The following is a 54,060-nucleotide window of genomic DNA, read 5'->3' on the forward strand; positions in this document are numbered from 1 at the left end:
CCCATGTTCATTCCTGTATTCCCAGAGCTAAAACAATGTTTGGGTCATAGTTTGTATTCACTGAATGGACAGATTAACTAGTACTTCTGAAAGTTTTATAAGCGAATTCCTGATTGCGTGGGACTCGGACATAAAAAGTTCTAAGATTTGCAGGCCTGTTCTTGTATTCCATGGATATTCTTGAACTCTCCCATTCATTCATTTGAAGAGGTTCATTTACTTCACCATTGTCCCTGTCATCATTCTGGGAGATTTCAATATCTAAGTGGAACTGGAAATGAAGCTCAGTATCTTGGTATTAATAGACAGTGAGTTTGTAACAGAGATATTGGTATATATTGATATGAAATAGAGAGTCTTCTCACCAACTGGCCCAAATCCCTACTCTCTTGCAGTGATACTGGCCTTTGCATTTGAATCTGGCTCTTGTTTTTTCATTTTCATCAAAGATGGAGCTACTTCTACTGGTTAGTGATGATGTGTGTAGTCAGATTGGAAGAGACCTAAACTAGTTTGTAAAGACACAACATTTTGGTAACATTTCCGGTTGTCTGCGGAGCAGGCAGAGAGAATAAAATGACAGGAAAGAAGAGATCAGGAGGTCAGAGAATGAAATCGTTGCAGGAATCAAATAAATGGATTTTCCAACGCAAATATTCCACTATTCATTCAGGAAAGACATTTTCTATCCAGGAAGATTTCCAGAAATGAGGATTCCATAAGCTTCCCACTGAGAGGTCCTGTCAGAAAGCTTAACCTATCTTACCAAGGCCTTTTGCTATGATTCAAATCCAGTTCTGCATGAAGATGAAGAAAAAGAATGTAATAAACTGTAAAATGAAATTTTTTATGTTCCCCAATAGAGATTAACTCTATCTGTGAGCCTTGTGTTTTCAAACTCTTATCTCATTGGTTTTATATTACAGATAAGTGTTGCTACTCCCCTTCTCTTGCCCTACTTGTTCTTCACATTTTTCTAAAAATGTGGAGATTCTCACAGAATGCAACATTCGTGATGATGATTCCCACCCACCCCTGAAAAAATATCTGATTGTCTACTTTGTGCCAGTCATTGTTCTAGGCACTGGAGAGACAGCAGAGCCCAGGAGAAAGCCACGGCTATTACAGAGCTTGCAAGGCAGCTGTGGGGAGAAGGGAAGGTGGGGAAGGCAAGTAAATAAATAAGATAATCTGTTGCTGAGAAAATGATTCAACAGTAATAGCATCAAGGGGGAGAAGAGGGTGGTTTACTGACGGTCAGGATTTCTAAGCAGGTGATACTTAAGCAGTCTAAAGGATGAGAGAGATCCAGATTGGCCGGGGAGAGAGCATCCCAGGCTGAGGCATGTGCAAAGGTCCTGGGATAGGAATGAGAACCCAAGGCGATGGTAGTGTGATTGTGATGAGTCTGGAGAGGCAGCAGGGCAAGATCACTCAGAGCTTTGTGCTCAGGCCGCAGTAAGGAGTCTGAACTTTATTCTAAGTGTGACTGGAGCATTTAAATAGAGAGCCATCAGGGCACTGTGGGCAGTAAATGTGGTAGAAGTGGACATAGGGAGAAGCGTTCAAATGTTGGGTGTATTTGGAGTTAGAGCCAACATGGTTTGGATGTGGGAGGTGGAGAGAGAAACCAAAGACGGTTCCTAGATGTGGGGTTTGGACAGTTGGGTTGCTGAGGTGGGAGGACTGGGGGAAGAACAGGGTCTTTCATTCCAATATTGAAATCAACAAGAATGATGACAAGGTGGTGGTAAAGCCCATGAACCTCTTCAAATGAATGAATGGGAGTGTGCAAGTGTATCCATAGAATACATTCATTCATCCAACAAATATTTATTTGAGCCCCTATTAAGTACCAGGCATGGTGCTAGGCTCTAGAAATGGTATTGCTGGATCACTGCCACATTTGTTTTCTTTTGGCTGTCTTATCTCAACATAGATGACAGCTGCCATTTGAGGAGGGTTCATGCCTAATGCTGTCTTTATTCTCACTGCCCCTTCTGCCCCACTTCATCTAGTATATTAATAGATACACACTGGCCCAATCTATACTTGCTAATAGACTGAATCAAATTAAATAAATGCTATAGTGAATGTAAATACACCAAACCAATAGTCTAACACTACTTGTATCTTAATACGGTAAGCAATATATTCGTAGTAAAAAGCATTGAAATGATACACAAAATTTTATTACCCTAATCTATAATTTCCTAAGAATCGCCTGAAAACCAAAGCTTATCTTGTTCATTTAAAAGATAGTTTTGGGAATTCCCTGGTGGTCCAGAGGTTGGGACTCCGTGCTTTCACTGCCAAGGGCCTGGGTTCAATCCCTGGTCGGGGAGCTAAGATCCCACATGCCGCGGGGCGCGCCACGGCCAAAAAAAAAAATTTTTTTTAAAGTAAAAGATAGTTTTAAAATAAAGAAAAACAAGAGCACAAGATATCACATTTTCAAACTTCAGACATAGTTGAGTCTAGACATTTTTACATTAAGATGTTGCAGGTTTATCATTATTATTATCAAAGTCCCAATTTCTATGAAAAAGCTGGAAATGGCAAATCGAAAAACGCTTTATTCTTAAGAGCTTTGCTCTTCTAACATTATCATTGCTATTTCAGCAGAAACATTACAAAGGGGTGCAAGAAGTAGAATGCTGGCAGCAGAAAAGCCACCTTTGTGCTGCTGCTGTCTGAGCTTTTAAATTTTTAAAAATTTTATTATTTATTTTTCATTTTTTTAATTTAAAAAAAAATTTTATAAAAGATTTTATTGTTCGAGCTTTCTTTATCTAGCCTGGGACCACTGGTGCATCTTCATCACACAGCCCAGAAATGCTAGATAACTAAACTATAAACACAAGCCAATCTAAAGATGCTATTTGAGCATACTGTATCTAACAACAGTATCCTCTTGGTTCCAAATGAAAATTGAAACAAGTCTGTAGGACAGATCTGAACACCTAAAAATAAACTTTAAACTGTTAAGTATTTTTCTCAAGCAATCGATTCCTGCGAAGATGGGTGTCCAAGAATTTAGGCTATTTGCAATAGCAATTAGTGATTTTAGAAAGGGATAATTTTAACATTTTTTCTCACATCAGGTTGTATTTCACTTAGAGAGATATGAACAAAGCCAGTCAGGTAAATGAAGTGTGGTAAGAAGCAAAAATAATTTGAGCAAACAGATTTTTTTTACACTAATTTTATTTATTAGGATGTATCACAAGATTACTTATAGTGCTTCATAACTTGTGCTTTTAAAAAAGAGGGATTTGAAATTAATCTCTGGCTTACTGCGTTAAGTGGTTTTAAGAAAGAACAACTTGAAGAGCAGCTTGTTTTTATAAGTTGCTCATTTTTCTGAAGCATTTATGAATAGACTTTCAATGAATAGAAGTGACTGTCTAAAAAAAAAGGCATGCAGTTTGTAAATCTGAGGCTCAATAAGGAAAAAATAATGTGTAAGAATATTGACAAATATTCACAAAGGGCACATTTATAAGCCTTCCGCTGTTGCCCAAGCCGTGGCATTGTTCAAACTAATTAAGAGCACTTTTTTTTTTTTTTTTTTTTGGCCTCACCTTTCGGCTTGCAGGATCTCAATTCCTGGACCAGGGATTGAACCTGGGCCTCAGCAGTGAAAGCACCAAATACTAACCACTAGACCACCAGGGAACTCCCAAGAGCACTTCTTGGCATTATTTGAGAAAGGTATATTCAGAAAACTAGCTAACTCCCACCTTTTCTCCAAGCCTCAGAATCACCAAATAATTTACATCAGAAGATTCCACTCTAAAAAGGAAGAGGTAGTGGCTTCCAGATTGGCCAGATTTGACAACGCAGGGCTCGAGAAGGAGCCCAGGGTTACTTGAGAAGGAAGAGATCGTTGGAACAAATTACTCCGATTTTGCTGTCGGGTTTCTTTTGTAGAAAGTAGTAATGATTTCAAAGATTTCATTAATATTGTCAAGACCAGTAATATTCTTACCTTCTAACATGAAGTTTCAGGTATGTTCCTATACAAGGTACTTGTAGACTCAGAGGGCAGAGCATTCAAGCCTTTGAAAGGCATCTCTGAAGCAACTTCTGGTTCATACACTCAGGGTTGAATACATTATTTGAAATTTATATATATAGTCTTAAGGAGCATTACTCCTTAGAAACTGTCGGGTAATTGTTGAGCATTGCTGTGCTTACAATCCACCCGTACATTTCAATTTTCTTTTGATAACAAGATGTATTGTTGCTCCACAATAAATTCCATTTTCAGGACCGATAAAACCTGATTGCTTAGAAAACAGGTGTTTCATGACTCTTAACGTCTGCTCATCAATATCACCTTGTAAATTATTTACCATTTTACAGCTGTTTGTGACTTTTGCTCCAGGGTGTTTATATGAAAAGAGCATGAGTACTTGATATCAACCAAACTAATGAGCAGGGGAAAAGAAGTTAGAATGAAAACGGCCTCCTTCTAACAGGCTTGGAGCTAATTTATGTTGTAGTTATGTGTTCCAACCACTGTGTATGGAAGATAAAGCATTCTTACCCTTTCGTTTAGAAAACCAATTTGCCAACAAATTACAATAAAGTGTAGTAAAACACAATAAATACAGTGTTTAAATGCTTCTGGCTTATCTTCAAAGGGAACACTATTTTGGTTTGCAGTTTTTCTATGTTTAACTTTCTTCACCTCTTTTACTGATTTATCCCTGGTGAAAAGCCTAAAGATTTCTAGTAGATCCCAGACATCAACTAAAACATTCTCAGAAAGCCGTCCTGAAGTATAAGAACTCTTTTCTGTCTATAGAGGGTAATGATTACACTGACAGACGGTATAATGAGAAAGCACCAATGCAGTTTATTTTAATTCTTCTAATTTATGAGAACAACTTCTTAATGCTACATCAGAAGTCAATTCACCAATACTGAATTTGGAAAGCACAGTCAAGAAAGACCCAAATTTTTATTGGGACTACACAACTTAGCATATACTAGATACCATGATTCTAGAACAAAATCAAAGGCAAAAATCTGAAATATGCATGACAAAAGTTCTTAAACTCCAGGGGATCCATGAACCACCCCAAACTGTATACAAAAGACTGTGTAGTGCATGCATAGATTCTTCTGGGTAAAGGTCCTGTAACTTTAGTCAGCTTCTAGAGGGGCCCAAACAGTACACGGGAGAATTCTGATTTCCTCTGTATTTTCAATAATGGAAGCTGTGGCCCTTGGGAAGTGTACTTTTGCACGTTTAAGACTCAATTTTCATGGCAAGAGGGTAGAAAAGAAAAATAAAAGTAACTTGCGAGGACCGGGCAGGGGAAAACTCCGAAGTGTTCTTTACTTCATAAGTTTTAGTAACATGTTCTGGGTAGAGAGGGGAAATGGGGACATCAGTGGTAACATCACAAGCTGAAGCAAGGAGACTCCTACAGGGATTTTTCAGGTCCTCAGAGAAACCAAACTTTAGTATGAATAAAGCAATAGCAAGAATGAACAATGCAATTTAACTCAGGTCTAATTTTCTCTTTCTGCATATTAACAACTTATTTTTAATTTCTGAATATCACAAACTTCAATCAGAATACTTTAAAAAATATTATTCTGCATGCACTTAACAAATATGACAAAAGACAAGAATCCAGTTGACTTGTTCACGTATATTTAAAATCGGCCAGTACAGATAATCATGAACACTTCACTGCATTGATCTGAGGGCATCCTACCTCTATGCACACGTTCATGTAACACTACTAGTAATTACCCTGGAGCAGAGGCAAAACGGAGATGGAGGAATCACCCTACAAAGCAAGTTTAAGGGATTAAACGTCATCATCGTCTTCGTCGTCGTCATCACTACTGAGGACAAAGCTGCTGCCTGTGGACAGGGGCCCTTCCTCCTTAACATTCCCTGAATCACCCACAGTCCCTCTCTCATCGGAATCTTCAAACAAATTGTCACTGGCATCGTCATCAAACAACTTCTCGTTGGAATCATCATCTTCGAACATCTTTTCATCTGTGTCTTCATCTTCCTTTACATCTGCATCTTCCTCATCTTCTTTTCCATCTGAATCTTCAAACACCTTTTCATCTGCATCGTCGTCTTTGTCCTTTTCAACCACATCTTCCAGCCCCTTTTCTTCTGCAACTTCTTTGTCCTCTTTTTCATCCGACTCATCGTCAAATACTTTTTCGTACACATCTTCCTCTTCTTCCTTCTCTTCTGACTCTTCATCAAACTCCTTCTCAGAGCCTTCTTCATCAAACATTTTCCCAGAGCTGTCATCTTCGAATTCTGATTTTTCAGAGTTATTTTCTTCTACCTCTTTCTCAAGAATGTTTTCATTAAGTTCCTTCTCAGAGCCCCCTTCCTCAAAACCTTTCTCAAGGCCGTTTTCTTCTAACTCTTTTTCGGAGTCGTCTTCAAACTGCTTTTCCGAGCACTCTTCAGACCCGTGTTCTGAGCTGCCATCTTCAGCCGCCTTCTGGGGGCTGGCCTCCTCCTCAGGCTCCTGCTCAAGGCTGTTCTCATCAGGATCTGTTCTGAGTCTCTTCTTTTTGGGCTCTCTTTCTGCACCATTCTCTTTCGACTCTTTTTTAGGACTACCCTCTTCATGCTCTTTCTCGGGGCTGCGTTCTCCGGACTCTCTGTCGGGGAAGTCTTCTTCACGTGCTCTTTTGGGACAGCCTTCCTCAAACTCTCTTTTGAGGCAGCTCTCTTCAGATTCTTTTTGGGGACAGCCTTTTTCAGCCTCTTTTTCAGGGCCACTTTCTTTAGCATCTTTTTCAGAAGCAGCTTCTTCAACTTCTCCCCCATCTTCTGTTTTTTCAAACTTCTTTTCATCTATAGGTTCTTCAAATGCCATTTCAGTTGCGGCTTCTTGAACATTCGTTTGAGATATGCAAGGGTGCTCTGAAAAATGCCTAACTCTAGAAGGCCCCACCCTTTCTGGAGCCCAGACGGAATCTGAACGCTGAAGGCCTCTGTTGGCTTCGGGAGTGTTGAGGAAAACCTCCCATCCTCTCAGCCTTTCCTCCCTTTCTCTCGTGGTCTCCTCCACCTGTGTACACGTGGAAAGTGCCGTTAAAATATGTTTTAGGCCAAAAGAAGTAACAGCGTCTCTGAACATTTCTAATATCGCCGAAAGTACTCTGATTTTATAAGGTATCACTTTTAGGAAATTAAAGCAATTCCCTATCTTCAGTTTCCAACACTTTACATCTTGATTTACTAGAGTTGACCTTAAGATCATTTAAATGAACGCCTAATACCACAGCACTGCAGAAATGTCTCGTCAATTAAAAAGTTAATAATTGAACTGTCTGTACTTTACAAGACAGAAAGGAAGAGAAGCGCTTTAATTTGTTCTTCTCTTATTGCTATCCTGAGCAAGCCTCAAGACTTATAAACTGATTTCAGACTTATAAACTGAAAGACTGAAACATTTTTCTTTCTGTACTCTGAATATAAAGGATTATTTAAAAGAAGTACTGTTAAACAGAACTTAAAACTTATGTGAAAAACTGCTAGATCAGTATTTGTTGGTAATGAAACAACTCATGTGCCCTTGACAGTTGCGGAACTCACCTGATAATCTGTAGTCCCATCCCACACTTGGGCAGTGATTTGACGGCCACCAAACCACCTTCCATTGAGGGTCTGAATACAATAATCAGCCTCCTCCGGATCCCTAAAGGACACAGAGGCCACACCATCAGGGTGTCTCTAGAAAGACAAGGAAGAAAAAGAAGGAATGAACGAGAACATTTAAAGTAAAACGTATACATCTGACAAAGTAAGGAAGTAGTGTTCCTTCTGGTCATTTGAGCTAAAGATTTTACGTATGAAGTCTTTCTTCCTTTTTACTGCAGCCAGTAACACACAGCTAGCTGCTTCTTCAGCTTAACATTGTCTAGCAAAAACCAAGCATGATATCCTTGGAAATGTTCCTGCTGATAACACCGTGTAACGAGATGCAGAACGGTATGGCTGTTAAGAATGTGGACTCTGAAGTTGAACAGCCCTGGGATTAAATCCTGGCTCTGCCCCTTACCAGCTGAATGGCCTTGGGCAAGGTGCTCAATCTCGAAACGTCCTCATCTGTAAAATGGCTAACTAAATAAAATGGGTGAAATAGCACCTACCTACCTCAGAGGATTTGGAGGACTTAGTGAGATAACATGCAAAGTAGCTGTAGTATGCAATCGATAAATGGTGACTCTTTTAATTATTATGTGTTGATTCTGGATGTAAAAAAAAGGTGAAAAGGGGAACATACAGGAGAGTATTTTTCTTGATTTTTCTTCTCCAAATATGGAAGAAGAAATAATTCAGAAAGAGGGGGAGATGTGGCCAAATAGGGAACCATAAGGTCTCATACATGTCTCTTATACTTTTTTTCACCTGATCATAAACTCTAGAGTGATGATAAAGGAAAATAACCAAGGGATATCACGTCTATCAAAGCCTTCGCTTGTAATCCACGTTCATCTAATTATGCTATCTAATACTGCTTACAGATGACTACCACTAGACAGCAGACCTACTACATAAAAACATTTATGTAAAATTTGGAGGCATACTGATATTTGGTAGTAACTTATTAAAATGGAAGAAAATTGCTTTAGAAATCATTTGTCCAAGCCATGAACTTACATCAAAGAGGAGGAGCCTCCTAACCTGTCCAAACTTCGAACATTCCACCCGAAGGTCTTCTCTGATCTCGTTCAGCACCAGTGGATCATCCTGCAAAAACACACTTGATTAAAATGGGCTTGCCCCCTTCTTTAAGTATAAACCCTGAGAATCAAATTTCTTACTTTGACGAACCAATAAATAAAAAAAGGTTTTGCTTAAGGTTAGTTGTTTGTCTGCACTCTACAAAATTAAAAAAAATCAAAGTTAAAAATGAAGTTAGACTACCACAGCTGCTGCTACTACTACAGGTCTGCCCTGCTTTAAGATGGGGAATGGGCAAGTATGGTACACAGCACTAGGGGTGTGCAGTGGCAAAGGAGAGGGAAGGGCAGTGTCGCTGGAAATCACAAATAACAGCAGCTGAAGCAGGTGAAGTCCTGTGGCACATATTAAGTCAGAGACTGCTAATTCCTATGTTCTTCACCGGCATCACGGTGACTGTACCGATGAGGAAACTTTATTTTGTGTTTTGCATAGATTCCTATTTACAGAAATGTTGTAACGGGGAGACATATATCCCTTTCATTGACTAAGTGTTTTAAGATTATTCTTTGTGCTTCCACGATTCTATTTTAACTCACAGCGTAAACCTCCCCCATAAGGGTTCCTGTTCATCTTGCCTCCGAGTCCCAATGCATGAAAAAGGCTCATAAAAAAGTTACATCATCAACTTGAATTTCAACTACATACAAATATAAACGAGGATATCCTACCTACAAATTTCTAATGAAGCAGACTTACACTTTTTAGGAAACATGAATTTGTCTATCTCACAGGTTTGTATGTTCCTCACCAACTAAAGAGAACAGCAAAACATGGCAAGTGGCTTCTCCTTCCTAAAGTTTTGTCAAAAGGCAAAAATAAACAATGGTAGGCAGTTACTGAAATCAAATTTAAAATAAAAGCTATCAAATCCTATAAATCTGAAGCTTCTAAGAGCACAGCTGGCAGGACCCTGGATTTCTCCCACTTCTAAGATCTAACTGTGGAGAATGTGCCGATTTGCTTTATAGAAAATTCTCAGGCCTGAGAGGAATGGGGATGGAGCGTAAACTCCATGTGCTCCGGTGGTAAAGTCATATGGTGGCTTTTACGGGGGTATATGTGTGGGGGTAGCTCCTATCAGACTGTGAGCTTTCCGCAGGCAGGAATCTCCTTTGACTGAATTTTGAATACCTTACAGAACACGGTGCAGTCTTTCACGCAATGAACAGTCAATAAAAGCTTTTTCAGAGTTTGATAAACTGTTCCTAATAACTCCATTTTATCTACCAAGGGAAATCAGGGTTATATTAAAAACAAACAATAACTGTTTCAAAATATTTAACAAATTTAAGCATGATTCCACTGTAGGGGGAGGGGTGAATTACCATTTTTATTTCTTTATCAAAGTCTCAGTGCCTTTCCTACAAGAGTATCAAATTTCAGCCAAGGACTTCCCAGACCTCTGTTTTCATGTTTACCAGCTTGAAAAACAAACATATCTTCACTGTTATATAGTATCATGAGGCTTAAAGATAATAACACTCTCCCCTGGGAAAAATATCTTTAACCTAGCTAAGCATGAAAATTTTCTAAAGACAACACTTTGCAAGCAACAGACCTGAGACTAAACTCAGACTGAAACGCTGAAACTTTCCGCAGTCAACACTTATAATGTTTTTCCAGGGTGGTGTTTTGTTTTCCCAGAAATAAACCGTATTTCTCATTCTTTTCCAAGCTAAACCTACACTGTCCAAGATAGTAGCCACTAACCACACATGGCTACCGAGCACTTGAAATGTGGCTAGTCCAAATTGAGGTGTGCTGCAGGTGTGAAATAAACACCAGATTTTGAAAATTTAGTACCAAAGGGGGAAAAAACTTCAATGTAACATAGCTTATTAACATTTTTATGTTACATGTCGAAATTATAATACTGTGGATATATTGGGTTAGATAAAATTCACCATTAAAATTAATTTACCCCGTTTCATGTTGTTTTTGTATTGTGGCTGCTAGAAAAATTTAAATTACACATGTGGCTCACATTATACCTCTATTGGACAGCGCTAGTATACACAATGAGAAACCTACCTTTGCATCTGAGTTTTGGTTCTTCACCTCTTGGTATTCAAATTTGCCAGGCATGAATTTTTTAAACAAGGCTTTGAATTAAATACTGAAAACCCCTTAAAGTTACATTTAAAATATTAGCCTTCACTGTTCACCCTGATACCAAAGGGTACTTCTAGGTATTTTGGTTCTAACACTAGTCAATTGTCTGGAATAAACATATACAGGTATACCTCAGAGATACTGCATGTTCGGTTCCAGACCAGCGCAATAAAGCAAATATTACAGTAAAGCAAGTCACATGAAATTTTTTGTTTTTCCTGCTATGTTTACACTATACTGTAGTCTATTAAGTGTGCGATAGCATTGTATTTAAAAAAGACATGCCTTAATTAAGAAATACTTTGCTAAAAAATGCTAACCATCATCTGAGCCTTCAGCGAGTTGTCACAGTAATAAAGATCACTGATCACAAATCACCATAACAAATATAATAATAATGAAAATGTTTAAACTACTGGGACAATTACCAGAAAAGTGACACAGAGAAATGAAGTGAGCAAATGCTATTGGAAAAATGGCACTGACAGACTTGCTCCATGCAGGGTTGCTACAAAAACTTCAATTTGTAAAAAATAAAAAAAAGCAGTATCTGCAAAGCGCAATTAAGCGAAGCACAGTGAAACAAGGTGTGCCTGTATTCCACCCCACAAAATCTGATTTCTTTCTGACACCCCGGTTACCTGACAATTCAGTTTTTGTCTTCTACTACAAACCTCAATGCTGATCTGTTCTTTGGATTCATATGGAATCTCTGGACAAATCAAACACTCCCCAAAAACGTCCAATGAAAGCAGTTTTCCAGTTGAACACCTCTATCCAGAGTTATATAATGTCTACACCAGCGTTGCCCAACAGAACTTTCTGTGTTCACAGAAGTGAATACTCCATTATCCAATATGGTAGCTACTAGCCACACGTGGCTAATACACCTGAGGAATTAAATTTTCATTTTATTTCACTTCAGTTAATTTAAATTTAACCACATGTGGCTAGAGTCTAGCATACTGGACAGTCTGCTACAGTGATGCACTTTTACATTCAGGCCCATGAGACACTGAGCAAAAAATCAAGACTTCTGACAGGCTCTCATCAAACTCGTCAGACCACACAAGACCAGTCAGATGGGCAAACAAGGACAGCATCAAGGGTTTCTCTGCCCGTGAACTCTGAAGCCCATCTCTGTGCTCCCAGCCCCTGTGGTGCAGCCGTCTGAAAACTTTCCTTCATTTGCAAAGATGCTAAAGAGAAAATGTTTTCTTCCTTGAGTGGATGAAAACACTCTGCCTTGTGAGTAAAAAGGGTTTCATTCAATCATTCTCTCACTTTTTCTTCCTATAAATACTGAGGGCCTACTATGTGCCAATCATGATTCTAAGCACCAGGCATATAATAGCAAACCAGGTAGACAAGAGCCCCAGCTTTCATGGAGCTCACATTCTAATGGAGAAGATCCAGTTATTTCAGATAATAATAAATGCTATGAATAAAATAAAACAGGGTTAATATAAAGGTTCTATAACTCCAAAGTTTATATTAAACCAATAAAGGTTTTTTTTCTTTAAGCTATCAAGAATTTACAAGCATGAAACTTTTATCTTTAAAAATATCCACTGGAGGAAATTCGTGGGAAGTCAAGGAAGACTAAATGCGGCTTTTTGGAGGAAAGAATATTTGTTAAGCTAGGAAAAATTAAGTGTGCCCAGGGTGATAGCTAGACTTAAATTAGGGTCTCAACGAGCAAAGGCAGGAGGCGGAAACACGTAAAGGCAATTGCACAATACACTTCAACTTGCACAGGGCCCAGATACTTCATGAATTAAGTTTGCATTTATATTCATGCCCAAGTGTTACGAGTATGGAATGTTGTGAATCAAGGATCTCAAGTCACAGAAAGTAATAGGTCACCTAATTAAAAAACCAATTATCTACCAGGGAAACAAAATGTAGGTGAATCACAGGAAATTCTGGAGTTGTACCCAGTAGACTATAGACACCATGATCCATCTATGCATGCCTTTCAAAGTCCCACCTGGCAGGGATAGCATTTCAAAAAGCATCTAGTGTGCATGTATATATGTGTATTTTTGAAACATGTTTCATTATCACTGCAGGTCTAAAGCAGCTCTGCCGTATTTCAAGACGCTTCAGGATTCTAGTCAGAAGAGACACCAAACAGTATAAATAGTCCACAGGTATCTTCCCAATGACCTCAAAAGACACAGACTCCACAGGGGCATGGTAAACCCTATCACATCACTACCTGCAGAGATGGAGTCCAACAGACAATTCTGGTGCCCTCTCTAAGGGGGGTAAATGACACTGTCACTCTAAATCTGCTTAGCTGCACAAAAGGAACAAGAGTGGGCCTTGGGCGCAACTAGATCATTTGTAAACCATCTGAAATTTTACATTATGAACATTTTTTTCTTATGTGTAATTTGTTATCATTAATTTCAGAAGTCAGGCAGAGAATAAAGAATTCTTCTTCCATGAACGATCCCATCGGTCTAGGCCAAAACACAGAGATAAGGACAAGAGGCAGAACGTAACACAAGGTACCCTGATGGCAATTAATATTCCTTAAACCTCTCTAGTAGCTCTTCCTCCTTTATTCACTTTTATTTGCTGTTCCTAGAATCTTACATGGACACCAATTATTACGAAGTCCTCTTAATAGCCACTAAAGAGTTTTGTAAAGATTAGGTCCTAAAAAAACAACCTTCGCTACTCAAATGTCAGGGGCTGTATTTCATTAACCTAAGGTTTTTTAAAGATCAAACTTTTAGCACTAAAGTGAAGTTTTCAATTCCAAGTGTGAAACTGGTCCTCCCCACCAAAATCAGCCTGCAATGTTGAACTGCACTCAAAATCCACAAGCGACTCCCATAAATCTTTTAAAGTTTATATTTTTAATCATTTCCCATACCAAGTAGCTGCTGTTTGGGGCCACGGTACAGGTATTAGACAAGTTTACCTGCGATACGATTAAAAGAACGCTGGGTTAAACCTGGGAAAATCTGAAACCTTCAGTTGATTCTTGGTATCATCTTCCGATCCTGAAGACTAGATGAACGTGCAGGATGTGACATGAGAAAGATGGGGTGAGGCAAACTTTGGGCTCCCTTGAAAGAAAGCATATCTGTTTCTATCAGTAAGAACACTGCTTCCTACCTCAAAATCTATAGGATGAAACATATTTCTGATGATGACAACTCGCTCGTGGCGCAGTCGGGACGGGCCAGCTCTTTTCTCAGGTCTCCAATCCAACTGCCTAATGCGACAAAGCAGGAACAAGAAGCTGTGAATTTTGTTTCAGACTTGTCAGAGCGAAAAAAAAAATGAGCAGTTAAATAATCCTTTATCGAGCACTTAAATAGTGATAATTATCTGATTCTAAAACAACAATGTGTATTTTAGTCACAGCTCCGTTACAACTTTCTGAATCAAAATAATGGGCAGGTGAAAGATGGACCCAGTATCTGAAATCCCCAGAATATATATATATTTTTCAGAACTGCTGGCTGGTTACAAACATTCCAATGAGACTTCTGAAAAATTGCTAATTATTTAGTATCTATGACTATCTAGGAAGAGACACTGAGGTCAAGAAAATGTTCAAATTGTATTGGTTTTTAGGTATTTTACGATTATAAAGAACAAACTGCATTGAAATACGTAAAACTACTCACTCTTTGTTACTATCTTAAAATCTTACTGATTTGTTTATAAAAATTTTAGGTATCTATTTTAACGATTCCTGTAAAAACTATAGACATCAGAACTAAATGCTTCTTTGATCATTTTATCATTAGTTTAAGCATAGTGTTAGAAGTGTTATTAGAATTCACTCTGATAAAAGTACTTATCATTTTGACTCATTTCTTAAAACCAGCATATTTCAAAAGACATTAAATAAAGGGAATAATAGAAACTTGATGACTTGTATATACTACACACAAACCACACAGTACATGATAAAATGATAAAACCTATCATTTCTAATTTCTAACTCCTACTAACAAACCTGTATGTAAAAATTTAGCTCCTGGTGTAGCTGATTCTAGCCACATGAAAAATGAACTAATGGCTCCAGTATATAAACCTACACCATCTTACTTAATCTGATGTTCAACATTTTCTGTAGAGATAGCTTTCTTATTTCATTTAAGCCCATGTTATATTAAAAATGAATACCCCAGAAAACAAAACCACCACCACCGTCAAATCATCCTATTTCGCAGATTACTGAGGGTTTCCGATAAGCTAATGAAAATTTTTTTAATTTTTATTTAATATTGGAGGATAGTTGATTTACAGTGTTGTGTTAGTTTCAGGTGTATAGCAAATAAAATTCTTTAAAAATAATCTGTAGGCATACTTGATGGAACAAAACTAGGTGGTTATCGGGAGGGTGGGAGGGAGACGCAAGAGGGGGGGGATATGGGGATATATGTGTATGTATAGCTGATTCACTTTGTTATACTGCAGAAACTAACACACCATTGTAAAGAAATTATACTCCAATAAAGACGTTAAGAAAAAAAACTAGGTTGTTATTACCAAAAGTATACTCTAGGATATTTATACAAAATCTTTCAAAATGGAAAAAAAACAACACAAACTTTTGTTGCATAGACAGCTTTTTCTTGTAGTCTTTGCACTTCTTTTTCTTCTTTGAGGCGTCATATTCCCCTTTCAGTTGAAACTTTGCCACCTCCACATGTAATTTGTAGCCTCTAATTTCATCGTCATCCAAAAGTTTTAATGCAAGATCCACAGATTCTCTCTTTGTAAAGGGAAAGCAAGTTACAGTCAGTCAGTTACACACTGAAATGAAACTTCAGCAGGAGTGTTTTAGATGAATGATGACTATACATAAAATAAAGATTTAAATGTAACTACCTACATGGGAAAAAAGAACTACAGAACACGTATCGGAAAATGTGTACTTAAGACATAGCTGTCCCCAACCAGTTATGTGAACCTAGGCAAGTTATTCAAGCTCCCTGAGCCCCAATTTCTTCATCTGTAAAATGGGAATGGAAATGCCTTCTTTGCAGGGTTCTTGACAAATTTAAATGAAACAAGGCACATAAAGGATAGTCACTGGCATACAGTAGGTACTCAATAAGTTCTGCCATTACTGGAATAGTATTTTTGCCTCCTGGAATCTCAATTTCTCCTCTATACAATGAGGTAAATGGACCTGTGTGATTTCCAAGGTGCATTCCAGTTTTAAAATTCTAAAAGTTTCCTACTTAAAAGACTAGATGACTCAAGAAACTGGGAATAGCATAGTCAGCCTTTAATCTTTTGTGTTCACCAATTAAAATGTAGGTCTGTGATATACTGGGAACAAGATGCTTATCTGATAGCTTGAACATTACACACACTTGTGGATTCTGGGTCCTATACAAAGGGGGCAATTGTCAGCTCTACACAGATTCAAAGATCTGAGGACCTGAGGAGAACTCAAAAGGACAACTGAACTCAGCCACGCAATCAAATATGGATCCTGGAACAATTAACTATATTCTTCTGGAACTCAATTTACTGGTTTGGCAATCTTGCATTTTTATGGGTTATAAATTTGACATATCAAGTTTGTCAAAACCCCATTTTTCTCTTCAAAATTTTACAACCCAATCAACCCCCCTAAGAATCTGTTCACAGATTTTTAGTAATCCTTGAAGAACTTATAAAGCATTCAATCTCCTTACATTTGAAAATTACATAAATATCTTCCTATAATGGTCGTACTCACGTGTGATCTCATGATGTTCAAGAACCAGGTCAAAAACCTATCTCCCCCAAACCTTGTCAACTTAATCTCACCCGCCCTCTAATTACACTGAAATGTTGTACACTTGCAACACACTTGTGATGTTGGTACTGTTGTTTCATCACTTTGATTTTGCTTTGTAATTATTTTCAGGTTCCATGACACATGTACACGCCATCATTGTGCCCATTTCTTTTGTGCCGTGCAGCAATGCATAACACATGCTCCTAAGGGGACAGGTGTTCCAAAAATGATGGCTGCCTTTGGCACTGAGCTTCCCCCCATGCCATTTATGGTATCATGAATAAATAAAGTTCTGCAAATGTCTGTTAATACCACTCTCTCTTCTCTCTCATTCAAAATATATTTCGAAGCAGTAAGCATAAATTATCACCTTTATGGTCTAATTCAGGGTCAGAAAACTTTTGTAAAGGGCTAGTGAGTAAATATTTCAGGCTGTGTGGGCCCTGTGGTCTGTGCTGCAACCACTCAGCTCTGCTGCTGAAATGCGAAAGGAGGTACAGACAAATGCGTGAATGAATCAATGTGGCCTGGTTACAATAAAACTTCATTTACAAAGACAGGCAGTAGGCTGAAGTTTGCCAAACCCTGGTCTAATTCATTCCAATGGGCAAATAAAATGTTACTGGCTTTCTTTTCTCTGTGGATTTTTAGAATGTGTTCTGCATTGATTATATGCATACACTCCTAAAGAGATCTTTGCAGCAAGAATTTTTTTAAGACAAGAGAAGTACCTCAGTCATATGACTTACATAATACCTTGACCTGATAACATATTTTCTTACAAGAGCAAGTGAATAACCTTACCAATGGGATACACACAAGCGCAACATGAAACAAGTTTTCTTCACATCCTGTTTTGAATAGCTCTCACTCTTGGTTATCATTTATACAAAATTATAGCCCTGGTTCCTGAGTTAAAAATGGAGATAGGAAAATGAAAAAAAAAAAAAAAAGAAACGGAGATAGGAGAAACTTACTTGACCACATAACTAACCTTCAAATAACAGCAAAGTCCATCTCCTTTAAGATTTCCTTGATTATCTTTGTAAAGCTTGACCTTAAATTCTTCTGTTTGAGGATCTCTCATAATAATGCCAAACTTGGACATGAGCTGTATAAATTCATCCACTGTAATATCTGGAGGCAAACCTGTGACGTTAGGGGGAAAAAAATTATAAAGGCATCTAAAACAAAGGTGAGCATTACTTAGGGATTCTACCAATTCGAAATCCATAACTTGGATGAGTGCAATTTTGATTTTCTAAAAGTATGTAAAAATCTCACATCTATAGACGTGAGGAAATGTCATGTTTTAATGTATTCAAATATACATTAAAATCATGCTTTGCTTAGGCCTTGTATCAATGAATCTGAAGGGGCAAACAGCTGTGAGTTACCTAAAGCAGACAGAAAGGATGGCACACAAAGTTACATACACTTAATTTTTCTCAGTTTCATAAAAAAACAACATATTCCTCACTCACGTAAATGGCTGAACAAATAATGACACAACGATACAAAACAGAATTTAGAGAAACTGAAAACTAAAAATCACTTTGTGAAAAATCTCAAAATCAAATATTTTCTACTCTAAACGTGGTTAAAAAGGTATACATACCAGAAACATACACATTTGTGTTTCTGCCTTCTTCAACATGAAACCATCCTAAAAATCAAAATCGAATAAATAAATAAAACACATGCCAGAAAAGGTAAGAGTCCCATTATGAAATCCTGACAGTGTGGCAGTTTCTCAAAACTTCTAGAAACTTTTTCTCACCCTTAGAACAAGACGGATTAAATCAAATCACTGTCCAGCTTTCAAAGTATTTGGATCTTTGGACAAGTAATTTCAGAGCCCAGTCTGAAAAAAGATGGCTAGTTTATCTTGGTTCTTTATGAATCTGATACTACCTTTAAAAAACCTCACCCTTGCACTGACTTTAGGCCTTGGCGTAAGTTGCTTCTGACTCCAATCTACTGTGTTAGACCTGGCCAAGCTGAGGCAAAATTGACTTCTTGAGTTTAATTAAACTCAAAAAGTACAAAAAAAGAAAATCACCTTACAAACAGAACTTTAGATAATCTCCTAATGACAACTCTATTTTGCAAAGGAAGAAACTGAGAACTGAACTGAATTGAAAGAGCCCACTGGATGCCCACAGGTTAGTGAGAGAGCCAACATATGAACCCAAATAATAATATTTTAAAAACCCATCTTATGATTCTGTCAAAGCTATTTTATAATTCTCCAAAAAGTAACTATATATACACACACACACTCATATTTTTAATTTTTACACTCCTGTTTGAAAGCTAAATCCACTTGCCTGATTCACCCTTTCTCTTTTCTCCCCTCTTTTTGGTATCACTGAGTTCGGGGGATTTTCTTTGCGGAGGTTCCTCTGCAGTCCTAGCACTGACATCTTGGACATTCGCAGTAGAACTAGACGCACCATCGTTAGAAAAGCCATAACTGGCCTGATATGTAGCAATAAAATCTTCAGTGATCTAAACAAGAAATTCAGCACACATACATAAATTCAAAAATGATTTCCTCACGCAAAAAGTTTACAGTGTTAAATAACAGCATATTCAGTTATACAACTTAACATACAAGTGTTTCTGTGTAAATGCAAGAGCAGTCACCTTATATAGAAAACTGCACACAAAATAATGAAAAATTAAGACATGGGTACTTGGATTATCAGCACAAAAGTCTGAGATACTATTAAAGGCATTTTAAGTTGGCACCTTTTCTAGTTGTTTCATTTGTAAATTACTATCTCGGCAGTCTACCTGACTAAGGCTACAAATAAATATAACAAAGGAAGTATCAGATAACAATAAACAGAATAAAAACCGACAGTCAACTAACAATCTAACAACAGGATCAAATTTTCTTTTACCATATGGAGGAACAAAAGTATATGTACTCTAAATATTTAAATACCTGTAGGCAGAGAGCACAAAGAGGAGAACTCTGATTTGGTGTGTAAAGAATGGGGCTAACAATTATAAAATTAAATGCTATTTTAACACCGTCACTAATTAAATCACATTATCATTTAATGTCAGAACAAATCAAGAACAAATCCCAACTCACATCTATCCTCCTGGCTCTCAGGGAAAAAACACAATTGCACAACAAAAGAAATATAGTTATATCTTCATACCAATCAATGAAAGGCACACACTGGAATGAGGAAAATTTAAAACTTGAAGTTTGAAGAGGTATGGGCTTCCATAACATAAAAAGATAGAGCCACAAATTAATCCATTATCAGACGATTGTTAAAGTACTCCGAAGGCTGAAGAAACCAAATATACACTCTAGCTGGCACCACCAGCAGCCAAGTGAAATAGGAAGTTTAACAATTCAGAGGGATTGGAACATACACACAAATACAAAGTGGGAAAGAAAAAAGGTGAAATAAATAATTAAAAAATCACACTCAAATTACACAATGGAGACACAGTTTGTATTACTGGCTTGCAAGTCTATTAGTGTGTGATAAGTATCCTTTTTTTCCACCCATACCGTGAGACTTTGATTAACAGGGTACTTTGACCAAAAAGTTTCGAGCCAAGCTTAACATCAGTCATTTTACTTTCAAGCTAAAATAGAATACCTCACAATTTCCAAGTACTCTAAATAAATATGCTCAGATCTTTTCCATCCATATTCTGTGCACCTGTTGTCATATTCCCGTGGTAATATGGTTCAAACATACGTGTCTAGGGACAAAATTTAGTAGGAAAGTAAAAAGAGGTGCAAAGTTCAATCAGCAAAGAATTATCAATTTTTCAAATCAAGAAGCTGAATTTTGCACATAGCACATCAGCTAAACATCTGAATTCCTAGGATAAGTAAGATTGAGAGTACGTGAGATTAACATCGACTGAATTTGCTCTTGGTGTTTTTCCTCTTTGCAATAAAAAGCAGTCACCAACTGTAACCTTCATAGATAAAATTTATTAGGCATGGAAAAGGCTTAATAATTAAATTACACTGAAGCCATCTCCCTAAAGATTTCCGTTCCTTTACACGTCGGTTCTGCTACAGACACAACAAAAAGAAGCGTCACTATCCAGAGGGGCTCTAACCCAGGACCTCAGCAAAGAAAACGTGAAAGGAGCGCCCCGCGAGGCTGGCCAGGCGGGCCCGCTGCGCATCGGCGCCCGTGCGACTTTTACCTTGGGGAACCAAGCCTTCTTGTCCAGGTCCCACTCGTATGGGGTGTCAGTCGGCTGCTGCTGGAAAGAATCGTTTTCTCCACCGGGACCTTTCTCGGTGTCGCCGTCCTCAATGGCTCCGTACAATTTTTGCATTCGCAACTGCTCATCAAACTCGTCGTTCTCATCCAAGTTGTTGCCGCTCATGTTGCCGACTTAGCCCAGGTGCAGTGTCCGGGAGAGCGAAGAGGCCGAAGTGACGCTGGAGGGGAACAGAGAAAGGGAGGCTGGCCGTGCTCAGCTCGCGCCCCCCCGCCCGCCTCCCCGCGGCGCCCCAGCAGCCCCCGGGAAGTCAGGGCCGCTCGCCAGCCGCACCGCCCCCCGCCCACCGCGCGCAGGCGCCGTTGCTCCCGGCCCAGCCGCCCACCTAGCTCGCCCCGCTGGATCTTGACACCGCCGCTCGATCCACCACGCGGCGGGAGCGGGCACAAGGTGCTCTGTGCTCCCCGGCGGCCGATTCTAAGACGACGGCGGGTCCCGCCACAACGTCTGGAAACCCCTTGACAACGGAGGCCCGCTCACGCTGACGCAGCCGCCATTGTTGACGCAGTCGCCATTGTTGACGCGTCGCGACGTCGCGGGTCCCGCAGACACGCCCCCAGTGGCGTCAACAGGCGCCGACGCGGGCAGGCGGCGTGGGGCTCGGGGGGCGGGGCTCGGGGGCGGGGCTCGGGGGGTCAGCTCTGGGGGCGGGGCTCGGGGGGTCAGCTCTGCTGCCGGGCGGTGATGCCCAGCTGGGACTTCCTGGCGAGGCGCCTCGGGGCCGTTTGACTCCGCTGGGTCCCCGGTGGGCCGGGAGGGCCGGGACGAGGCGGTAGCCCGAAGGCGTGGGAAGGTTCCCCCTCGGCCGGCGCCGGAGTAGGCGTCGGGGCGGCCGCCATCTTGGGGGAGTGGACAGGGCGGGCGGGACAGGTTTCAGTGCGAGAGAAAGGCGCCCCTCCTTCGCCCGGAGGCTCCTCCTCCGCGTAGGAAACGAGTCTTTGGCTTGTTTCGTTACGATTTCACTAGGAGAGGCGCTGGCTCTGGTTAGCCCGAGTTCCTAGTACAGGGTCTGGTGTCTAGTGCGTGTGTGGTGAGTGAATGAATGAATGAACGAACGATGGGTGGAAGGTCCAACCTTCTTTCCAAGCCTCTGCTCCCTCCTTTATCTCTCCGGTACCTTCCTCAGGCTGGAGATGTCTCTGGAAAGGAAGGGCAGCAGTTGCCTGCCCCTTGTACTCCATGATTCAGACGTGCTCAAGCTCCAAACCTAAAACTTTTAACATCCAGTGTGCACACCAGCTTTACTGCCCCACTAACGTCGTTTTTTGCTCTCTTAGAAAAAAACATGCACGCAGTAGGACTTGCGTGCATTTTTATAATATAGATAACATGAGTTTTATTAGGCTCATTTAAGCATTGCTAAATATTTCTTCCAGGATTCAAAAATAGTGTACAGCTGTTTTCAGCAATGTGTTTATTGGGCTCCCATTTCATTCCTGAGTGAGTTCACAGCATAGGTGATAATATGCTACGCAGCCCTGCTGCACGTAACACTGAGTGCCTGCTCTCTCCACAGGCCCCTCTTAGCAGGAGGCCAAAAAGGTTACTTCCCATATGACCCAGTCATGGGCTACCCAGAGGCCTGTGAGGTGACCTGGTAGGGTAGACCCGCATTCTAGACTGAATTTGATTCACTGAGCCAATAAGCCTCTCCCAGAAAGAGGGTTGAGTATGGAACAGACAGGGACATGGTCAGAGTAACCCAGAAGCAGGGAGGCCCACACAGGGAAGGTAGTAAGCAGAACAGAGGCCTTGTGTGGAGAAGTTCTTCAGGGGTGAGAGGAGAAGCTGAGGCAGTGACAGAGGGTCATTGAGTTACTGTAATAGTGGAGCAGTGGAGTTGGGACCTAAGCATGCTTGTACCTACAATGGCATTCTACTTGGCCACTGGCCCTGACAGTTTTGTTTTTTTTATTTTAATTTAATTTAATTTAATTTTTTTGGCCGTGCCCCACGGCATGCAGGCTTTTACTTCCCCGACCAGGAATCAAACCCGTGCCCCCTGCAGTGGAAGTGTGGAGTCCTTAACTACTGGACCGCCAGGGAATTCCCAGTTTTTTTCTTTTTTTTTAAGCAATACTTTTGTCTCTATGAAGCCTGGTTCCTGTTCTTATTTCCTTGTGGATTCCTAGAATGAAATCCCTAGGAACTGAGGTAATCTGGAAGTATCTCTTTATAACCTGTTCTTTTTTTATATATAAATTTATTTTATTTATTTATCTTTGGCTGCGTTGGGTCTTCGTTGCTGTGAGCGGGCTTTCTCTAGTTGCATCAAGCGGGGGCTAGTCTTCGTTGCGGTGCGCGGGCTTCCCATTGCGGTGGCTTCTCTTGTTGCAGAGCACGGGCTCTAGGGGCACCAGCTTCAGTAGTTGTGGCGCACAGGCTTAGTTGCTCTGCGGCATGTGGGATCTTCCGGGATCAGGGCTCGAACCCGTGTCCCCTGCATTGCCAGGTGGATTCCTAACCACTGCGCCACCAGGGAAGTCCCTATAACCTGTTTTTATTTCCAAAATTTTTTGCAAGAAACACTCAAGTTAACAAGCAAAAAGGGGGATCCTTTGTTATTATAAGGATGGGGGTAGCTCCTGAAACTCCAGGAATGGAATATGGATGGGCTGCACAAGGGGCTGCTGGACCCAGGAAGACAAAACCCAGACAGCCGGCTTCTCCCTGATCATCATCTTCGTTCTTCTCTGTGAGGGGTGATCTGTGCTGTACTCCTGGCCTAATAGGCCACCGACTTCTTGGTGGATAAAAATTCATTAACCTACAAAAGCAGAGACTGCCTGGACAGAGAAGTCATCTACCTGGCCTAGGAAGTCTTTCTGGAAAATTACTGAACTATACCAAAGTAGATTTTTTTTAATGGCCCATTCAGGCTCACTCTGTTCGGGAATTTTCCTGTCCCCACTTCCTGTAATCTCAAGACTTAGTGGAAATAAAAGTAACTCCTTTTGACAAAAAAAAATTGATGGATCCCTGACTTAAGATGGTAATAACTGCAGAAATTCTTTAAACCCAAATTTGCTATTGTCAGTAGGTATACCAGTATTAAATGTTTTGTAATACTATCAACTTCAATGACAAAGACTTACCTAAGTTTGTGACTTTGTTTTCCTGCTTTGTAGCATATTATATTATTATGGTCCATTATTCTAAGTCTTGGGTCAAGGCAGGCCCTGAGCAAAATTGAGAAGTATACAAAATTTGTTTTTCATGTGTTCCCCCATGCCCCCATTTAGGACCCTCTCCAAAGAAGTGAAATGTAGTAACATTTCTGCACACAATAGTCAGTGTGAGAAAAATTGTGGATATTGGGGCCTACTTGTAAGTTTAGCTCTGACAAGGATAATCTGTGAAAAAAAAGACCACCCACTCCAAAAAAAATCAAAGCAAAGCCATGAATTTTAATCCCAATTCCCTAATTCTGGATGGGAGGCTGAGGCCCTATAAAGCCATTCAGGGATTTATTTTATATCAGATCCCTAAGTCACCTAGGGATTACTGAGAATGAAGAAAATCAAACTTCTTGGAGCTCTAGTTTTGTCAACTGCTAAAAAGCTCACTTAGGGGCTTCCCTGGTGGCACAGTGGTTGGGAGTCCGCCTGCCCATGCAGGGGACGCGGGTTCGTGCCCGGGTCCGGGAGGATCCCACATGCCGCAGAGCGGCTGGGCCCGTGGGCCATGGCCGCTGGGCCTGCGCGTCCGGAGCCTGTGCTCCGCAGCGGGAGAGGCCACAGTGGTGACAGGCCCGCGAACAGCAAAAAAAAAAAAAAAAAAAAAAAAGATCGCTTAGCTTTTGTAATCTGGTACTTTTATCAAGTTATTTCTAAAACGTTATGCTTAGGAGAATAAGGATGTAATTTTTTACCCAGAGTAAGGAAAATAGTAAAATATTTTGGAGTTTGGCACTTGAAAATACATTTTGGAGTTAAAATACGTTCTCAGTGATATTCTGTCAGAAGTATTGTTTTTAGAATATAAAGTTACACAGTCATTTAAAACTTTATTTCATATTTATTTTTCTCCCCTTGTTACAACATCCAACCCAAAGCAATACTAATACAATTCTAACACCCCCCCCACTTTAAGTAAGCCAATTTTACTTAAATGTAAAGTCTAGTGTTAATATATATCCCCTTTTCAAGCCACACCTTTAAGCAAAAGTTCACAATTACACAAGCCACTTAAAGAAAGCTCAAAACTACCAAAAGCACACCCCAAAATCAAGTTTTTGAAAATTCAAATTTAACTATCGATAGTGCCAAACATATGCTTTAATTTGCCCCCGAGAAAACATTTTCTGAAACCATAAATCTAAATCTGACACGTCTATTGACAACAGTTGTTTGAAGTAATATTTATTAGCAAGCTTATAGTGTTAGCAAGTAGGAGCAGAGGATAGAAAATCCTCTGATTTCCAAGGCCAGAGATTAATTAGGTCATACTCTTACAGGATTTAGGCACACATCAGGTTTAAGGTAGTCAAGCAGGAAGATGATCTGATAATAACTGCACACCCAGGTGTTAGGGATCTCATGTGGTACTTCTGCATTTTTTAGAAAGAGGGCACTGCTTACCAGAAAGAAATGAATTTCCTTCAAGGAAGAATTTCAGACACTGGCAGGCTCACAGGTTTTTTGACAGGGGTCCTTCTTTGGAGCCCTCAGATGACACCATAAACATGGCCACTTATTCTGCCTATGAAGAAGGCAAGTTCTTCACAATATGTGTGAAAGATAACTTTGCCCAATAATCAATCAATGGGAGTTGTAACTCCAGAACTACCTTAAGTCAGTAAGTGCTGACCTAGTAAGGCAAACACCTTGCCCCCGATCCTTACTCGGTACTTTATGCTCACTGACCCCAAGACGTTGTCATTGCATAGCTTTAGTTCTAATGGAATAGAGATTAATGGAAAAGGGCAGTCAAAAACAAACCCTGGGAAGGTTTTTTTTTAGGACTTTGTTTTTTAAGAAAACTGCAGAAGAGATGTTTTACCTCTCTTTGAGCCCCTTTTCATATGCAAAGTATAATCTGTAGATTTACACCACATAATAAACACAGTCTTATGCAAATCACAGGAGTATATGTGAAATTATAAGCATCAGAGATGTGATGGAAACATATTAGATTTTTTTTTTAGGGAAGTTCTTTATTCATAGGCCTAATTTTCTTTTAACATCTTTATTGGGGTATAATTGCTTTACAGTGGTGTGTTAGTTTCTGCTTTATAACAAAGTGAATCAGTTATACGTATACATATGTTCCCATGTCTCTTCCCTCTTGCGTCTAACATATTAGATTTTTAAGTGTCATCTTGTTTATTTCACTTCACCTCCTATTCAACCTCTCATAGGACCCACTGACATACGCAGATATGTCTTTCTATGCCTAGTGGGGCTCCATTTTATTTAGAAAGCCCAATAATGTTCGTTAATGCTTGTAGATTGAAGAAAATCATGGTTTGTCTGATCCTTCCCTGCTAAGATTTCAGCACAATTCTCAAGCAACAAAAATCCTGACACCATACACCTACACACAGCTCAGAGTTGAATACACACGCTGGGAGGAGAAATACTATTTTTAATTGAAAAGCTAGACTCTGTCATCTTCCTTCTTCACAGTACAGCCAGCAAACATGGACACACTAATTTCAGACACCTGAGTGCTTGCAGCACCCGGGACCCTTCCCATCACGGCCAGGTTGTCAAGAGGGGTATCGGCAGCAGGAGGGTCAGGCAGCTCTGCCTTGCAACAGAATAACTGAGCTTTAAAATGCTGCTGGAACGTCTTGCTCAGCCAGTAAAGAGCAAAGGGGTTTACGCAAGAATTGCTGAAAGCCAGAACCCGAGAGAAAATGGTGACAATGAAGTGAATGGCAGAGGGGTCCACGTAGGTTTGAGAAGTGAATGAGCGGTAGAGGTACAGGAGGTGATTCGGCAACCAGCAGAGAGCAAACAGAGCCACCAGCACCAGCACCGTTTTGGCAATTCGCTTTCGGGATTCAATCTATAGGGGGAAGAAAAATGGCAAAAACAACAACCAAGAAAACAAAACAAAACAAAAACCCAAACAAAACAAAACAACAACAAAAAACAACCGAAAACCCAATCAAAAACATTTAGCTGGCAGAGATTTTAAAAAGCCATTCTCTAGATTTACATAGAAATTTACAGTTAACAGGCTGGTGTCCCTTTGAACGTGCAGGTAAAGGAAGTCAGCCGGTGGCTAGAGAATACAGCAAGTTAATTGACATGGTAACCCGTGATCTTGGTCTCTGATTAGCTCTAATTCAGAGACTCCCATCCCTGGTTTTGAGATACTCTAGGGTGTCTCTAATTATCTCAAGCAGTGTTGTGGAATTATCGAAAATTTAATTTAATTAAGAAATAGATGCTATACAAACCTGCTTTCACTGCACCAGCAGAGGCTGACTAGGTTAGAATAGTCTTCTGGGGATTATGAAAGTTGCTAAATTGGTACCAAAAATTGTTGTTAACGTATAGGAATTCTAACTATATAGTCAAAGGAATAAAAATCAATGTGCCACCCTTCATGTATGAAAATAATCCTACCTGCACCTCTTAATAAGAGAAATGAACCAGATTAAGTGAAGACATTGCCTGTAGTCACAGATAGAGCAAAGATAACTGGTCACATGGGCATTAAAATGCAACTTTAGCCTCCTGACCACCACTGTTGAAGCAACTGAATGTACTAGCTCAAAAAAAAAAAAAAAAAAAAAGCGCTGAGCTCTGCACATACTGGTTAAGAGGTAAATGGAATCATCTCCTCCCACCCAAGAAAGATAGAAATCCTGTTGGGTTTTTTTTAATCAAATGGAACGATGTTTTGCCAATATTCTTTTTATTCTGTTCATATTTATGAGAGGAGAGCACACCTGGGTCTTGCAATGGTCTTAATCAAGCTTCTGTGAATCACTGTGTTCTCTTGCCATTGGCGCTGCATCCCTCGAGACAACCCCTCTGCCCAGTCTGCTGATCTGTGTGTAAGTGGTTTGCATTGAATAATGTTATGGCTTCTTGCCAGTTCTACCATCCTGTGTTTTTCTAAACAAAAGATGCTTCACTTTATAGTCTCACCTTGTGTGATGTTTCTCACTATCCTGTGGGGGTGATTTTTGATCCCAAACTTGAGCTGCTCCCTTTCTAATAATAGTAGTCGTACCACTTATTGAATGTTTACTATGCAGCAGGAACTATGCTAAGCGTTTCATATATGTCATCCAGACCTCATTTTCATTTTATACATGAGGAAAGTGAGGCTCAGAGATGTTAAGTAACTTACTCAAGATTGCTCAGCTGGTATGGAATTAAATCTTGGGTCTGACAGACTCCACAGCCCATGACCATAACAAAAATACGATACTGCTAAAGTATTTATTGCTCAGGGGTGCAAAAGGAGGCATTTCCCTTCTAAATTCATGTGTGAGTCCTGATTAATACATACCTGCTTGCGGGCATGGCTTTGTTCCTCAGTAGGTATGTTCAAGGTGCTTTTGTAAAGAGTCCTAGCAATCAAAGAGTAATAGACAGAGATAATCGAAAGTGGAATAATGTAGAACACTAAGAAGCACAGCAGAGAATGTATCTCTTGCAGGAGCCTCTCAGAAACAGGATAAGAGGCACACGATTCAAAGGTCATATTTCTGTGGGGATCTCGAAAAGTATATACATTTGAAAATATAGCCTCTGGTAGAGCAATGATCATAGACACGATCCAGATGCAGCCAGCTTTGGCACAGGTCTTCAGGATGGCATTGGGGGGCTGACGCTCCAAGGGCTTCACAACTGCCTTGTATCTGGAAACACATAATCATAGCAAAGGGAAAAGTCAATATCAAAATTACAGAATCTTAAAGTTAGAAGTGATCTCCGTGGTCATCCAGTTCTACCTTCTTATACCATATGTATATAACCAAGTCAACATTAACCAACTGGAATTGGTTATGATTTCAAATATGCATAATACATCCCAGTATTTTATATTGATGCTAATCACTTTTTCCTTTATTCACTGTTACGAGATATTCCAGATTTGCAATTTTTATAATTTTCTTGTAGACCTTCTACTTAGGGCAAATAAATATTTTTTGGCATGATTTTGTGTGTGATGGAGAGTAATTCATTACCTGTGCATTACCTTGTGTTCTAAAAGACTTCCGTTTTATGTAAGTGACTGATGTTAAACCTAATTCTCCTTTCCTTGTGAGAGAGCAGTCATCGACCTTCCTAGAAAAGAATTCCATGAGTTTATGCAGGAAAGAGGAGAGGGTTAATTTCTTCCCTGTTCATAAGTGCTAATTTCGTGCCCAAGCCGATCCAATCTGTAGGTAGATTTAGGGCAAGGCAAGGGTGAAATCGGAAACCCTGTACCCATGAAAAGATGCCTCCTTATTCTGACAAATCCACCTTAAAATCTACAGCCTTTAAGTAAATCTGCCCTCAAACAGAATATAAAACCAGTCAAAGCAAAATTCCATAAAAGACACAGGGAAAGCTTTTCCTCCTCTCAGATTCCAGAATCCGAAGAAGCTTTTCCTTCTGGTACTGCCAGGCATTGATTACTTACAGGCTTCTTGCAGGCTCTTTAAAGCACCACTTTTAACATTTGGAGCCTCAGTTTTTCTTCATGCTTTCACAGTTATCATTATACAATAGGCACAGAAAGACCCAGTACGTAGACTGAAAATATCCTAACAGAGCCCAAACACCCTGGCTGCCAGAGGTTCTCACACGCTCCATCCATAGAGCTCTAAAAGTCAGCCGGGATTAATTTATGTCTGGAAGTGAGAATGTCATTGAACGCCTATAGAAATAAACAAATACAATTAAGTGATGACATTACACTGAGTTACCAGGAAGCTGAGAGCCTCACCGTTTTTCTGCCATTAATTAATTTGATGCATTTCAAATAAATTAGATGCATGTATCTTTTTACCATTCTTCCAGTAGACAGTAATGTGTATGTGGTCAATTTCACACCTATGTTGATGTTTTAATGTTGACAATATTGCACCACTAGGCTGCACTAATGTATAAAGAAAGGATTGTTTTTCTTTTACACCTGGAATAATTTGCCTTAATAAACCGAGGGGGAAAACACCGTTCAGTATTCTTTCAAACAAACAATTACACTTCAAAGAAATTAAATGATCCCTGAAGCACACAATTTCAATCTCTCGTCCGATGCTAACACAGGAATTTTAACATTCTTACACCGACTTTTATTTAAAATGCCCCCCGATTTTTCAATCTTACATCCAGGTTACAGAGTGTGAGAAAAGCAGAATAGTAGCCAGTGAATGCTCCGTACAAGCTTTCCTTTCTTTTCGCCTAATTTCACATCCTGGCAAATATAACTGAGAAAAGAAACCCACCTGTCAGCACTGAGAATTGTTAACGTGAACACTGATACACCAACAGAAGTGAGCCGGATGAAAGAGAGCACCTTACATCCAATTCTTCCGAACAGCCATCCTTCTGCAAGGTAGTGGGTTGCATCGACTGGCACACAAGTTAGCAGAAGTAAAAGATCTCCAAAAGCCAGGCTGGTGATGAAAATATTGGGAACTGTTTGCATGGATTTGGTCTTGAAAAAGACTTTGATGAGAATAGCATTTCCAAGTATGCCCACTGAAATGATCACAGCATAAGTGATATAGATGGCACACAATGCTTCTATTCCTGGAGAGTTGTCACCGGTCCTTCCTTTATTTGTGGTATCATTAGGAACGACAGGGCTTGATGATTCTGTTTCATTTGTGGTTGAAATTAAAGTCTGATTAGGTGACTGAGGCTGCCTTTGAGACATTTCTTCTGAAGCCTATGCCTTTAATATTTCTTCTGCTCAGTTCAAATGTAGTTGATTGTCACGTCCAATGCCTACGTCTAGTAACGAGATGGTAGAGCAACAGAGCAGAATGGAAAGCAAATCCAAGACACCCGGATACTCCTTTCCTTCGGTTGTTCTTTGTCTCCCAGCATGCTTGGCTAAATGCTTACCGATCTGGCACTGGAGTGTGGGAGGTGGAGGACTTTTACCGGCGTTTCCATGACAGAAGGAGGGGGGTTTGGGAAATGCTCTGCAGTTGCTTGTTCTTCCCTGCTAGGGAATCTTATGGACTACCTAGATGTTATTAAACAATACTTATTGTTTATTAGAATCACTCTGTTTCCATGTCTAACCACGAAGATCTGTATAGATTTTGTCAATTTTCATCCACTTCTCTGCAATCAGAAGGTGGTCTAGTGCACTCTCTTTTACAGGGTAAATAAGTATGTGTGTCCCCTGAAGCACAAACTTGAATCCACTCCTCTAGATTTAATAGCAGAGAGGTGCTGAGGCAACAAATCATTCACATTTTGATAGGGCTGATGTCACTTCCAAGAAGGAATAATTCAGGTGACCTGGGCTTATCACCCAGCTCTGACACATGGTAATTCCCAACCCTGCGTATTACCAGGGCTCTGCTGCACAGTATCAAAGCAACCTTTAAGAGATGCAAAATCCAGGCAAATCACCAGTTGCTTTGTCTCTAAATGTCCTAATAAAACACCCTTTTACCGTTTGACCGTCTGTTTTAATGCTATATATTTTTGTAAATGCCATTTAGGGTTTCTCCCTTTAGAAGTGGTTAAAAGGAACCTGCCTTGTTCCAAAACAAAATAATGCAGAACCCAGCTCGAGGTCCTGACGCAAAAGGACTTGTAAGAATGAAAATCATTCTTTTCAAGTGAGGGAATGCCACAGGCTACTCCAGAGGTGATGGGCATGGAGATAATGTTTACATCAACCGAAGGAAGCAGAAAATTAAGGCAATTCCCTTAGTACCAGCAATAGTACCAGCAAGAAATGCCCCTTGACACAGAAAATGTAAGTATGTGATTTCTGTGTGTATATGCAGGGTGGGAGGCCAGCAGTCTAAAGGCATTGGATAATATCACCTGCTAAGGAATATTCTCTGAAATGATCAAATTCAAAGGATAATCTCTCAGCTAGGAGAAACTTTTTGTAGTAAGGTGCTTATAAGTATATCCAGATCAGAATTAGTCTGGGAAGTGGCATGAAAGACAGCAAAGTATTTGGCTGGCCAATGAACAGGAGGCGCAAAGATAGCTTTTTCTACTGACGATAATAGGTGCAATAAATTCTACAGGGAGAGTGAATTGGATGAATTGAATCAATTATCTGGTTAATTTGAACAACCTAAACCACACCTATCCTCCACTCCTTATGAAATTATCTCCAGGTCTTGAATTACCCAGTGAAATAACTGTTTTTGATGGGAAAGGGGAAGGGGAATGCTTGGATAAACCCAAACCCCTTAGCTTTGAAGTATATACCCTTACGTAATTTCACACACTGGGCTGCCTCTTTAAGATCGGCTCTACAGAAAACGGCTCTCTATACCGTTCACATCTTGTTCTCACAAAGCTAGTGATAAAATCTCTCTGGGATTCCTGTGTAACATTTAGCAAAGAGCAAGCAGTATCCCCCAATTCACACCTCGGCTGATGGCCACACAGCATTGTTTAGTAAGAAACAAACCCTGGCGGGCGATTTTTAAAATGATCTGAACTCGGAAGATCTCAGGCATGCTTGCCTCAGGCTGCAACCCCATGTGTGCTTTCCCTCCTTCCTCTGCCCTCTGGTCAGGAGAGGTCAGGAGAGAGCAGTGATGTCCCGGGTGCTGTTGGTGTTTGGGGATCTCTAGAATTCCAGAATCCCAGCAGATCAAAGATGGAAGTGAACTTAAAGATGATGAAATCAAATCCTCAATTTTTTCAGAGGCAAAAATGAGGTTCAGAGGGGGACAGTTATCTCCTATGAGGTCACACAAAGCATTCCATAGCAGAGCTGAGATGGAAACAGGTTCCCTCTGGACTCTGAAAGCGGCAAGAGCTAAAAAACACTCAGTTCCTGACAATGAGCCATATTTGCTCACTTGGCATCGTGGACTTAGGTTTTCTGTGTGTTTTATTAACTAAAGAACAAGAGATTTCCAGGCTAACAAGTAAATCGTGATAGATCATTTAAGTTCATCTGCTTTAATATCTACTTCATTTACCCTGTAATTCACGCACAAAGCATAACCGTGTCTAGTTAATCGTCTGTAGTTCAAGTTGCAGGGCACTTAGCCTATACAAGATGATGAAATCCCTTTTTGTTTGTTTTTAGTACATAATTGGTCAATATTATCATCCTAGATTTTCAAAACCAACTACTTGGTTGTAGATTAAGCAATTGTAATACAACCTTACTGTAACCTTTTAACTCAAAAGGAAGTATGAGACATTGAACAAATAAATTACCAATTTTCTAAAGCTGGTCTTCCTGGTTTCAGTCCAATTCAGTTAATGTTGTCAAATTTTGGCTTGCGTCAGAATCACCAGGAAGGCTTAACAAAACACAGATTGTTGGGTCTCACGTCCAGAGTTTCTAACTTGATAGGTCTGGGGTGGAACCTGAGCATTTTCATTTCTAACAGGTTCCCACTTACATAGGATAAAAATGAAAACAGTCCAGTTGTTCAGGAGAAGCATGGTTTTTCCTGATATTGAGGTCGAAGAGAGATTTCTGTAGGTCTTCATTAAAGAAAAAGAATTCTGTGATGTGATGGATACTTCAAAAATCCTCCGTATAAATCTCAGTCCCGGGTAAGCCACATCTACTGAACCATCGGGTACCTGCGCTCAAATGACTCAGGGTGCTTGAGGTGATCTTTCCAATGGGAGAAAAACGAAGTGGTTAAACTTTTGGCCTATGACTCAAGGTCAAATTCTGTCTGGGAAACAGGATGGATTTCTTTGTTATTAATTAACTGGGTTAGATCAATTTTAAGAGGACAAGTTTGACTTGTGGCTGTATTTAGATCTATGTAATAGTGATTCCTGTCATCACAGAGTTCTCTGTTCTCCCTCATAATTTCTTGCTCCAAAACCTTATTGGTATAGTTCCATATTTCAAGAGGAGACTACTATTCAGAATGGTCTCTGCAGAGGCCAGGTTAACAAAAATACAAATTATGTAATGGTAGGCTCTACAAGGAGTAGAAATTCCACTCGAATCTTTAAGTGGAATTTTTCGTTAAAGCAAATTCTTGTCATAATTACTGATGGCTCCGAAAAAGTGAACAACCACGTAGGCTGTTCAGATTTCGGTGCCTTTCATGCCCTGACCACTGTACTTGTCCACCCACACATGCCTAATATTGTATGCTGTGGTCAATGAGTCTCCAATTATAATAGATGGAGGCAGTTTTGCATCAGATAAAATGTTTAGGCTTCCTAAATATTGAGGTACAAATTATGAAGTAGATAAATTTATCTCTTAGTGCGTTTCTACCTCTCAGTAACCTCCCTTTTCCTAAAATTCTCTCCCATATCCTTAATCATGTGTTCCGTTTTCACGGGGCTTACTTTCAGCTTCCTGCAGCGTAATCCCTATTAAGGGACTCTAAGTCAATAAAGGCCACACAATTCCACTCCTAGGTATCTACCCAAGTAAATGAAAACATATGTCCACACAAAGACTTGAATGCAAATGTGCATGGACGCATCATTCATCAAAACAAACTGGAGGGCTTCCCTGGTGGCGCAGTGGTTGAGAGTCCGCCTGCCGATGCAGGGGACACGGGTTCGTGCCCCGGTCCGGGAAGATCTCACATGCCGCGGAGCGGCTGGGCCCGTGAGCCATGGCCGCTGAGCTGGCGCGTCTGGAGCCTGTGCTCCACAACGGGAGAGGCCACAGCAGTGAGAGGCCCGCGTACCGCAAAAAAAAAACAAAAAACAAAAAAAACAACTGGAAACATCCTAAATGTCCATCAGTTAGCAATAGGGTAAACATAATGTGACTTATCAATACCGTGGACTACTAGTCAGCAATTCAAAAAAGAACAGTATTATTTTAAAAATCCAGTTTATTGGTTATTAATTTTACTTTTTTATGAGACATAAGTATTACCATTCTGTGGCTATTTAGTTAGCAACATGAAACCCTTTCATGATCTATTATCTGTAGTGGGAATCGTCCCAGATAAAAATGGTGACTCTTGCAAATTGAAAATTGCATATTAAATGCATTTTGATCATTCCACTCTCACCTTGACCGTAGGATTGGAATAACTTGGGAGAGTTGATTTTCCTACATATTAGCACTAAACTGTCATGAGTTCAGACTGGCCACTGATCCCAGATAAGAACAAACTATTGATACGTGTTACAACAGGGATGAATCTCAAACATATGCAGTGAAAGACACTAGCTACTCTGTATAATTCCTTAATATGAAATTTGTAGAAAATGCGAAACTATGGTGATGGAAGGCACATCAGTGGTTGCCTAGGTCTGGAGGTTGGAGCAAGGATGACTGCTAAGGAGCCCAAGGAAAACTTTGGGGATAATGGAAGTGTTCCGTAATGATGTGGCATGATGATGTCTGCGTGATGGTATAAATTTATTAAACCTCAAACTGTACGCTGAAAATAAGTGAACTCATGATATGTAAATTATACTTCAAGGGAGCTGAAAAATGAGAAGAAAATAGTAAGTCCCTGGCTAGATGCTGTTGGGGGATGGCGAGGTGGAAGAGTCTCACCTGTGCCTGGATCAAGGCTGCTCTCGCTGGCACTGCTGCCGCCCCACCGGGCACCAGACTCTGCCCTGCAGCCCTCTGCCAGGACTAGGGCTCCTGCTTTGGGGAGATACAGAGATAAGTAAAACATAGCACTTGTCCTCAAAGAACTTAATGCGAGAGAGGAGGTAAGGACACAACCAGGAAACCTCAGTTTCTCGGGCACCTACACACACGGGCTCACGCAGGATCTTTAGCTTCTTGCAAAGTCCTCCACCTCAAGTATTTCTGGCAGCCCCTAAGGATGGGGGTCTTAGCTGTAGTTTGGGACTCAGGTTGTGCTAGAGTTGGTGGCAATCGTTTAACTCTTCAAGGTTTTTCCTAGTGTCTTCCATGTGCTCATGAACAAGTATATTCTCACGGGCGCTGTTGCTGCTCCACTGGGTGCCTTACCATCTCCGGGTCACTCTGCCAGGCCTCGTGGTCTTCTCCACTGCCCCACCGAGCACGGCAGTCCCTCTCCAGGGAGCACCACTGGTCTGCGAGGCTCTGCCAGTATGGTATGGTAGGATAAGCCTGCACATTAAAAATAAGTTCTCCTATATGTATAACTGATTCACTTTGTTATAAAGCAGAAAGTAACACACCATTGTAAAGCAATTATACTCCAATAAAGATGTAAAAAAAAATAAGTTCTCCTTGAGTCTTATTATTACTTTTGTAAATTTATTTGGTTGCACCGGGTCTTAGTTGCGGCAGGCGGGCTCCTTAGTTACAGCTCACGGGGTCCTTAGTTGCGGCTCCAGGGCTTCTTTGTTGCAGCTTGCTGGCTCCTTAGTTGCGGCACATGGGCTCCTTAGTGGTGGCATGCAAACTTCTAGTTGCAGCATGCATGTGGGATCTAGTTCCCTGAGCAGGGATCGAACCCAGGCCCCCTGCACTGGGAGTGTGGAGTTTTATCCACTGTGCCACCATGGAAGTCCCAGTCTCCATAAATCTTAAAACTGCTCATCACAAGAAAAAAAAATTTAAACTATACATATTGATGGATGTTAATTTATTGTGGTGATCATTTCACAATATATCCAAATATTGAAGCATTATGTTGTACACCTGAAACTAATATAATGCTGTAGGTCAAAAATACCTCAAAAAAAGTCTCATCTTCCAGCATCCAGATTACAATGGCATTGAGACCCCGCCCCCATACACACTCATGTTTTTTCCAGAAAGAATTCTAATGGTTCCCCTCCTTAGATTGACCCAAGCATCTCTAGGGTCGCTTCCACACATGCACGAATCAGTCGTCTACTTTATTTGTTTGGTCTAGTCCGCTGGGTTATTGGCAACCAAATCTTGCCTCTTGAAATGGACTTCACAGCTGTTAACAACAAGGTGGTCCCATTTGCTGCTCTCAGTTGACCGATTCAGTTCTCCCCATTTACATATGAGAAAGCTGTTGAACCCAGGTAGCTGGTTCCAGAGTCCTTGCTACTAACCACTACCCCCGTTAATCAGAGGTGGCCCCGACCAAACCACCAGCTGGAACTGGTTCCAGCACAGAGTGCTGACGTGGTCCATCCTCATCAAGATGGTTTCTCAAGGTGCCATTTCTACTCTGCCAGACTCAGCTCAGAAGGGTCCTAAAGAAAGAATGCCTGGGCCCTGGAGGATTCTAACCCTTTAGCGGCTCGGATGCAGCTCTTTCCTTTTGAGGAGCATCCACAGGATATCCAGAATGACTGCGTGTCCTGAACCAGATGCCCTCCAATGATCTGGACTCTGAGAGCCTGTCCACATTCCCCTTTTATGGAAAGCCTCCTCTCAGAGCACCCTCCTTGTTCCTTCTCAGCAATCTGACCTCATTTGGGACCACTCCAGGCCATTAGACATCGTTTATGCCAGGGGTCCCCAACCTCCAGGCCGCGGACAGGTAGCGGTCTGCAGCCTGTTAGGAACCGGGCCACACAGCACGAGGTGAGTGGCGGGCGAGTGAGCGAAGCTTCATCTGCCGCTCCCCATCGCTCGCATCACCGCCTGGACCACCCTCCCCATCCCGCCGCCCCCGCTCCCCTGTCCATGGAAAAATTGTCTTCCATGAAACCGGTCCCTGGTGCCAAAAAGTTTTGGGGCCGCTGGTTTATTCGTTTGAACCTCAGTGGGCTGTGTTAGGAAGAGGGGGTTAGGACCTCATTCCCTTTGCTGCCATGACAAGCCTTCCTGGATACAAATAGGTCCCTGGATAGGACAGAAGCAGGCATCCAGGGAGGCTGGGCTGGGCAGATTCAGTTAAGAGCCTTCGCATTGTACTCCAATGCACGGCTTCCTACTACCGACTTGGCCTTTGTGCCTGAGGTAGCTCTGTCCTGCTTGGTTATTTCCTCCCCTCAGGAGGATTTAGCTCCTCAGAGGCCCTTAGCCCCACCACCGTTCCCTCAATTTACCAGACTGCCCAGTATGTCTCAACCCCAGCACCTAGGCTCTAGCTAGAATCCATGCCACAAGGAAAATAGAAAGTAAATTCTGTCCTGTTGGAGGAGAGCTGAGGGATCAGGAAAGGATTCATGGGAGAGTCCATTTTTTCAGAGGGAGTCTGGAGGATTTCAGTAGGTAGTGATGAGGGACGGGAAAGAAGTCAAAAATAAAAATAAACAGGGGAAAGGGGAAAGGGGAAAGGGGGAGGGATAAATTAGGAGTTTGGGATTAACATGTATACACTATATAAAACAGACAACCAACAAGGACCTACTGTATAGCACAGGGAACTATATTCAATATCTTGTAATAACCTATAAGGGAAAAGAATCTGAAAAAATATATATATGTATGTATGTATAACTGAATCACTTTGCTGTACACCTGAAACTAACACAACATTGTAGATCAACTATACTCCAATAAAAAAAAGAACACCAAAACTCTGAAATAAAAATAATAAGATAAACAGCAAAGACACAGGGGTGGGAGTGTACATGGGCATGTTCAGGGAATAAACAGTCCAGTTTGGCTGAAGTGTGGGTGGAAAGGAAGCAAAGTGATAAGCCTGGCAAGGTAGGTTGAGGTTAACTTGTGAAAAACAGTTGAATGCTGTGGTCTGAGACTGAACTTAATTTGAAAGGCAATAAGAAGTCATTTCAATAAGAAGTTATTTCAATGTTTTAGCCGAAGAGCGATGGCGTCAGATCCCCTCTCCACAATCTCAGACCAGATACTCCGGGAGCCTTCTTCTGTATTTTGGTTGACAATTTAGGGGTACAGCCACCACACTACACCTGTGGTTGAGAGAATTAAAGTGGGTGTCTGGATTAGCTTGGCTCCTTTAAAAACACCCGAGACACACCTTGTCCCTTAAGAGGTGCACTGAACCACACCTAAGGGGTGTACTAGGGCAGATTGGCTGTGACCCTGGAATCATTTCTGAACATCACCTTAACCTGCCCATACCTCATCTTATCTTTGACCACATTGTCTCCAAGTCTTATTTGGTCTGAATATCTGGTTTTGTTTTGCTTTTCCAGTTCCCATTTTCCGGGCCCACCCAGTACAAGCAGGGCTGGTTGGAGTGCCGTGGGGGGCTGGAAATAGGAAGGAGGGGCTTCAAAACAGGGTTCCTAGGGCCATGCCAACTTTAAAAAGCCTGTTTGCTGGAGCCGATGCTGGGGGATAGAAGCCACGTGGTTGAGGAGGGAAGTGTTCTAGCTGGAGAGTCGCGAGGTTCAGATATGAAGAGCAGAATATGCACGTTTGGCCACGACCAGACTTCCGTGAGGCTCGATTGGAGGTGGAATAACAGCCACCATGGACTTGAGCGCCTACTGTGCGCTGGGTGCTGTAATGTGTTCTCCATGCACGTTATCCCGTTTAATCCGGAGCCAGCTCTCAGAGGTAGGTGATAGACTTTTGCATTTTAGTGGTGAAGAAATTGTCTCAGAAGGTAAAGAAATGTGCTTAGGGTCACACATGTTTGTAAGTGGAAGAGCCAGAATTCAAATCCTGAGCCTTCTAGTACCAAGGTCTATTTTCTTTTTATTCATCCTTAAGGCCAGACAGAAAAGGACAAAGCATAAGGACGAACTGGAAAAAAGAATAAGATCAGATGCAAAGAATGCAGGCTGTTGCCAGTTGAGTGCACTGCCAGAGCACCCCTCTTCTGGGCAGATCCCTGGTGCATGGTGTAGGGGCAGCTGAGGCTGTTTAGATCTACTCTCTAAGAACCTGGCCTTTTTGATTAGTGACCCGGCTGCTCTTCAGTGGAAATTCCTTTGGCACTGCCTTGGGAACCCCAGGCCCTTGCGGGCAGCTCTGACTTGCGGGATCTAGCCTGGTTTCTATGAGTTGGGTTCATCTGGGAGAAGGAATGGACAATAAAGCTAAGCAGCTAGAGCTTCTTGAGTGACCGTAGGAGGAAGGGGAGGTGTGTAAATTAGAGAAGATGGGTCCGTGGAAGCGGGGGGAGAGGGATTGGTGACCCGAGCTGTTTCAGGGATTCTTCCCAAACCTCACAGTAACTTCCAACCTGTGAGTCACCCACCTCTACCCTCCACCAAGAAACAAGAGAACTCCCCGTGGAGGAAGGAAAATGAAGGGTACTTTGTAAAGTATTAAGAGAAGGACTAAGGCCCGAGTTTATATAAGGTAGGAAAAAGGTAACATGGAAGGCCATCTAAACTAAAGGCAAACGCAGAGCCACAAAAAGTAATAAAGGAGCTTGAAGCCAAGTCCAAAATGCTGGCTGGAGCTCCTTACACACTCCTTTGCCTCAAAGCCAATCCTCAGTCACATGAGGTGGGAGTTGGAACTGAATACATAGTTGAGCGTCCTACAGTCCCAGGAATGGAGGATGTGACAGGATCTGCACTGCCCCTCTCACAGGCCCGAGGAACTGCTTTAGCGTCTGCTACAACAGTATAGTGACTTTCCTGGGCAGGGCTAACCCCGAGGACACCCATCTCTCAGGCGATAGACTTCAGGGTCTAGGGAGCAGGCCCACGGCGGCTTTACTACTGTTATCCCATGCACCAGGGATCTGCCCAGAAGAGGGGTGCTCTGGCATGCACTCAACTGGCAACAGCCTGCATTCTTTGCATCTGCTCTTATTCTAATGATAGTTTGAAGCTCTGGAGATGCACGTAAATAACAACAAGAAGTAGACCCTGAACTCCTGACCAGCGAAACAGACTGCCATGGCCTTGCAAAGACATGGTGGTGCTTCAATTCCCGTTTTCTTTCTCTTGTTACATCTGAGATGCTCTTCCTCCGTTTCAGACTATCCACTTTCTTTCCAGCGGGGTGCTGTGCAAAATAGCTCACTGCCTCACCTGGCATGTACAAGAGCAAGGGGGGCAGCCCCTTCCACGGGGCGGGGGTGGTGGTGGTGGCAGAGCATATGGTCCCGGCACCAGCAGGGGGCAGTTAGGACGCAGCTGGGAGCTCCCCGCACAACTGGCCTTTCCGCTCCGAAGCCGACCTCACCCAGATGGCTTTCCCGTGCAGTTTGTCAGACAGACCAAAGTTCTCATTCTTCCTCCTTGTTTAGGATTCAAGTACGCCCGACACACCCTCAGAGGCACTGGGCAGGCCCGCTTCTTCACGTGGTGTGAGACTGGGGAGAAAGACCTGTGTCCCAGGCTGCTTATCAGGGCGGTAGCGTGGACTTAGGTCCCGAGTCTCTGAGTCTCACAGCCCTTGGCTAAGTAGGGGTCCATGATGGACATGAGGTTAGGGAATGAACATCCCCAGATTAACCTGAGGTTGGTTAACAGAGGCAGGATGAGAGAAAGGCTGCCAAAGCAAGACTCTCCTCGACCACCTCAAAGTTTCCTGTCTTTAAGAGTATATAACAAGCCTGCCTTAGTCATTTTTATGGCGGGGTAATGAAATGAACTGTTTCATACATCTCTCTCTCACACACCACATGTTTGAGCACACATCAATACGCAGTTACTTACGTAATCTCAGAGATGATCTCTTGGAAGACTTTGAAAAGATTATGTGGTGACAACAATCCTGAGTACGGAAGGGGGAGAAGTCGGAGAGCCTGAAACAATGACTTGCCAACACAGCTGCTCCAGAGTCCTTGAGAGTCAAGACTCCACTTCTCACAGGCCTGGCGTGTGGAGCTGTCTGCCTCAACCCATTCTTTAGCTCCCTTGTAAATAAAACAACTGTGTTAGGGCCTTTACAGGGCTAGGGTAAGGGATTTAGGTAATGCTTTACTCTTTCAGCTGAATTTACTATGGGCAAGGGGACACTATCTCTCTCGGTTTCTAAAACTAATAAACCAAGACTAATCCTTGAATTTTTGGCAGTGACTCAACAGAGTAGAAAGGTGGATTTGTGATCATGGCTTTCAGGAGGTTAAAAGCAAAAGCCAGAAAACAAGGATTCAAACTTTTCCGAAACTGATTGACCCTCTTTACCCAAGGATCAATACACTCTCCACACGTTCTGCTCCACTCTCCTTTCTGCCCTGCTGAGTCTACACTGCCGGCTCTGCTGCCGTCTCCTCTGCCTTGGATAGACTGAGATGGGGCGGCTGCATTTGGGCCTTTACAGCGGCTGGGGCCATGAAGCACCATCAGCTTTTCTATTTTCCCAGAGCCTGATCTATTTCCAGTAGAAGCAGTTGGGTATTGACTATTAAGGGGATAGGTCAAGAGTCATCTTCCCCTTGATTGATGGGTAGAACACAGACCAAAGGGAGAATTAAAGGGAGCTCTGGTCCAGAGAAAATAACTAACAGTGGAGGAAATGTTGGTGCCCCATGAGGTCTAGAGCCTCCTTCACAAGCCTCTGCTGGTGTGCCTGTGGCCTCTGCGGACCCCTCCCCTCTGAAATTGAACAGTTGCCTTAGGGGCTCTGCAGGGGCCAGGAACTGGAAATAGCATCAGCTTTTCTGTTTTTCCAGAGTCTGATCTATTTCCAATAGATGCAATCATGCACTGGTTAAGGGGCATGGATCAGGAGACATCCTCCCCTTACTAGGCGGCTGGGAGGAAGCCCAGGGGGAGACTTGGTTGGATGGCCCAGACAAGGAGATTTGGTGTTAGTCAAAAAATTGGTGGCAACGGCAGGGACAAATTTGCTGCCCTGTCCACGCTAGCTGCCCCTTCCTAGGTGTTACCCCTATGAGAGGGAGGCTTAGTGTGAAGGCCCAGACCGGGAACTCTGATATTGGTCCTCTAGACTGTGGTAGAAACAGTGAGAACACATTTTGGCCGTGGACCAGCGGGTGTGGGAGATCCCTTTTCTGGGCCACAGCAGCTGTGTGCCTGCCTTTACAGAGGCAGGTGCCTAGAATTACTCATAGCATTTCTATCATGTTTGAGCTTTAACTATGTGGAAGGGAGCAGTGTGGGTGGTGATTTGCGGTAGAAAAATTTGCATCAGTAGTGATCCTTTCCTTGTGAGGTGGGCTGGAAGACAGCTCAGGCTGGTTTGCCAGAGCCTGGCCCTGTTTAGGGACCTCTGGAAGTATTCTGTGGAATGATAGGAACAGAAAGGGAAACATCGTTGCCCTGGTCCCACTTGCACAACCTTTCTGGGCCTTTTCTAATATGCCAACAGACTCACTCACTCTACACCAGCCTGCCTTTCTCCTTTTACCGATACTTCTGGCTTTTCTCCTTATGCAAGTGGGGGCCTGCAGTCCCTAGTGCCTGTTCTGCGTTCCTGCTTTACCTTTTCTGGAGGGAAAACTGTGTGCTGGTTCATAAGGGAAATGGATCAGTTAGCAGATGATGTCCTCTAGGGCTTTGAAAAGGGCCCAAGGGAGGAAGGAGTCTGGGGGTAATTGAGTATTGACCTCAGGACTAAATTGGCAGTGGTGGAACTAAAGTAAGGACAGGTGGAGAAAGGATGATGGCTTTGTGACATGCAGGAGTCTTTTTAGAGTGCACCTGCAACCAGACAGCGCAGCCATTTCTGATGCCAGCCGTGCTTAAGGGGGCTGTGCCCCTCCTTGTTCATCCTACCTCCTTCTCTCTCATCTCTGTCCCATTTTATCAGAGTCTCTAAAACTAAAACCCATCAGAAGTGGATGAGACGGGACTTCCCTGGTGGCGCAGTGGTTAAGAATCCGCCTGCCAATGCAGGGGACACGGGTTCGAGCCCTGGTCCAGGAAGATCCCACATGCCGCGGAGCAACTAAGCCCGCGAGCCACAACTACTGAAGCCTGCACTCTAGAGCCCGCGAGCTACAACTACTGAGCCCGTGCCCCACAACTACTGAGCCTGTGCTCTAGAGCCTGCGAGCCACAACTAGTGAGCCCACGAGCCACAACTACTGAAGCCTGCACTCTAGAGCCTGTGAGCCACAACTACTGAGCCCACACATCACAACTACTGAGCCTGTGCTCTAGAGCCTGCGAGCCACAACTACTGAGCCCGCGAGCCACAACTACTGAAGCCTGCGCTCCTAGAGCCCGTGTTCCGCAACAAGAGAAGCCACCGCAATGAGAAGCCCGTGCACCGCAATGAAGAGTAGTTCCCGCTCGCCACAACTAGAGAAAGCCCGCGTGCAGCAACGAAGACCCAAAGCAGCCCAAAAAAAAAAAAAAAAAGTGGAAAAGTGGATGAGCCACCGCTCAGAAGGACCGTCTTCTCTGGTTGCTGGGGAAAGTCTCCATCGCCCCCACCCCCTCCCATCCCCTCACAACCCCTTCTGCCTGGAGCCTCCCACTATTTGGCTACTCCTACTTGGAAGGAGGTGTGCCCTGGGGGCCAAGGGCAAGGCCTCCCTCCCCTGACCCTACCCCACCCCTACTCCTCCCTTCTCCCATGCTGAGGCACGGGGGGCAGGAAGGGGAGCATTAACTCGGGGCGCTATGGGGTCAGGCTGAGGGACTAGCCTGCAGGGGCGCTCCTGTCCCCAGGTTTGCTTCACGGCTGCACTGTCTGCGAGAGGGGCTCAGCCTCTTCTTCTCAGGGGGCCGCACCTCAGCCCCTGTTGGCTGTCCCTGATGGAAGCGTTGGCATCTCACACCCCGCGGGTTGTCCTCCCCCACCACCGCCCTCCAACAGCTCTTTCCTTCCTCCTGGCCACTCTCCTTCCCTCTCTTGCCTTCCTGCCCTTCTCTTCAGGTCTGTGAGGGTGACTCTCCCAGGAGAACAGGCTGTAGCTCAGGCTCTGACCCGGGGACCAGCGGAAGGCCCCCAAGAGAGCAGCTCACTTTCCCTGGTAGGGGTGGCATGTGCGGTCTGCCTTAGCTTGGTGTTGGCGATGGCTGGTGGTCTGGTCACATGATCTCAGAGCTGGACCTCCTGCAGGTGGGTGGGGCCTTTATGCTTTAAAGGGGGCCTTCTCCAGCTGGTTTCTTGCAGAATATTCTGTGTTCTCAGACTTGGTGCAAACGTGGGTAGGGCGTCTTGGTGGACCTGGTATGTGCTAACTTTCTGGGTGTGCTCTAGCTGCCCGAGGCTGTGAGGGCCTGAGGGGCACCATGAGGGAGACGCAGAGGGATCAGGTAGGGCCGGAGGCAGTCAGCAGCAGGTGACACTTGGAAGGGTTTGGTGCCAACCCCTGGGCTTTTCTTTACTTCAGGCCTGGCGTAAAGGCCAGAGCAGCAGGTAAAGAATGACCATAACACATAACTGGTGCAGGAAGTGGGGTCAGTATCTGTGCCCCTCTCCCCCCAAAACGGGAGGCTCTGGCAGATGGGGGAGGGAAGCACCACAGCAACAGAGTCTGATGACATACAAGAGGTTTCCATTGGAAGGAATAGGCAAGGCAGTGTAAGCAGGCTTAGGACTGGCTAGCTGGAATAATTTCCCTGGGCTCCAGGAGCTGTCCCTGCTTTTCTGGTACCTGGCCCTGGGGCCGTTAGGGCAGGTGGATAGTGGCTGGAGTGGAGAGTTGGGCAGGGGTACTCTGGAGTGGTTGATTCACATTGAAATGACCTCACCCACAAGTTGTTTGTTATCTCTAGGATTTGGCTATCCTGAGGGGGCAGTCCCTCCAGGGTCAGCAAGGCCCCAGAGCCCAGATGTCAGAGCATCAAAATACAAAAAGTAAAAGACCTGGTTATTACACAGGGGACAACAGGTCAGCAACTTAGTGTCAACTGAAGAAAACAGAAGTCTTTGCATTGTACTAGCAACTTTTCTCTAAGTTTATTTTGAAATTTTAAAAAAAAAGAAAAGAAAAAGAGAGAAAAGACAAAAAAGGGCCCATCCAGAATATCATAGTCCCTGAAGGAGGACCCTATCTTTCCCTCTCCTACATTTTGTTTCCATGGCCAGACAGACAGCCCAGCCCACCCCACTGCAGTGGGACTCAGGCCTTAGTAACTAGAACTCACTAGAAGAAGGCAGACAATTGTTGAGTAGATTTGGTATGGTCCCATAAGTCTACCATTTTGGTGAACCCCTGGAAGGCAGAAATTGGGGCCAAAACTGCAAGCTCCCCAGCAGACCTGCTGGTACTGGAAACGTAGAGATTCAGCCTTCTGCAACCACTAAATCTCAGGGAAAACAACCTTGGGACAACAGGACGTCTTAGAATTGGCCACACGAATAGCCAGACAGATGTAGCATCTAACTAAAACACTTAACAATATAACTAAGCTTTTACATGAGGTGCTGGGAACTCCTACAGACCTTTCTCCTGGGCATCCCCTGCAGCCTGGGGAGACTGGCTGTGCGCCTTGTTCCAGGGTCCCTCCCGATGGCAGGTGGTATTCCATACTCGGCTGGGTGTGGCAAACCAGCAGCACCTACATGCAAGTATACTTACAAGAGTCCTGGCACAGTGACCTAATGTCAGGGGGTAATTGTGGGAAAATAAAATTGAGTGCAGTAAGTCACTGCTAGCAAAATGACATTTGACCAAACCATTCACATTGGCCAGGTCAGGAACTGTCGGAAGCCCCAGCTCTAATCACTATGTCTGATAACTTCCTTACAAGAAACCTGTCCTGCTTCTTTTGATCTCCCCCCAAACCCTGCAATGTGATGACTGCCCCGGTATTATTAAAAATTCCTGCAGGTAGGCTCCTATCACGTACGTGTGTGTGTGTGTGTGTGTGTGTGTGTGTATCCCCACCCAGGGCCAGGTGTGCTCTCTCTCTTTCCCTCCACTTGAACATCAGAAAGCCCTCTAACCAGTGGGTCCACCCACCCAGGGATGGGCAAAGTGAGAGGAGTCCCTGGGAGAGAGAGAGAGAGAGAGTGCGGGTGGGCAGGCACCTGGTTCTGGGGACATATGTATAAAAATAAACCTCTGAATCACTTGAAAACATTGGCTCTGGTGTGGTGTGTTTTGTCATCCAATACCTTTAAGCAGGAGAGAACAGCAGACCCAGCACTGAGCTGAATCAGATCATAATGATGAGAGTCCTAGGTAGAACACTGGGCTTGAGGAAGAAGCATAGATCCAGTAACTAAAGCAAGGGACAAGGGAGCCTGGACCTTGGGACAAGGCATGTGCAAAGTGGTAAAGAGCATGACTTTGCTGCCTTTCCGTTCATTTAGAGCATCCATCATGCACCAGGTGCAGGTGCTGGGCTACATGCTGGCTATACAGTGACAACTAAGACAGGATTGTCCCAGCCCTGGTGAAGTGGATGAACAGAAATGGCTTCCGCTCTCCTGCTAGCTATGTGATCTTGGGAAAATCACTTCAGCGCCCTGTGATTTGGTTTTCTCAACTGTAAAATAAGGATGATAATACCTACCTCATGTGGTTGTTTTGAAGCAGTGGCAGCTCCTGGATTTCCATACAGGAGTGACTCAGGCACAGTTGTTTAGTTGGAGGGGACAGCCTAAAAAATAGCTGGGTCACAGTGTGTAAAAAATACCAAGGAATCAGCAGTGTCTTTTCATTCTGTATATAATTATTTGGAGTTGTTTTTCAGAGATATGATGGAGATGGGAGGAAAGCTAAAACTTTCCTTCCCCCTGACATCCTTCAAGCCACCTCCTGACTCAAATACTTCATGAGGACAAAGCAAAATAATGTGTGTAAAGTGCTTACTATAGTACCTGGAACATAGTAAGTGGATCCTTAACAAAATCCAATTATACAATTTGGTCCACAAAGACTGGATTTACACAACCATAATCCAGCAGGTTGGGCTAGATTTACAGTAATTCTTAGTTCTCGCTACACCTCAGCATCATCTCAGGAGGTGTTAAGGGATACCTGTGCCTAGGCCCCAGCCCCAGAGGCTCTGAATCAATTGCTCTGGTCTGGATCCCTAAAATCTGTGTGTATATATATATATTTTTCTTTTTCTTTTTTTTTTTGCCGCACAGCATGTGGGATCTTAGTTCCCCAACCAGGGATAGAACCTGCGCCCCCTGCATTGGAAGCATGGAGTTTTAACCACTGGAATGCCAGGGAAGTCCCTAAGATCTGTATTTTAAAAATCTCACAAGGTGATTCCTAATGTATGGCAAGGGTTGAGACCAATATTAGGGCCTGGAGATGCTGCTAAGTCTGGAACTGGGGGTCAAATTATCATCTCCTAGCAAGAAGGGAGACCTGAAGACCCTGGGAATGAGTCATGGCCTTTAAAAGTAGGGTTGGGGGGATGGTGACCACATTGATCAAACTACAGGGTGGGTGGCTGTTCCTTTTCTTTTTGCTTTTATTATTATTATTATTTTAATTTTTTGCTTTCAAAGATATAGCATTATGTCAATAGAACTATAACCACAGTGTTCTTTCTCATGCTTTTCCCAATGTAAATGCCACATCATAAAACACTTTGGGAACTCACTGGCTAATTGAGTGAATAATTCTATCTTCAGGAAATTAGAAGCAGCATAAACATCCTTTTATAAAATTTTGACTTTGAGCTCAAGATGTTGCTTGGCAAATACATTTGAGAATATGTGCATCTTGTTTATTTCTGGGTTCACAGCATCTATTCCAGTGACTTTATACAGAGTAGGCTCTCACTACTTGTTTGTTGAATGAATGAAGGAAGGAAGGAAATTAACATGGCTCCTCAGACTGATCAATGGAACTGAACTTAGCTGCTAAGACATATTCTAGTTTAGGAATGCATACATGTGAGACAAGTCTCTTGTCTTTATATTAGGAAGTTAATGTTAATTTTAAAATAAATAATTGTAACTAAGGATTCTCATATGTGCTGCCACCCTCAGAAGACTTAAGTGAGTGAAGGGGAGTTAGAGTTATGACTCTGAGCTGGTATATCAATAATTCTGATACTTCCTCCTTGAATATGTACCACTAGATCAGTGCAAACTTGCATCTTGATTATTAAAAAAATAGCTGGGTCACAGTGTGTAAAAAATACCAAGAAATCAGCAAAAAAAAAAGCTTGTAAAATTAATGAGCTAGCAAGGTTGCAGGACACAAGATCAACACACAAGATTCCACTGCATTCCTATACAGTAGCAACAAACGTGTGGAAGGAAATTAACAATACAACCATTTAAAATCACTCCTAAGGAAATGTAATAATTAGGTATAAATCTAACAAAATATGTATAGGATCTCTATGCTGAAAATTATAAAATGCTGATGCAAGAAATCAAATATTTAAATAAATGGAGAGACATACCTTGTTCATGGATTGGAAAACTCAACATAGCAAAGATGTCAATTCTCCCCAAATTGATCGATAGGTTTAATGCAATTCCTATCAACATCCCAGCAAGATGTTTTGTACCTATAGACAAGATTATTCCAAAATATATATGGAAAGGCAAAGGAACTAGAATAGATAAATCGATTCTGAAAAAGAATAAAGTGGAAAGGATCACTCTACCTAATGTTAAGACTTACTATATACCATAAAACCATAGGGAAGCGAGAGGTACAGTGTCCTTACAGATACACTTTCTCCAGCTTACTCCCTCTAGGCATCTTATCTGACCTCTCTCTCTCTCTCTCTAGCTTCTAGATCACATGGTCTTGTTTTTCTAAAGAATGGATAGTATAATATCACTTATATGCAGAATCTAGAAAAATGGTACAGATGAACTTATTTACAAAGCAGAAATAGAGACACAGATGTAGAGAACAAACTTATGGATACTGGGGGGGAAGGGGTGTGTGGGATGAATTGGGAGATTGGGATTGACATATATACACTACTATGTATAAAATAGATAACAAATGAGAACCTACTTATAGCACAGGGAACTCTATTCAGTGCTCTGTGGTGACCTAAATGGGAAGAAAAACTAAAAAAGAGGGGATATATGTATACGTATAACTGATTCACTTTGCTGTACAGCAGAAACTAACACAACATTGTAAAGCAACTATACTCCAATAAAAATTAAGATAAATAAATAAATAGGGGCTTCCCTGGTGGCGCAGTGGTTGGTGGTTTAAATTTGGTCGTTTAAAACAACAGAAATTTATTCCCTCACAGTTCTGCAGGGCAGAAGTCAAATATCAAGGTGTCAGTATCTTTCTCTGAAGGCTGTAAGCAAAGGATTCTTCCTTGCCTCTTCCTAGTTTCTCATGGTTGCTGGCAATCCTTAGCATTCCTTGGCTGTAGATGTATTACTCTAATCCCAGCTTCCTTTGTCACATGGTGTTCTCCTTAAATGTCTGTGCCCAAATTTTCTTCTTTTTATTAGGACACCAGTCATTGGATTAGGGCCCATCCTCATCCAGTATGACTTCATCTTACCTTGATTATATCTGCAAAGATCCTATTTCCAAATAAGATCACAGTCATAGGTACTGGGGTTTTGGGGGAACACAATTAAGTCCACAACTTAAACCATATATTCAAAAAAGGCCTTATATCCATAATATATAAAGAACTCTCAAAACTCAACAATAAAAACACAATCCATCCAGTTATAAAATGGGTACAAGACATCAGCAGATATTTCACCAAAGAGGAGACATGTATGGCAAATAAGCACAGGAACAAATGTTCAACATCATTAGCTACCAGGGAAATGCAAATTAGAACCACCAGGAGTTATCACTATACACCTATTAGAACATTTAAAATAAAAAATAGTGATAATACTAAATGCTGGTGAGGATGTGGAAAAATTGGATCACTCATGCACTGCTAGTGGGAATGTAAAATGATACAGATACTCTGGAAAACAGTTTGACAATTTCTTATAATTTTAAATATACACTTATCACATGACCCAGCAATCCCACTCCTGGGCATAAAGAAATGGAAACTAATGTCCACACAAAAAAGTGTACATTATTGTTCATAGCAGTTTTACTTGTAATAGCCAAACATTGGAAATAATTCAAATATTCTTCAATGAGTGTTGGTTGCACAAACTCTCATACATGGTGGAACACAGTAAAAAAATAAATGAACTATTGACACACGCAACAATTTGGATGGATCTCAATGACATCATACGTAGTGAAAAAAAATCTCAAAAGGTTATATACCGTATTATTCCATTTACATAGCATTTTGAAATGACAAAACTTCAGAGATGGAGAACAGATTAGTGGTTGCCATGGAACAGGGAAGGGGGTTAGGTGCAAATCCATAGAGGGAGCACCAGGAAGTTATTTTGTGGTAATGGAAACAGTTCTGTGTCTTGATCGTGGTAGTGGTTACACAAACCTATACTTGGGATGAAAATGCATAGAGCTATACACGCATGAGTGAATGTAGGTTTTAAAAATGTGGAAAACGAATAAAGTCTTTAATGATATTATACTAATGTCAATTTTCTGATTTTGATACTGTACTACAGTTATATAAGATGTCACCATTGGGGGAAGCTGGGGGCAGAGTGTGTGGATCTTTCTACTAGTTTTGCAACTTCCTGTGAGTCTGTAATGATTTCAAAGCTTTTTTAATGGTCTGAACGCCAGGTGTGTGTGTGGATTCCATTAAATTATCTTCATCATCTTTGCAGGATCATCAGAGTTATTATAAGCTCTGTGTAGTAATAATAAAGATTTATCAAGTATTTAGTATGTGTGAGCCGTTGTGCTAAGCATTTTACATTCATTATCCCGTCTGATTCATACTCCAGCCAGAAGAAATAGGTAGCATTATGTCACCTGTCTTTTATAGATCAAGAAACTGAAAATCGGAGAAGTTCTGTAACTTGCCCCGGGTCACAGGGCTATAAGTGGCAGAACAAAGGCTTGAACATGGATCTATCTGACTCCAAAGCGTGTGATTGAAAACACAATGCCATAATGACTCCATACTCGGGCAGCTGTAAGGCCAAAATGTGCCATCATATGTCAGTTGCCTAGCTCAATGTCTGGAACATGACCAACATCCAGTGACCAGCATGCTTTTACTATCGTCATCTTCGTTACAGATGATCCCCAACTTACAATGGTTCAACTTGAGGATGTTGCAAAAGCGATATGCATTCAGTAGAAACCTTACTTCGAATTTTGAATTTGATTTTTTCCTGGGCTAGTGATATGCGGTCAGATACTCTCTCGTGATGCTGGGCAGTGGCAGCCATGGCAGCTCCCCGTCAGCCACGCGATCACGAAGGTAAACACCCGATACCCTTACAACCATTCTGTACCCAGACAACCATTCTGTTTTCACTTTCAGGACAGTATTCAATAAATTACATGAGATATTCCACACTTTATCATGAAATAAGCTTTGCGTTAGATGATTTTGCCCAGCTGTAGGCTAATGTAAGTGTTCTGAGCACGTTTAAGGTAGACTAGGCTATGATGCTCTGTAAGTTAGGTGTATTAAATGCATTTTCAACTTAATGATTTTTTCAACTTATGATGGGTTTATTGGGACATAACCCCATTGTAAATGGAGGAAGATACGTATTATTTACTAATTGTGGTCTTAGCCTTAGCCCTGAGGAACATCTTGTCCTTATGCATAGGGCAATGTGAATAATGCCATAAGAGTCAGATTCTCATTTGTAAAATCATAAAAATAACGACCACACAGGGTGATCGTGAGTTTTGAGTAAAATTAAAGGTGATAATATACGTGAAGAGTGCTCTGTAAACAGCAAAGGTCCCCACATGCTAGCTGCAGTGCATTTTATTCTATTACTTAACCTGGAGATTGGCAGCTAAAAAGCTTTTTGCCTCTCAGCCATGCCACAATCCACACGCTCATCACCCTGCTCTCTCGCTAGCTATGTGTTTCTATGGCATCAATCACCATAGTTTCTAGATTCTTTGACAGAAATATTAGGTGAAAGGCAGTTTAATGGAAGGAATCTGTGAATTTGATTCAAAGAACTCCATCCTCTCCAGCTTGAAGCAGCGTTAAGCTGAGCAGCAGGTCACGTATTCACTGATTTTCCATTCATTGCTTCCAGGTTCCTTTTGCAAAACTTAACGTGATGAACTTAAAGTTTTTAAAATTATTATTATTTTTATTGAAGTATAGTTACTGTACAATATTGTATAAGTTAGAGGTGTACAATATAGTGATTGAAAATTTTAAAGGTTATACTCCATTTATAGTTACTATAAAATATTGGCTATATTCCCCGTGTTGTAAATCTATCCTTGTAGCTTATATTATACCTAATGATTTGTACCAAACTTAGAGTTATTTTTGAGGGCTTCAATAATTGATAGCTTCCCCCAAAATCATCTTTCCTCCTGGTGTAGAATTTCATGGTCGTTCCTCTACATCAGGGGTTGGCCAACTATGACCCGTGGGCCAAGTATGGCCTCCCATCTGTTTTTGTATGGTCCTTGAACTAAGTGGTTTTGTCTTTATATTTTTTATTGCTTGACAAAAAGTAAAACATAAGAGAATAATATTTCACAGCACATGAAAATTACATGAAATTCATATTTCAGTGTCCATAAATAAACTTTTGTTGGAACATAGATACTCTCATCGTTCAGGCAGAATTGAATAGTTGTAAAGCTGAAAATTTTCTCAGCTGGCCCTTTACATATAAAGCTTGCCAACCCCTGCTCTGCATGATAAGAACATCAATCATCCCAAATGAACTTATCTACGAAAAAGAAACAGACTCACAGACATAGAGAACAGACTTGTGGTTGCCAAGATGGGGTGCGGGAGGGATGGATTGGGGGTTTGGGGTTAGCAGATGCAAACTGGTATATGTATTCGGTTGGCCGAAAATGTTCGTTCGGTTTTTTCCATACGATGACTCTAGTAGCACTTAGTTGTCTTTAAGTTCATTCCAAAACAATTTTGTTAGATTGTATGTGACAGCTGTCATATCAGCGTGCATTTATAAAAAGACATCAAAATTGGTGAATTTTTGTGTAGCCATTTTAATATTGAAGATGGAAGGAAAAAAGCAACATTTTAGGCATATTATGCTTTATTATCTCAAGAAAGGTAAAAACGCAACTGAAATGCAAAAAAGATTTGTGCAGTGTAGGGAGAAGGTGCTGTGACTGATTGAACGTGTCAAAAGTGGTTTGAGAAGTTTCGTGCTGAAGATTTCTCACTGGACGATGCTCCACAGTCAGGTAGACCAGTTGAAGTTGATAGCAATCAAATTGAGACATTTATTGAGAACAATCAACGTCATACCATGCGGGAGATAGCCAACATACTCAAAATATCCAAATCAGGCGTTGAAAATCATTTGCACCAGCTTGGTTACGTTCATCGCTTTGATGTTTGGGTTCCAC

At 41.9% G+C, this 54,060-nt stretch overlaps 2 protein-coding genes across 3 annotated transcripts; both read right to left on the reverse strand.

The window, feature by feature from the left end:
- Window positions 1–5,649: 5,649 nt before the first annotated feature.
- Window positions 5,650–21,458, reverse strand: HTATSF1 (HIV-1 Tat specific factor 1). 2 transcript variants are annotated; one of them, XM_022554275.2, is made up of 10 exons: window positions 21,238–21,457; window positions 20,832–21,072; window positions 18,965–19,145; window positions 18,253–18,300; window positions 17,629–17,783; window positions 15,451–15,614; window positions 14,000–14,099; window positions 8,669–8,758; window positions 7,601–7,738; window positions 5,650–7,073 (listed from the first exon to the last, which is right to left on the reverse strand). In XM_022554275.2, exons 2-10 carry the CDS (start codon window positions 21,015–21,017, stop codon window positions 5,832–5,834), a joined length of 2,304 nt encoding a protein of 767 aa, XP_022409983.2. In that variant the 5' UTR covers window positions 21,018–21,072; window positions 21,238–21,457; the 3' UTR covers window positions 5,650–5,831. The 2 variants fall into 2 exon arrangements, with proteins under 2 accessions (XP_022409983.2, XP_089760184.1); XM_089904058.1 differs by lacking the exon at window positions 18,253–18,300 and having other exon boundaries at window positions 21,238–21,458.
- A 4,531-nt stretch (window positions 21,459–25,989) lies between these two features.
- Window positions 25,990–30,749, reverse strand: BRS3 (bombesin receptor subtype 3). The gene is made up of 3 exons (XM_022554294.2): window positions 30,316–30,749; window positions 28,386–28,737; window positions 25,990–26,924 (listed from the first exon to the last, which is right to left on the reverse strand). Exons 1-3 carry the CDS (start codon window positions 30,747–30,749, stop codon window positions 26,511–26,513), a joined length of 1,200 nt encoding a protein of 399 aa, XP_022410002.1. The 3' UTR covers window positions 25,990–26,510.
- Between the last annotated feature and the right edge of the window lie 23,311 nt (window positions 30,750–54,060).

This window comes from Delphinapterus leucas, chromosome X (genome assembly GCF_059928025.1).
Source record: "Delphinapterus leucas isolate spDelLeu-1000000601 "Yukka" chromosome X, BTC_Dleu_Yukka2, whole genome shotgun sequence".
Taxonomy (NCBI): Eukaryota; Metazoa; Chordata; class Mammalia; order Artiodactyla; family Monodontidae; genus Delphinapterus; species Delphinapterus leucas.

Coding starts and splice junctions, on each gene's coding strand:
- HTATSF1 (XM_022554275.2), bottom strand. CDS start 21,017: ATGAGCGGCAACAACTTGGATGAGAACGACGAGTTTGATGAGCAGTTG. Junction 17,784..18,252: donor CACAAATGTGTATGTTTCTG/GTATGTATACCT, acceptor CTAACGTCACAG/GTTTGCCTCCAGATATTACA. Junction 7,739..8,668: donor GGAGGCTCCTCCTCTTTGAT/GTAAGTTCATGG, acceptor TTGTCTTTCTAG/AGACACCCTGATGGTGTGGC.
- BRS3 (XM_022554294.2), bottom strand. CDS start 30,749: ATGTCTCAAAGGCAGCCTCAGTCACCTAATCAGACTTTAATTTCAACC. Junction 28,738..30,315: donor ACAATTCTCAGTGCTGACAG/GTGGGTTTCTTT, acceptor ATGTGTTTCCAG/ATACAAGGCAGTTGTGAAGC. Junction 26,925..28,385: donor AAAGCCATGCCCGCAAGCAG/GTATGTATTAAT, acceptor TTCCCCCTATAG/ATTGAATCCCGAAAGCGAAT.